Source organism: Diabrotica undecimpunctata, chromosome 6 (assembly GCF_040954645.1).
Source record: "Diabrotica undecimpunctata isolate CICGRU chromosome 6, icDiaUnde3, whole genome shotgun sequence".
Taxonomy (NCBI): Eukaryota; Metazoa; Arthropoda; class Insecta; order Coleoptera; family Chrysomelidae; genus Diabrotica; species Diabrotica undecimpunctata.
In genome coordinates, this window is record NC_092808.1 from 83,523,408 (window position 1) to 83,595,496 (window position 72,089).

At 31.4% G+C, this 72,089-nt stretch overlaps 1 protein-coding gene across 1 annotated transcript; it reads left to right on the top strand.

The window, feature by feature from the left end:
- The first annotated feature begins 20,248 nt into the window (after positions 1–20,248).
- On the top strand, positions 20,249–28,407 carry LOC140444511 (uncharacterized). The gene is made up of 3 exons (XM_072536270.1): positions 20,249–22,355; positions 22,985–24,717; positions 28,156–28,407. The coding sequence occupies exons 1-3, from the start codon at positions 20,249–20,251 to the stop codon at positions 28,405–28,407; spliced, it is 4,092 nt and encodes a 1,363-aa protein (XP_072392371.1).
- Positions 28,408–72,089: the final 43,682 nt, after the last annotated feature.

Consider the following 72,089-nt stretch of genomic DNA (forward strand, 5'->3'; position numbering starts at 1 on the left):
ATACAGGTGTTAAATAAATAAACGAAGGGCCATTTTTTTATGATTCTCACGAGATCAATACAATCTATTTCTTTCATTGACTAGTCACTGTGGACTGTTGAGACTAGAGAACTAGAGCCTAACCTTTAAAACCTATAGCATGAAATTTTAGTTTTGAATTTTGGCCACAGACATAAGGCATTTGAAATATACTTTAAAAACGCTTGATTTAATACAACAAACGATCTAAAACATTTAAAAATTTTTTTTCAATTACACTACTACGTTTTTCAAAAGAACAAAACTACTGCAAGAATCTACACCCAAAACAGGCTTCTTAAATGAATTTTCTATTGTGTGATCGTTTGTAATGTAAAACAATAAATTCTGCGGTTTTTATTCATATTTCAAATGCCTCATATTTGTTCCCACAACTCAAAATTAAATTTTTATGTCATGGGTTTTAAAGACTGATCTCTAAAAATAAAAAGTTTACTACACCTTGCTAATGAGAGTGATCAATTTTATTGATCTCACGAGAATCATAAAAATGGCAAAAATCGCGCCACGTTAATTTATTTAACACCTTTATAAAAAGTAAGTTCCTTCGCGGCAAAAACCAAAACTGCATACGAAAGCTGCACTTTTTGCCTTTAAAACGCATCTTGATTTTTATTTAATATAGGATATTTAAATCAAAAGATATCGAATTTTTACCGTCCAGCTGATACAAACTTTATTGAACATTGATTTCGCGCGCGTAACTGACAAGCAAAATTGACGAACGCTTCAAGCGTTGTTTTGTAAATTTTTTCTAGTTCTTTTTATGTCCAGTTAATTATGTCTATATCATCTCCGGAAGCTACGACTTGGTTGATATTTGTAAATATTGTACTTTCACAATTTATCGGAGTTTTGCTGATAACTTGTTCCAACGAAAGGTTAAAAAGTGTTGTGGATAACGCATCTCCTTGTGTTATACCTTCGTTAATATTAAATTTATGGGACAGTTGATTTTGGATTCGTACCGAGTCGGTCAGATAGCCAAGCGGGCTGGGCGACCGGCTTCTCATTCGCTTCACTGCGAGTGGTTCAGTGGACGTGGGTTCGGTCCCCAGCTCGGTGTACAGAAAAACAAAAAGTCTAACGCAGCAGTTTAAAATTCTAGATGAATCTGCGGCTTAGACTAGAATATGCTGGTGTCTGATCGGCCTATGGTGGAGCAGTACGGCAAGAGATAAGGGCTTGCGTCTCGGTGATACTCCTCCATAGATCCCTACCGGAAGGGCGTGACGCCTAAAATACCATGTATGTATATATATATATATATATATATATATATATATATATATATATACACTTTTGCTTTGGTGTTGGTTAGGTATACTTTTACTAATCTAATTACTTTGTTCGGCACTTTTGACCCTTGCATTGCTATATAATTCCTTTTCAATTATTAAATTATATGCGTTTTTGAACTCTACGAAAAGATGATGTAGTTCGGTATTCCGTCCGTAGAATTTTTCCAGCGTTTGCCTTACTGTAAATATTTGTTCCATTATATTGGTTAGCAGTTCTTCTAATACTTGCTCAATATTTTTTGTTCAACGTTTAGTAGTGATATTCCTCGGTGATTACTACAGTCTAACTTATCTTCCATATTATATATAGGGTATATCACTACAGTTTTACATTGTTCTGGCATTATTTCTGTATTCCAAATATCTAGTCTTACCTTTGACATTTTACTCTCTATTCTTTTTATCCATTTATTTTAACATTACTAAGATTCCTGTATCGCATCCTGGAGCTTTGTCATTTTTTTATTACGTTTTTTTTATTTCGTCTCTATTGGTGAATATAGGTTTGCATCAACCTTTCCGACTAATCTTAGCTCTTATATTTTGTAACGTTGATTTTCTCTATTTAATAGTATTTTGAAATGTTCTCTCCACCGGTTTAGCACTGCTTTTTTGTCTGCTTTAGACTGTTACTTGAGTATGTTTATTGGAAGTTACGCCGTTGTAGACGTGTACAAAATGTTGGAATTATTCACTACTCTGATTTTTCTTCTTAGTTTTATTCAGTAATATACCATCACACTTAATTTTCTTCTATTAGGTTTTTTATTAGTTTAGTGTTCCATCATTGTATGTTCTATATACTTAAAATAAATTTCCTTTTCCGTTTGACATCATCGGTTGAGATCATCAGAGTAGTCTGTGATGACGATGAGGCGCTTGCATGGCTAAAAAAGGCTACAGCTGATCTCAAACCGTGGGAGGATGCATCACTGGCTGTTGTAAGTCAGGATAAGCTCCCACAACTTACCAACGCCTCTCTATGGATATCGGAGAATGCTATTAGCACCTCTGATGACCCAGAAAGAATGCTGCGGAGGTTAGTGGCGCAAAATCCAGACATGGCAGTTGCGAGATGGTACACCTTCCACCATGAGGTAAAAAAGGATCCTAAAGGATACCTGTTTGTCTTCGCAATCGGAGACGATGACTTGGTTGACCTTAGGAAAAGGGCAATGAGACTGAGCTGCACGTTCACCTCATTGACTCTAAAAGCAAGCACAAACAAAGTGAAGAATACCTCCTCGGAACCAGGAACTTCAGACACGCGGCAGCCGACGACCGGTGCTGAGACTGAGACACCCCTGGTCCCACAGCAGGGAGAAGACCATCAGATGATGGTCGACGAACTCTGCAGAGGAGGACTGAGGCGGCTCCCTCCGCAACCGAGGAGGAAATGGACACCTAAACGAACCGAAACGATACCTAAGCCATGGGCAAAGACGTCGGAAAAAATAAGGTTACTATTATTCAATGCAAGCTCCAACACAAAAAGGTGGCAACGGCGATAGGTGGCACTATGTCGCCGCCTGGATGTAACGGAGGATGCAATAGCACTAATCCAAGAACCTTGGATGAATAAGACCAAAATAACTGGTCTTAGCAGTCTAAATGGTCAAATTCTTAGCTTAAAAAGCAATCAACAACCGAGAACAGCAATATACTCGTATGTTTCCAGAAAAATCAAAGCCTCTTCCATGGCGCAGTTTTGCACCTCAGACGTAACTGCGGTTAAAGTGAAATGCCCATGGGAAAAGGGCAAAAAAAAGAGAGTTGATACTAGCATCAATCTACCTACCCTCAGATGCAGCCACCCTACCACCAACAAAGGAAATGAAAGATCTGGTAGACCATTGTCTCAGTCAAAAGGTAGTACTTATTATCGGCTGCGATTCGAACTCTCACCACTTAGGCTGAGGCAGCAGAGATAACAACGCTCGAGGTAAGTCTCTTTATGACTATAATATTAGAAAAGATTTGTATATCTTAAATAGGGGCACCGAACCTACCGTTTTTAATTTTCGTAGCTAAACAGTTATAGATGTCACGCTTGCAAACAACTCAAATATCGAATAAAATTTAGAACTGGCAGGTATCGGAGTATACACCTCTATGTCTGACCACTGCTGGCTAACCTATAATATTAGTCTGGAAAAAGCCTTATGAAATCGCGCGACCCTAGAAGGACGGATGTAGAACTCTACAACCGACTCTTAGAAGATGCTCTGCGGAATGAAAAGGCTTTAACCCCAGGAACTAATACAGAATTGGAAAGGTATACGGTATCTATCTAAAACAAAATAAGCTATGCTTATAAAAAATCCTGTCCAATAAGGATGGTCCAGGAAAGTCGCAAAACCAACTCTTGGTGGTGCACTGAATTTAAACACCTTAGGAAGATAGTAAGAACAGCTTTTAATAGAGCAAAACGCGCCAAACTCAAAGAGGATTGGGATTCTTATCAATCAAATCTCAGAGAGTTTAAAAAAGTCTGCAGACAAAGACAAAGAGCTGCTTGGAAAACCTTCTGTGAGTAAATCGAAGATTTCCCGCAGGCTTCCAGGCTACAAAAAGCGCTCTTAAAGAACCCAGACCGGCATATCGGCATACTAACGAAGGAAGATGGAAACAAAACTTTCAAACTTCGCAAAAAAGCTGACGTCCTGATGAAAACACACTTTCCCAGTTCTAGTGTCTCAACAGAACCAAACTGGATGGAAGAAGCAATCATTTCCCTTAATAAACGACTGGCATCTCTCCAGAACAATGATTAATGTGAAAAAGGTAAAATGGGCCATATTGTGCTTCACCCCTTTCAAATCACCAGGGCCTGATGGCTAAGAAAACAGAGATGGTCCTCTTTACCAGGAAAAGAAGAATCACGGGCTTAATACCCCCAAGGATTCAAAACTACAGTCTAAATTTTTCTGACGAGGTGAAGTACCTTGGTATTACCCTTGACAGGAAGTTAACATGGAACTCACACTTAGATGGTGGAGCTAAAAGAGCATATATTGCCTATGAGCAGTGTCGACGAACGATCGGACGCACCTGGGCCCTTACGCCCAGGGTGATCGCCTGGGTCTACACTGCTGTCATTAGGCCAATGCTAACTTACGGAGCTACTGCTTGGGTACCAAAAGTGCTACAGGCAACAGCCATTAACAAACTAAACCATATTCAGAGAATGACTTGCATAAATATAACGGGTGCCATGAAAACAACACCAACTGCTGCAATGAAGTTGATCATTGGCATCACGTCTCTAGATATATATGTCAAAGAGGTGGCGCTAGCGACAATGATGCGACTGCGTTCAGCTGGTGCCAAACCTTGATGTAGGAATGGGACAATTGAGAACTCGTTTCTGGCTGGGAGAGCTGGATGAACTACCACTGCTACAGGCAGGCTGCGACTGAACCAAAGTTTGTCTTTAACAAACCCTACAAAATCGAAACAAGACAGTGTAGGAAGACAAACGTGGCAAATGCCCATTGCATATACACCGATGACTCTAAAATGAAACAAGACTCAGGATGCGGGATATACTCCAGATGACTGAACCTAAGAATAAAGTGGGGTATGGGCAAAAATGCCAGCGTAGTTCAGACAGAATGGTATCTCCATAGCCGCAAAAGCGCTACTAACCTTGAATAGACCACGTGTCACATCAGGGTTAGTAATGGAGTGTCACGAGTCACTAAATCAAGCTGAGGTAGGTTAAAGGATACAATAGGAATAAAGGCAACCGCATTGCTGACCAATTATCAAGGAAGGCGGCAGGCCTAAGACTCTTAGGCCTGCCGCATAAGAGTCGGTTGGTCAACTACAACAATCGCGGAAATTGTGTGTCACTCCCGTACGAAAACGGTAAAAAGATGAAAAGAAGGGCAAGGATGTAAACTTGCCAGGGTAACACTAAGTAACCTTGAATAGTCAACATCAAAGAAGTACTTGGGAATGTCCAGGAAAACCCTACGTTTGACAGTTGGTTTTTTAACTGGTCATTATCAACTAAGCAAACACCTCCACACACTGGGGCTAGCAGATACACCTCTATTTAGGAAGTGTGAACGAGAAGATTTAGGAAGAGTAAGCGTTCGGCGAGTCTTGGCCCACACTTGTCCACATAAGACAGATGTCTCCTGGTGACTTGTTCACCTTCCTAGAAATGGCAGGATGGACAATGAGCTAAGGGTGACAGCTCCCTGGGAGGATACACAATGGGTCAATTGTGGCCTAAGTGCTGTGAAACTTATCTCGCCCTCCCTTCTTTACAGATACATATACAGAAGACTCCAAAAATAAAACCAAGCAAAACCAAAAATTAGCTTGGTGAAACGGTGGAAAAAAGTGTTAATAGCGTTATTGTTTTTAACATTATTACGACCCTTTAACAACGCAGAATTATACAAAATATATAAATCCAAACCAGAATCATTTATCGAAACATTGGGAGATGTGGCGATAGACAGGGGAATCTTTAGAATAAAGGTGCAACTGGAGAAACGCAGAATTCGAGAAGACGAACAAATGATAGGAACAATGATACAAGAATTACATGACATGTTTTTAACTTCAAACATAATAAATTGTGATGACTCACTAGCTAAATTAAATGTAGAAAAAGGAAGAGCAAAAGTGATAAGTGAATCACTGTAAACCGGAAAAAAAAAAAGAAAAAACAGAGGTATATTAGGAACTGTACTAATCTCTTTTTAGAGTAAACGATGAAGCATAAAGAGATATAGAGGCACTCGACAATAATCAAAACTAACTAATAAAATGAGCACAACATCAGACAAAGATTATGTTAGAAACAATATCATCGATTAACTATACGTAAATGAGGATAAAGATACACCTTAAAAGATTTCAAGAACGATTTCCCTGTTGTGTCCTCTACGAACTCACAGAGGACACAACAGGGATGCAAGAAATATCTGAAGGGCTTAACGCCGTAACGGAGAAAATAAAGACATTAGGGAAAGAATACATTACACTTAGAATACAAACGATCGCTTAACAAGTATTGAAATTTATACAGCAGTACATACCAATATACAAGGAATATTAAATTTATAATACAACCACGAGCATTTTATAGATATAATGAGCCAGGACAAATTGCAAAGGCGATAGAAATTCAAAGCAGTACAATATTGACGACAGTACAAACACAGTCCATAATCGACACCGAAGTCAAAATTGATGACAAATAGATAATAGTTATGGGGTACTTCATAGCAACGAGTCAGAACAAATATCAAATGCTAAAGATTACAGCGATACCGCTGAAAATAAAAGAGGGTGTGGTGTTTTCGTTGCCCGCCCCAAGAAATCTACTAGAGAACATTGTATACGATTCACGACACTGCAAATGGCGTGCTCAGCGGCCACTATAATTAACTAAGGACCCTTAAGCTAGCGGGGACACATGAGCGGAATCCAATTTAACCTACGTAATATTTTTTCACCCATTTTTCACTAATTTATTACCACCCTAATAATTTTTCACCACCAAACCAACCTTAAGGGGAGCGATTCTGCTGGCTTAAGATTCAAGCTAGCAGAATTCAAAAAAGAAACTTTTTGTTGATGGCATATTTTTTCACCCATTTTTCACTAATTTATTACCACCCTAATAATTTTTCACCACCAAACCACCCTTAATGGGAGCGATTCTGCTGGCTTAAGGTTCAAGCTAGCAGAATAATAAAATAAAAAATCTTTTTGTTAATGGCATATTTTTTCACCAATTTTTCACTAATTTATTACCACCCTAATAATTTTTCACCACCAAACCAACCTTAAGGGGAGCGATTCTGCTGGCTTAAGGTTCAAGCTAGCAGAATTCAAAAAAAAAACTTTTTGTTGATGGCATATTTTTTCACCAATTTTTCACTAATTTATTACCACCTTAATAATTTTTCACCACCAAACCCCCCTTAATGGGAGCGATTCTGCTGGCTTAAGGTTCAAGCTAGCAGAATTCAAAAAAAAAACTTTTTGTTGATGACATATTTTTTCACCCATTTTTCACTAATTTATTACCACCCTAATAATTTTTCACCACCAAACCACCCTTAATGGGAGCGATTCTGCTGGCTTAAGGTTTAAGCTAGCAGAATTAAAAAAAAAAACTTTTTGTTGATGGCATATTTTTTCACCAATTTTTCACTAATTTATTACCACCCTAATAATTTTTCACCACCAAACCCCCCTTAATGGGAGCGATTCTGCTGGCTTAAGGTTCAAGCTAGCAGAATTCAAAAAAAAACTTTTTGTTGATGACATATAGTTTTACCCATTTTTCACTAATTTATTACCACCCTAATAATTTTTCACCACCAAACCACCCTTAATGGGAGCGGTTCTTCTGGCTTAAGGTTCAAGATGGCAGAATTCAAAAAAAAATTTTTTGTTGATGGCATATTTTTCACCCATTTTTCACTAATTTATTACCACCCCAATATTGTTTCACCATTAAACCACCCTTAAGGGGAGCCATTCTGCTGGCTTGCGGTTCAAGCCAGCAGAATTAAAAAACATATTTATAATATACCACAGTATTCTGGTAAGTTTTTACTAATTTATTACCACCCTAGTAATTTTTCACACCTAAACTACCCCTTGTGATAAGTCAATAATTCTGTTAGGTTAAAATTTAACGTGAAAAAAATCTTTTTTTACAACTTCACTATCCTCTACTTATAACTGACATAAAAAAGTATTTTTACCCTGATAAGTTTCCATCTCTAAACCAATCTTATTTGGAAACATTCCTGCTAGCTTAATATTCGAGCCAGCGTAATTAAAAAAAATTATTTATGATATACCACAGTATTTTGCTGTTTTTACGAATTTATTACCAACTTAGTAATTTTTTATCCCTCGACTAACCCTTAGTGGAAGTCAATAGTTCTGCTATGTTTAAATTAAAGCTGAAAAAGTTTTGTTTTATAATTTTACTAAATACTAATTATAAGTAAAATAAGAAACTCTCTGGTTAGTTTTTACTAAATGTTAACGAACTTCACCAATTCCACCATCTACACATTTACGCTGGTTGAATGCAAAGCAAATCTTTTCGGAAATATGAGATACTACAGTATTATGCTAGATTTGTACTAATACATTACCATCCTAGTAATTTTTCACCCTTCAACTACTCTCTATGAGGAGTCAATAATTCTACTACCTTAAAATTTAAGGTGATAAAAAATCTATTTTTATAATTTTACTGTATTCTACTTGTTACTGAAAATATAAATTACTTGCTTGGTTTTTACTAAATTTGATCCACCCTTATAATTTTTGACCCCCTAAGCTTCAGATAATGGGAAACATTCAACAAGATACACATTGACGCTAGGTGAATAAAAAATCTTTTTGAAAACACAAGAGTGCTCTGCTAGAATTTTACTATATTTTTACCAGCCTAGTCATGTTTTTCTCAACTACCCTAATTGAAAAACATTTTCAAATGTTATTCTATACTAACTAATATTTATTTTTTCAATGTTTAAATATTAAAAATATGAAAACACTTTATTCCAAAGACTATAAATTTTACCCGTTTTAAAAAATTGACTCTGATTCGAGTCGTATTATATGGCTAAGCGAAATCGAATCGTTAGTCCTTTTTATGAATATAAAATAACTGAAATCAAGTTGAGTTTTAGTAAATACAATGGAATTTTTATATTTCACGGAATAAATTACCAGGTAAGAAATATTCAAATTGAAATAATTTTATTACGTCTATTACATTATTTATCTGATTGTAAAGGAGGGTCGTCGGGATCATGCGCACCTATTGCACCCTATTGTTAAAAGATTTGCATTCATTAGGTAGATGAAAATTTGAAAAATAATTTAGGTATTTAATATTTTAATAATATTTAAATAAGAAGAGTATTAACGATTGGTCAAAACATAATTTTAAGATTAGGTGTATAACATAAAGAATTTATATTGCAAAACATTTTAAGTAGGTATATTCAAATGAGACCGAAATTACCGGTTGGCCAGAACAGCTGATATAGATTATTTGCGTAGTAAAATAAATTTATATTAGCAGCATTTTAAAAATTTAAAGATATTCGTATTTTAATTCTTTGTCGATTTTTCATTCATTGTCAGTTGAATATAGGTAAAAATTAAAGGTTATTACAAAAAAATATTAACTTATTTATTTTGTTTATGAAAATGTTTGAAAGAATCGCCCACGGAGAGATCTGGTTTCTCGGCACAATCCACACACTCATAAATTGGGTTTTTTCTTATTTTTAGGATAGGACATACTCTGCATCTTTTCGTTTTCGTTTCGCGTTTGTCCGATTTATTAGCAATTATTTATAGGTAAATGTTCGCGTGCGATATTCCGTCTTTCTTTGCTTTTTTATAAATTAATTTACGAATTAATTCTAACCTTGATATCGTCTTTTATGTCTTTTGTTTAGTATATTGTTTAAAACTAAGTCTAACTTTCCACGGTACCATCGATTCATCTAGCGATAATTATTTTACTGGATAACGCAGAGCAGTCATTTTATTATTAAAAAGTCTATAACTGTTCTTATTCTATAAAACCGATCTTCAGGAATAACATTCGGTCCCATTGGATTATGGATGAAGATTAAGCACCTTAAAATTATAAGAAAAAGATCTCTTCCGATGTTCTGCAAAAAAGATTTTAAGCTGAATAGTGGATCTGTTTTCCAATAACCCTCCAATCTTGAAATCCGTATGTGTCAGTGTGGAAGATAATTTCCATAAATACTAGAAATTCAAATAAGGAAAGTAGTTTACATCTTTAAATGCTAGAATTTACACAAACACCAACTTCACCAACTTTTTTATATGCTAAACATTGCAATATTGTTGTTTTGTACACCACCTATTTTTTAACAAAATTTTACAACTTAAAAAGGGGTCATTCTCGTTAGTTGGCTGTATATCATATAGTTAAAAAACTCGAACATTGAAGTAAAACACTGTTGTGATTGGTATATTTAATTAAATTTTAAAAATCCTAAAGGATTAAGTTCAAAACGTTTTCGGACTTATCAGTCCAGTGAAATTTGTAGTACTTTTAGTAAGTAATTAATAAGTAATAGGTAAGTAGTAATTTTTAATTAAATATACCAATTATTACAACAGAAGTGTTTTTCACACACACACACACACACACACTCGCACACACACACCGTGTAAATGTATTCAAGTATTTTTGAAAAAACAAATTTATTTAATTTTTGTTAAAGGGGTAGTAAGGGGTGAAAAATTACTAAAGTTGTAATAAATTCGTAAAAACCTAGCAGAACACTGTGGTAGATCATAAATATTTTTTTTAGTTCTGCTAGCTTAAACCTTAAGCCAGCAGAATCGCTCTCATTAAGGGTGGTTTGATGGTAACCCTTAAGCCAGCAGAATCGCTCCCATTAAGGGTGGTTTGGTGGTGAAAAATTATTAGGGTGGTAATAAATTAGTGAAAAATTGGTGAAAAAATATGCCATCAACAAAAAGTTTTTTTTTTGAATTCTGCTAGCTTGAACCTTAAGCCAGCAGAATCGCTCCCATTAAGGGGGGTTTGGTGGTGAAAAATTATTAGGGTGGTAATAAATTAGTGAAAAATTGGTGAAAAAATATGCCATCAACAAAAAGTTTTTTTTTTTGAATTCTGCTAGCTTGAACCTTAAGCCAGCAGAATCGCTCCCCTTAAGGTTGGTTTGGTGGTGAAAAATTATTAGGGTGGTAATAAATTAGTGAAAAATTGGTGAAAAAATATTACGTAGGTTAAATTGGATTCCGCTCATGTGTCCCCGCTAGCTTAAGGGACCTAATTAACTAGCATTACTAATCTAAACTAGTTACTAATTAACTATAATAAACGGCATCCTAAAACTGTAATATTTAAAAAATAGCATACGATATGTAAATGAACAACCTATTTAGAAATCGAATTTTATGTTAAGCAAAAAATTACGTAACTCTTGTGTTGAACATCTTATCTTCAAAAAAAGATGAAGAAAATATAGTGATACAATGATATAATTAGGAATATAACGGTATAATTAAGGGAAATAAAAGTAGGCTGTTACAATCACAGTTATGCTAAAGAGCAAATTTTCATATTTCAAAATCACATAACTTTCAGAAATATTTCTAATAATGCTATGTATATTTATCGATCTTCTAGTGTATGTTTAAACAGAATATTGCAATTTATAAAGGTATATTTTATTTGCTTATTACGTAACTCACTTTTTTTATCAATAATCCGTACATATATGTATATGATTACAGTACAGTTCACTCGGAATTCCAGCAAATAAAATAAATCTGTACAAAAATCACCCTGGAATAATAATTCCATTCATTATTGTACTATTAATTTATATAAGCTACTAGAAAGCTATGTGAATACAATTTAAAAAGTTGCTTAAATAGTCGTTTATGAAGTTATATGCAAATAGAAGCAACAAAGTTAAGCCAGTAATAACACAGTTTAGTTTCCAGAAATAAATGGGGTACTTAAGCGTAGAGAAAATAGAACACATACCGAATCCATTTGTTTTACGAGAGGTTTTATTGCTGTTTTCTATTCATCGTCGAACATGTCGATTTTCAAGTTCTACTCTTAACTCAGAAAATTACCGACTGTTTGGTTACCCTTAAACCGCAGATAACATTTTAGTTGGAATACTCTTTTTCTTTTTGAAACAAGTGGTAAAAATATTAATTTGCTGTGCATACAAAATTCTAAAATTTAAATAATTTTTCAAAATAATATACTTTACTTAACGGTAGATAATACATTTATTAGTGAGTATTATTGGATTTACTACAAAATATAAGTACAAATGAGACCTCTATTTGCAAAACAATTAATCTTCACCCTGGCAAAATTGCTGTAAATGATAATTTTTTACCGTGAATATATTTGTAAAACCTGGAGCCACAAAATTCGTTATCCATTAAACTTTGATTGCTCAAAATTAGTTTTTCGTTGCTAGTTTCTTAGTTGTTAATAAAATACTCTTATAATTAAAGAAAAATATTTGGAGATTGCAACTTTGCAACTAACAAGTGAATATTGGCTATTTTGAAATGAACAGACAAGGAGATTGGTTATTTTGTAGTAAAAACACGAATTTTTAATAACAGTACTTAATACATTAAAATAATTATTAATACCAAAATTTTATACGCTTAAGACTTCTTCGTCGTTGTCATTATCGAGTAGTTCGCAATAAACGTCGTCTTCTTCAGGGACGCTTGGAACATTTTCGTAGGACGTAGGACGTTTTTGAAATAAGCCAGTTTCGGATCATTTTACCAATCTTCGCCGTAGTGACTTTCCAGTAGCTTCCTTACGTCCTTCACTTTCTCCTAGCTAATGTTGGCCAAGTTCCCGACAAATTTCATTTGAATTGATGTTAATGATCGATCTTCCTTTTTTTAAAATACTTCTAAACAAACCGATTCTTGAGTTGTAGCTTTAGTTCCCTTTAACCAATACGACGTTATTTTGTTTTCTTTATCTTGCAAAACAAATACTTTTTATTTTCGATATCTGAAAGTGTCAACTCTGCAGTGATTTGAATGTAGACAATGCTTCGGTTTTCCAGTCGTAGAACTTGAAATCCATATTGGGTTGCTGCAAAGTTGTACTTTCAGATATTATTTTAAAATAGTCCTCAGGTGTCGGAATAACTTGCATTTTTTTAAGTTTTTTCTCGATCGTCCCAAAACACCCTGTCCGACGGCAAGAATGAATGCCCTCGAACGGGATACACTATTTCAATTTTTTTATGTTTTTTTGGAGCTTGTGTCAGCCAGCGACTTGCCAGGGATAAAATTATTTGGTTCTTGTTCTGGCCTCCACATCCGTCACACATTAGTCTTACGACACTAATATATTTTAAATCAGTTTTAGACAGCCTGTGATACATTGTCGAAGCCACTTGATTAGTACCCTTGCTATACTCATTCTCTGACCATACATAGCTAAAACAATTTTCCTTCGTTAATGGGGCTTTAGAATATCCCACTACGGTTGTCAAGTTATGTACATATAGCTGTCTCCTGCAGTACGTTACTTAATTCGGTACTTTAGGCAGAAGGTGTTGAATTCTTTTAGCGGCCATGAGAGATTGCTTCACCGATGGTGTCGTTAACTTTAAGATTTTTTCAGTGAGTCTAAGACATGTCGAACCCATGTCACTCTGTGGCGCTTTAAATGAAAAATGTTGAATTTTCTATTAAAAATCATTCGAAAATATCCTTTTTTTACCTGTGTTTCTGTTTTGGCTTGAGCATTGTAAATTTTTTAAAGTTTATTAATACTCAGATCACCTGATGCATCCACTTGCGCTCACTTCGACCTCTACAGTAATGAGACTCCACGCATTTTATACTTTTAATAAATTCGACCACGCTCCTAAGTTTCTGTTTATATAAATGCGTTCGTTTGTCTCCTCCCCTTTTCTCATATGAAATATTACTTTCCCCTCTAAAATTATTCACTATAGTTTGGAGTCGGCCCCTTGTGATCCTCAAGGTATTAGTGAAAGCCTTTTGCAAATGGGTAACTTGTCATTTGGACCTTTTATGAAACACTTGCATGTATTCGTCTTATTAAGATTGACTCCAGTTTTTGGGTGACGTCTCCGAACAGGGTTTAACTCTAGGAATTGCAGTATAAAGGCGTTTTGTTTAACTTGCTCTTCATTTTTATGAAAAACTTAATAAAATGCCATCACATCCGCAATATTAAGTTTTGTACAGTGGTAGGGTCTCACGTCGTGCTTTCATGTTGGCATTTTAGGTGCCTTTGTTTCCCCATACGTACAAATAAAATAAATTCACATTCTATTTTAGATATCTAGTAATTATATGTAAATCATTTTTTGAATATAAAAACAATGAAAATTGTACATGTTCCCTGCATTTTAACAAAGCTGCCAAGCATGTTGCATTTACGACAGATGACCTTTATTCTTCTATATAGATCTAAAAATATACTAACCTTGGCCACTTTCTCACATTTCTTGCCCATTTCTCTGGCTGTGCGACTCTTTTTCTACACTTTGTAGGCGTTAATACTTCTAGTGTTGTCTCTATTTATTATTAAATTGCAAAAACTTCAGAGAATAATGTTCCTTTTCTTAGCTTTGACACTATTATGACCGCCATCTTAGAAATCATCGACCATGTAATACAATCTAGCACTCTGATTGTTGCAGAGGGATATTGGTTGTTTTGAAACCTACACGACCTTGAAGAATGGTCGTTTTGAAACAACAACCAATTTTCTTCATTTAATTACAATGGGTGTTTGGTAGTTACTTTAGGAAATTTATGCATAGCTGGATGTGTCTTTTTACAAGGAATCCAGTGGCGTATTAAGGTCAGATTGTCCAAAAGTAGAGATTGGTTATTTTTGCAAGAGTAGAGGTCACAAATATTAGTAAAAGTTACTCTTAATTTCAGGCATTTGTTGGCCTGTTCTGGTATTAAAATTCGCTTTTCAAGTAGTGGAGTCCAATACTTATTTTATCTTTTGTTTTGTACTATTTTTTATTTGACCCCATTTATTTTAACAATATGTTGCTTTGATTGGAAAAATAAGTCAAATGGGTGTCTATTACATAATGGTCATTAAAGTTTTACTTTAACTAAATACTCAATAAGGTCACAACATAAATTTAAATGATATTTGAAGATTACTACTTAATATATCTATATATCTGAATAATCTTAAAAATTGGTTATTAGTCAGTTATTGGTCAGTTTGCTATATAAATGTATACCCGCAAATGCTTAATTTCCAAAATATGGGGTGTTGAAATTTTTCTTACAAACTGATGGTATATTTATGGGTCGAAAACTGGTTGATATATGCAAATAAAATTTGGTGGTTTTAAGAGCTAGTTATTGCGTATTTTTTGAAATACAATTAGGAATTTTATTTTCATCATTGGTGCACATACAGGTGGTCTAAATTTTTTTATAGAAAATAAAATAGTACGCCACTGAGATATTTTAAATTAAAAATCATTTTTAAATTTCTGTTTTAATGTTTAATAAAAAATATCTCTCTTGCCTATTTTTTATATTATTATAAGGTGCCGTTTTTATGCAAAAAAAATAAAACATCTTAACTCGTATTTTTCATTATTTTAATACATTATCAAGAACTATCTATTACATTAGCACTAAACCAGAACGATAACAGAAATAAATACATAAAATTTCTAAAATAGGCGAGCAGGTTATAATAAACGTTCAAAACGACCTCCCTTAGACGTAACACAAGATTAAACTCTTTGCCTCATTGTTTATCTTATTTACACAAATATTCCTGGTATGGCCTAAAATTTCATCCTTGCATCGTTTCTTATTTTATTCTATAATGATCCGTCAATTGTACTGCGAATATAATGAAACCTGTCAATATCGTAATTCATGACTCCATCCATTCTTTTTTTTTTAATGATATTTTCAAGTTGTAATTCTTACACATCGGTTGTAGTTTATACTGGCACGATTGGCTCACTTTCATAGTTTTGAGTTATCAGCTAATTATTGACAAAAGTTATTGTTTCTATTTGTGTATGTTGACTAATATATATATATATATATATATATATATATATATATATATATATATATATATATATATATATATATATATATACTATAGAGGAATTGCAGTTACTAGTAGTATCAGCAGAATATATGGGAAAATAATAAAAAATCGAATAGAAGAAGAATACCAAGATATGGAAGCCGAAGAACAGGCTGGTTTTCGTGCAGATCGATCTACAATAGACCATGTCTTCTCTGTTACTCAGATAATTGAAAAGAAAGTTGCTCGTGGCCAAGAAGTCCATCTGACGTTCGTAGACCTTAGGAAAGCATATGATAGTATCCCGCTTGATAAATTATGGGAGGCACTGGGGAAAACAAATATAAATATAGAATTGATTGAAGCAGTAAAAACATTGTACTACCAACAAACAACAAGAATTAAAACAGGAAATCTGATAACACCGGGATTCAAAGTGACTAAAGGACTAAGACAAGGATGCTGTATATCCCCAACATTAGTCAAAATATACCTCGAAGCAGCACTCAACAAATGGAAGAAAAAATGTACGAATATGGGCATACCACTAATAGACTTAACTTTTTACACTCTGTGCTTTGCGGATGACCAGGTCATCATCGCACAGGACTCTGAAGACCTTAGTTACATGATGCGAAAACTATTAGAAGAGTTTACAGAGTGGGGTTTGGAAGTGAATATGGAAAAAACTGAGTACATGAGTATCGGAGGAGATCAACATAACCTTCTCGTAGAGGAAAATCAAGAAATCAAACTATGTGATAACTACAAATACCTAGGAGTAAAGATCACTCAAGACGGAAAATTAGATGCAGCCATTAAGGAACGAAATACACAGGGAAGGAAAGGCATAGCCTTACTAAACAGCGTACTGTGGGATAAAAACATCTCTAAAAACAATAAAAGAAGAATATACAACACCATAATAAAAAGTATCACAACATATGGATGCGAAGTGTGGCCCCTAAAAGACAGAACAGAGAAAATGCTTAGAGCAACAGAAATGGACTTCTGGCGCCGCTCGGCGGGAATCTCCAGACGCGACAGAATAACAAACGAGAGAGTCCGAGAAATCATGGGGGTTACACATAATATTGTTGATGACATCAAAACGACACAACTCAGATGGTACGGACACGTAAGGAGAATGCCGGAGAATAGAATACCAAGACAAATTCTTGAATGGCAACGAAGACCAGGAAGGCCTAGAAGAAGTTGGAGAGAAGGAGTTGATAAAGAAATCAGAGAAAGAGAACTGGAGGACGATCTATGGAACGATAGAATGAGATGGAGATTGGAAATCGAAAGACGTCGAAGAACGTTGTAAACCGACATTATATATATATATATATATATATATATATATATATATATATATATATATATATATATATATATATATATATATAATCATATATATATACCTATTTGTAGTGCTTCTTTTTTAAACAGTTATCTTTAAGTTATAACATTTGTAATAAATAGATCAAGTAATAAATAAAATAATATTTGTTGCGTATTCACGACATATAAACAAGTACATATAAAGAAGTAGAGCTAAGCAAATTTTAATTTTTATCATAATAAGTTAAAAAACTATTTTCAAAATTGAGATTCAAAAATATTTATTTTTGCCTTTGTCACTTTGTGATATTCTAAAATTATCCATTTGTATAGAGTGTAAATTATGAATTTCTTATAGACATATTATAGGCATTATTAAGGACTGTTGCTTAACATTTGACTACCATGTTCTCTTATATGCAAATATTTAATAGAATAAAAAGAAATTATAAATGTAATATTTAAGCACCTTAAAAATAAACAATATTTATAACGTTGTTTAACAATTGTTGATATTTTTGTTGTTTTAAATTTGAAAACTTACAACTTTAATAATCAGAACGATTTCTGAAGTTAAATTTTTTTTTATTTTAATTAACTTGTCTCGACTACGATGTCATTGACACGATGACAGTATAATACAATATAAAGAATATACAATTATACATTTGACAATATACAGTACTTATTTTTTACAAATTTAACCGTTACACATAATTATTAAACTTTAGAATTTACTAAGCACTTGAATGTCTTTTAAATATTTCAACAGGTTAACAAATTTCTGAGTTTCACTTAACATTTCTTTAATATTATCTCCCAACTGGTGTTGTTGTTTTTTAGCAGAAAGATGCGGACATTCTATAAGAAAATGTCTGACTGTTAAGAGACTTCTGCAATGGCCGCATGAAGGTGGATCGGTAGATGCCATTAGAAAGCCATGTGTAAGACGAGTGTGTCCAAGTCTTATTCTTCTTAGAATAACCTTGTGTCTTCTGTTTAGATAACAGATTTATATTTATTTTTGCCTTTGTCACTTTGTGATATTCTAAAATTATCCATTTGTATAGACTGTAAATTATGAATTTCTTATAGACATATTATAGGCATTATTAAGGACTGTTGCTTAACATTTGACTACCATGTTCTCTTATATGCAAATATTTAATAGAATAAAAGAAATTATAAATGTAATATTTAAGCACCTTAAAAATAAACAATTTATAACGTTGTTTAACAATTGTTGATATTTTTGTTGTTTTAAATTTGAAAACTTACAACTTTAATAATCAGAACGATTTCTGAAGTTAAATTTTTTTTTATTTTAATTAACTTGTCTCGACTACGACGTCATTGACACGATGACAGTATAATACAATATAAAGAATATACAATTATACATTTGACAATATACAGTACTTATTTTTTACAAATATAACCGTTACACATAATTATTAAACTTTAGAGTTTACTAAGCACTTGAATGTCTTTTAAATGTTTCAACAGGTTTACAAATTTCTGAGTTTCACTTAACATTTCTTTAATATTATCTCCCAACTGGTGTTGTTGTTTTTTAGCAAAAAGATGCGGACATTCTATAAGAAAATGTCTGACTGTTAAGAGACTGCTGCAATGGCCGCATGAAGGTGGATCGGTAGATGCCATTAGAAAGCCATGTGTAAGACGAGTGTGTCCAAGTCTTATTCTTCTTAGAATAACCTTGTGTCTTTTGGGCATAGATGGTAGCTCTAAGGAAGGTATAACTTATTGTATATCGAGTCAGCGACTCGGAGTTGCGTTCGAATTAGCTAGCCATTTGTCATATATACGCTTTTTAAACATTTTTTTTAATATCATTATGCAACTGGATATTTGATATAGGTATATCCAAAGTAGAAGCTTCTTTTGCGGCTACATCTGCAGCCTCATTTCCTACAACTCTTACATGTGAAGATACCCAGACTGTTGCGTAGCGCAACCTAAAATTATGATCCAAATGACGAACACCTTTTTTTAAAAAATACTACTTTTAGTTTTAAGTCGAGTTGTACCCGAGAATGCACGATAGATGTTGCATATACTCTTTGCACATAATTGCGAGATTATCACGTATTCTCTTCTCAATTTTATTAGAAAAAAAACATCAGTCAATGTGTCACTGTCACATTTGATTAATTAAAATTAATTCGCTCATTTTTCAACACACAATGTTCAATTAACGCAAAATAAAGTTTCTCAAGTAGTAAGATGTTTTTAAAGTGTAATACGGGAAGTGTGATCGCCAAATGTAAGGTAACACATTTTAATTAATTAATAGATATAATTAGAACCAGATCGAAGGTACTGCCCCAACAGGCAGTGAGCAACACGTCTGGAGGAGAAGATAAAATCCCCCGGTGTTCTACATGTTCCTAACGAGCCGGATACAGCAACTGTTCCCGTTTATGTAAAGCTGGAAGCTGAATTTTCATTAATTATAGCACGAGGGCGATCATCTCTCGTTTCTGCAAAGGCGTTTTCACGCAGTACTCAAGATTTTCTCACACTATTCGTAAAAAACATCACTCGCTTCCTCATTTCTTCGCAAAGAAAAGACATAGTTTTTATTCTCTCATATACACACATTGGAGTTTTGACGGTTCCAGGATCCAAGGTTGTTCTATTAGCGCCGGGAGGCCGGTATATCGACATCGACACTTGCAAGGGATAAGGAGTTTATGTGAGGTCGCGGTTGGACTTAATGTGCGGTTTGATCATTTATTGTAACTTTTACGAATTGTTTTTTGCATCGTCGCATGTCATTTTATTTTTAGATTTTAGATTCGCAGTGATTATAAGTAGATTTTTATGGTAATATTATTTAGTTCATGATACTAAGTATCTCTTGTTGTATTTAAAATTTGTATTATTTTTTCTCACGTTCAAAATGACTGATGTTGCAAAAATTATAAAATTGAGAGGGCATACTAAAGCTTGTATTACTAGAATTCAAACATTTGTCTCAAAAAACCAAAATGTAGTTTTAGATTGCGGTCAATATATTGCACGCAAAAATGTATTAAATGAAACTTATCGCGAGTATCTCAAGCGTTTTCAAACGGTCAAGGCAAAGAAAGCGTGTCTCAACTGCTTGGCTAGTGGTCATTCAGCAAGCTCATGTACCTTTGCGTCAAATTGCGCTAAATGTAACAGGAGACATCACACATTGCTCCACTTCTCTAACGCTTCTACTCATAACTCAAATAGTTCTCGTTTCAGAACAAATCAAGATTCTCGTAGTCTACCCACTAGAAACACTCATTTCCAAAACACTCGTCACTCTCAAGACTCACAAGAAAATCATAATTCTCAAAATACTCGCCAGTCTCACAATATACATGATACTCCAAATTCTCGTACTCACTCTAATGTATCTCGTGATCCCAATACTCAAAGCGAAACTTCAAGTTCACCTGCAATCCCACGAATAGCAAATCAATCTCAGTCTAATGATGTCTACCGAGCATCATCTCTCTCTACACTCTCAGGCAAAAAGGAGGTTCTACTCCAAACAGCATGTGTTACAATTTATGATTCTCATAATAATCCCGTTAAGGTTCGCTGCCTTACAGACTCAGCTAGTCAGCTTTCGTTTATCACTGAAGAATTAGCAAGTCGCTTGAAATGTATTCCTTACACAAAAAGTCTTCAAATTTCTGGAATATCCGAAATCTGTTCGACGTCGAATACAATGGTGGATTTAAATATTTTCTCAAATGTTAATCCCACAAAACATTTTACACTCTCTTGTGCGATTCTCCCAACCATCACTTGTAAGCACCCTCAAATTACATTGGATTTTAATGCTCTCAAAATTCCACCAAACATTCACCTAGCTGATCCAGAATTTTGTACTCCTGCCGAAGTTCAAATGCTGCTTGGAGCAGATGTTTATTTCGACTTACTTACTTACGGGTTAATAAAATTAGGCCCTAATCTTCCTACCTTAACAAATACTCATCTCGGTTATCTTGTAGGTGGAAATGTACCTCAATCATCTGGGTCAATTGACTCATATTCTATACTTAACATTCAAGAAAATACTCAACCTCGAAATGAAGTATCCTTGTTCGTTCAAACTCAAAATACCGATTCACTCGTACGGTCGTTTTGGGAAATAGAAGAAATCTCGTCTTCTACTTGTACTTCAAAAATCCTAACTCCTTCGGAGCAACAAGCCGAAGATATTTTTAAATCGTCACTTAAAATATTATCATCTGGTAGATTCCAAGTAGATCTCCCTTTCAAATCTCCCAACGAATATAAAAAATTGGGCGAATCGTTTTTCCTCGCAAAGAAGCGATTCCTAAACCTCGAACAGAAACTGATCAAGTCAGATCAATTATACGCACAGTATAAACAATTTATTCATGAATATATTGCACTTGGACATTGCAGATATGTGCCTCTCTCCACTCGAAATATTCACTCTGATTTAAAATACTTTATTTCTCACCATTGCGTTTTAAAGGATAGCGTAACAAATAAGTTGCGTGTTGTCTTTGATGGCAGTATGAAAACTACCTCAAATCTAAGTCTTAATGACATAATGCTTCCTGGTTATACGGTACAACGCGAATTATTCGATATTTTGATAAATTTTAGATTATTTAAATACTGTATTGTAGCAGATCTACGTCATATGTACAGACAAATTCGAGTAAATCCCGAACAGGTATTTCTGTTGAACATCTTATGGCGTTATTCACCTCAAGAGGATTTGAAATGTCTTCAACTTGAAACTGTCACTTATGGATTAAATAACTCCGGTTTTCTCAGCACTAGATGTCTTAAGGAATTAGCTCAAAAACATTCCGACAAATTTCCCTTGGCTAGTGATGCTCTTTTAAATTGCTGTTATATCGATGATGTGCTGTATGGCTGTAACGATTTTGAAACACTCTTCGAAATTCATCGTCAATTAACCGAATGTTTGAACCTCGCTTGTTTCTCGCTTCATAAATGGTGTGCAAACTCACCTGAATTTCTCGCAGGTATTTCTCATATCTCTAATGAAGCTAGTTATGTAATCAATCCTGAAAATAACACGAACAAAATTCTCGGCCTATGTTGGAATTCTCACTCCGATCATTTTTCAGTTCTTGTGCCAAAGGTTACCGTTAAGGATACCTATACAAAAAGAGAAGTTCTTTCTTTAATTGCTTCCATTTATGACCCTATCGGATTGATTAACCCTGTAGTGGTATCTGCTAAATTAATTATGAGAAAGATTTGGTTAGAAAGGTCGAATTGGGATGACCACCTCAGTCCAAATTTGCTTACACAACTAATCTATTTTTACAAACACTTCCTCACCTCTCCAATCTCAAGATTCCTAGGTTGCTGCAAAATTCTAGCAATGTAACAAGTACTCAAATACATGGGTTTTCGGATGCAAGTCTTAGCGCGTATGGTGCTTGCGTTTATTTAAGAACATCACATGAAAATGGCTTTATCTCTTGCAATCTAATCTCCTCAAAGAGTCGTGTTAGTCCTGTAAAAGTTGTGACTCTTCCTCGATTAGAACTTCTAGGAGTATTATTACTCTCTAATCTTGTTACGAAGGTTCTTTCTGTCTTGATTTTATCCCAATCTCAGATAAATTCTGTCAATTTATGGACAGATTCCGAAGTCGTCCTCGCATGGATTAATTCACACCCTTCTCGTTGGTCTACCTTTGTAGCCAATAGAGTAACTCAAATTCAAGAACTCACCTCCAACCATACATGGAGACATGTACGATCGAAAGACAACCCTGCGGATATATTATCTCGTGGTGCTACACCCTTGCAGTTGCTTGATTGTGATCTTTGGTTTAATGGTCCTCAATTTTTGTCAGATCCACACTTTGATTTCAACCTCTTTGTATATAATGGTTCTTCGAGTATTAATGTTGATGAACTGCCTGAACTCAAAAGGGTTACTCATCTGATCAGAAAACCAGATTCACAAGTGTATGATGCCCTCTGCAAATTTTCATGTTTCACTCGACTTCAGAGAGCTTTTGCATACTGCATTCGTTTTATTCACAATGTAAGAGCTAAGTCTCATAGACGTACAGGTCCTCTCACTCCAAATGAACTCTCTAGTTCTGAGTTAATGGTTATCAAATTGACCCAGTCTCATTTCTTCAGTTCGGAAATCCAATTTTCAATGGATAATCGTCTGCTTAACGATAAGTCTATTCGTAAATTGAATCCCTTTCTAGATTCGTCTCAAATGATACGAGTAGGCGGTCGTCTTCTCTTTTCAGATGTTTCTTATGATCAGAAATTCCCTCTACTGTTGCCCTCAAAATCACATATTGCCAATTTATTACTTACCCGAGAACATCGAAGACTTCTACATTCTGGCCCTCAAAATACACTGTCCAATGTTAGATTGAAATTCTGGCCTCTTGATGGTCTTCGACAAATCAAACGTATAATACAAAATTGTCTCACTTGTTACCGTTTTAACGCACAAGTCGCTTCCCAAATCATGGCTAATCTCCCGAGGGAAAGAGTTCAAATTGCACGTCCATTTATAAACGTTGGAGTTGATTTTGGTGGTCCATTTCCAATCAAGACCTCTAAACTCAAAAGAGCTCCCCTTACTAAGGCCTATATGGCAGTGTTTGTATGTTTAGCTACTCGCGCCGTGCATGTGGAATTAATTTCCAGTCTTTCTACTGAAGCGTTCTTATTGACTCTGAAAAGATTTATCGCCCGAAGGGGTAATCCGAGTATCATTTTCAGCGATAATGGCACCAACTTTCTAGGTGCGAAAAATCAATTGAAAGAACTTTATGAGTTGCTTCTCAAAGGTGATACCTCTGAATCTATTCGCTCTTTCGCTACTTCATGTCAAATTCAATGGAAGTTTATCCGTCCACGCTCACCACACCACGGTGGTATTTGGGAAGCTGCCATAAAGAGCTTCAAATATCATCTCGTAAGAATAATGGGTAACTCCAATTTTACTTTCGAAGAACTATCCACTGTACTTTCGCAGATTGAAGCAGTGCTCAATTCACGCCCTATCTGTGCGCTCTCAGACGACCCGTCCGATTTTTCCTTTCTTACTCCCGGACACTTCCTTATTGGATCTAACTTAATGTCTTATCCTGAATTAGATCTCTCTGATATTCAAGAAAATAAATTGTCTTTGTGGAATAAATGCACAAGAATTCAGCAGCATATGTGGAAGGTTTGGACTCGCGATTATCTTAATAGGCTTCAAAATAGACCTAAATGGTTCACTCCTCAGGTAGGCATAAAGCCTGATGATCTCGTCTTGCTTAAGGACGAAAACTCGCCTCCTCTCAAATGGCCTATAGCACGGGTAGTTGAGACATATCCGGGAAAGGACAACAAGGTAAGAGTTGTTAAGGTCAGAACTCCTGAAGGGTTATACGTTCGCTCTATTGCTAAACTGTGTCCTCTTCCTATGACTCACCTTCAAGAATTTTAATAGTTTTTTTAGATTAGTTATACCTTTCTTCAAATTGTACATAAATATTTTTTTTTTGATGCGTTCACATCAAGAGGGGGACTATGTTGCGTAGCGCAACCTAAAATTATGATCCAAATGACGAACACCCTTTTTTTAAAAAATACTACTTTTAGTTTTAAGTCGAGTTGTACCCGAGAATGCACGATAGATGTTGCATACTCTTTGCACATAATTGCGAGATTATCACGTATTCTCTTCTCAACACACAATGTTCAATTAACGCAAAATAAAGTTTCTCAAGTAGTAAGATGTTTTTTAAAGTGTAATACGGGAAGTGTGATCGCCAAATGTAAGGTAACACATTTTAATTAATTAATAGATATAATTAGAACCAGATCGAAGGTACTGCCCCAACAGGCAGTGAGCAACACGTCAGGAGGAGAAGATAAAATCCCCCGGTGTTCTACAAAATCAAACAATTTAGACGAATAATATCCATCTGAAATCTGATTATATAGACGCTAATCAATTACTGACAATTGGCGATTGACAATTATAATTTTTAGTTTGGTTCTAAACCTAAACTGCGGAGTGTAGACTATAGACAGAGTATAGCGACATCAAAAGATTTGTATCGGTACTACAAATGACATTTAGTTTAGTTTGACCTTAAGCTACCTGCGTGAAACTAATAACTCGTTTATTAGTTTTTGAGGCGCTAAAATAATCTTTTGGCTAAATAGTAATGGCATTCGGTGAGCATATGATTGACTGTCAGTTTTATTGACAACTTTGTTAAGAAGGACGATTGCTAAATCGCATCAGGTATTCTAACTAAGTGTTAATTTTGTATGTCCGATCAGAATTCTTCTTGTCATGATAAGATCTTGTCTGGACAAACCGGAAGGGAAAAAGGTAGGGGGATTATTGATTAAATATTAAATTTAATGTACAGCCAAGCAGTTATTATCCCAGTCTTGTTTCCATAGGGTTCTGGTTCTTCTTTTAATGTGTGATTTGAAGTTCATATTAATTTGGATATTTACAGCGGGACTAGGTGATGTTACGGTATCGGAATCGCGGCGATATACCTAATTAGTTTAGCGTTTAGAACGCAGCATACCTTTCATTAAATTTTCGCAATGCTTCTTCTTGTTGTAAATCGCATATTTTATAAAGTATATTTCCAATTGTATTTAAAATCGCTGGTCGCTATTGGTCCGATCTGTTCGCTTTCTATAGAAACCGCTGTACCCGAATGAACTAATTTTTATGTATATGTCAGTTTATTATTACACCTATCACTTCAACTAAACTGATCATTGATATTTTTTTGTAATTCGCGAGCAAAATTTGTATGTGGGCTTAAATTTCGCATTCCTCATTTCCCATCTTGTTCTTGAGACCGTGACATGGTTACGAATTTTTGCAATTTAGATCATGACAAGCCTTTACTCTCTCAGTAGGTAATGTTTTAATACTTTTGTGATATGCAACTTTACGCTGTCTAAGATATCGCAAAATTGCTAGTAGCGTTTTCGCTATCACCTGTCCATACTAAATATTTAGGATATTATAAATAACTTTATGATTTATGTTTCAAGTAATAGTTATAGTTAAATCTGTAGTTGTAACTGTTATTTGTGTCTAATGTTTGAAATATTGTCAAAAGAAATGGTTTTTTTAACAATGATCGCAGCGGATGGAGAAAATATTGAGCGTGTAACTTTAAATTTGTTACAGCAAAATGGTTAACATATCAGAAGACAAAATTCTGATATCCCCAACAAGGTTGACAAACAAACAAAATACCAATTTATTCTTTCTGTTTTGAGAGATTGCTGTTACTGTACGTTATAACGTATTGTTATTGTGGCACAATTGAAACATTTTTAATATACAATTTTTAAGTAACAATAATTAATCTGTAAAATATTAGAGATTTGTTACTATCTGTCATGTAAAGTAGTCGAGCTATCAGAAGTTTTTAAGAAAACGAACAGAAGACTAAATTTAATTTAACCTCACTAGGTTATCAGAAACACTTTTGAATTGAGAAATGTTTAAGAATGATAATAAGAAAGATGATAGTTCATTTAAAGAGAGGAGTTATGATTTTATCACGGATGAGGCATGTGCATTAAATTAAACAGGTAATTTGTCAATTATTACAAAAGAAGAAGAAAAACAAGACAAGGTGATCAAAAAAGCCGCTGTGAGCTGACATGATATTGTTGAACGAATATTGAACTTAAATGTAACATTTACAACTAAACTTGAAGTTGCTGCAAAATTAAAGAGAAGTATGAGATATACACATTGTATACACATTTATCTTAAAGACAACTATGTATAAAGAGGGAATCAAAAAATATATTATTTTTTCACTAGTCTCAAAGTAAGAAAATAATTCACAGTCTCATAAGTTGTCATTCTTTAGAGAAAACATATATTTTTTAAATCACTTCTAAAAACATTTTTCTTCAAAACAGCATGTATATTTCCTGGCTCCTATTTTTAAATGCCACAACAACTGTAAATAATTTTGCCTAAATATAAATGTAGGCGTTCAGTAAGCCACAATATAATTCCTTTTTTATCGAATTGAGTATTAAAAGGCAGGAAAAGCAGACAGCAGCAAAAAGCTTTCGTTTATACGCTTCTCCTTTTTAGTATGGTCCATTGGCACGATGTGTATACCGTAATGGATTTTCCGCCATTTTAGGGAAATTCTTTTGGCCCTTTTCTATCTAGACGTAAATAAGCAGAAGTTTGTTCACAGACGCCGCACGGAAAAATCCAAACCTTAATAAAATTTTTAAACTTTTTTGAGTTGACCAGATGCTTTTTATCATTTAATCAAATTATGTTTTGGAGGGTTTTTAAGCCTTAAATGATATGAGTTGAGCTTGTGAAAAGGGTTACTAATGATCCGTATGTGACGTTTTTGTAATAACGTTCTAAACTTTATTTTAAATCAATGGTATGTCCAATTTTGATTTTAAAGTAAGTCCAGTAAGATATGTATATATATATATATATATATATATATATATATATATAAATATGTATATATAGATATATATCTATATTTTATATATATATATATATATATATATATATATATATATACATATATATATGTATATATATATATATATACAATATTTTTAATGATTATTTTTCCATTTATAAAATTCTGATTTTAAAGTAAATAAAACGGTAATGAGTCCAGGATGATTTTATTTTGACAACCAAATTATCGTGATTATGATATAGCAGTATGTGTAGCTAGAGTGCCTGTCGCTAAAAAAAGTTATGGTAGATACTATCTTTAAACTTTAAGTATCGGTTAATTAGTCCTACTCTGATCGATTATCTGATCATAATGATAATAGGTCCGAACAACCTCTGTCCTACATATGTAATGACCAATTACCAATGACATCAGATGAAGTGGAAAAAGCAATATCACAACTGAAGGATGGCAAAGATCCTGGACCTGACAATCCGTATGCTGAACTCATAAAGCTATTTAAGACTGATAATACTCAACAATTAACAAAAATATTCAATGACATATATTTAAACGGAGTAGTACCAAGATCATAGCTGAAGTCAACATTTATTGCTCTACCAAAGAAAACAAAATACATATCCTGCAATGATTTCCGGATCATCAGTTTACTGAGCCACATTTTAAAGTTATGTCTCAAAATCATACATAAAAGGATATTATGGACTATGCGAAGAAAAAATGAGCCATACACAGTTTGGTTTTCGAAACGCAGTGGGTACGAGAGAAGCTCTCTTTAGCATACAAGTTCTAATTCAACGTTGTAGAGATGTGAATTTCAATATTTATGCATGCTCCATTGATTACTAGAAAGTATTTAATACAGTAAAACACGACAAGCTAATGGAGATATTAACAAATATTGGAATAAACTCCTGTGATCTAAGAGTTATTCGCTATCTTTACTGGAATCACACATCGTCTATCCGTACAGAGTCAGGAGAATCCGATAATATCAAAATCAAATGTGGGGTCGACAGGGATGTACATTATCATCCTTGTTGCTTAACATATACTCTTAGGAAATCTTTCAAGAAGCAGTTGAACATGTTGAAGTCGGAATTCGAATTAACGAGGATTGTACCGATAACATTAGATACGCGGATGACACGTTCGTATTCGCTATATATAGCTATATTTGATAGTTATAAAGCCTCTAGGAGTTAATGTATAGAATTACACAAGGTACTCAGAGACATGGACTTTCACTGAACATTAAAAAAACTAAATGTATGATGATCTCTAACAAGGAACATCAAATTGAAAAAATCAGTGTGAATGGTCAACCAATAGAAAGAGTAAAAACGTACACCTACCTTGGTACGAACGTCAACAAAAATTGGGACCATTCCCTAGAAATAAAATCTAGGATAGAGAAAGCACGATCTGCATTTTAAAAAATGGCTAAGCTATTCAAATGCCACGATTTATAAGTACCCATAAAAATCAGGTTACTACGATGTTATATCTTTCCTATACTGTTGTACGGAGTTGAGTCGTGGACTCTGAACGACGCTACCTGTAAAAAACAGAGGCTTTCGAAATGTGGTTTTATCATAGAATCTTGAAGATATCCTTACCACGTTACTAACCAGGACGTTTTATTAAGAATGCAAAAAGGAAAAGAGTTGTTAACCACAACAAATACAGCCAAAATTGAATACGTCGGTCACATCATAAGAAACAGCGAAATATATTGGCGGCTGCAATTAATTCTTTAAGGAGAAGTAAGAGAAAAACGAGGACCAGAAAGGCGAAGGATTTCCTGGCTGAAAAATCTACGTACGTGGTTCAACACAACAACCACAATTCTTTCTATAGCAGCAGTTTACAAAATACAGATTGCTATGATGGTTGCCAACATCCGAAACGAATAGGCACTACAAGAAGAAGAAATCCGACTCTGACACGGTTCCCCTTTATTTGGTACTTGGGCGTCTGGGCATTTAAGACTTTTGATGCCTTGAACATAGGAAATTGGAAAAACGACTGCGGCGAAATTAATAGACAAATATGGTTGCAATAATTTTTTTAACTCATTACGAGCTTTTTGTCTTTTTCTTCTTGGGTGCGACACAAGGTTGATCCAATACTTTCTCAGCGGGGGGTGTAACTGTGTCTGAAAAGTTCCGTTTCGCATTTACAGTATAAGTTTTTAGTGAAGCTTTACAGATTTTATTTTTTATTTGTTGTTTTTTTGACTGTTATTTCATGAGAAGTTGAAATTTGTCTTTTTATAGCTGTATCTACTTTTGTGTTAGTATTATTAATATGTGATTCTGGTAGGTTTTGTAATTTGGAGATATTTAATAGTAAACCAGTTGAAAAAGTAAAAGTAGTACCGGGTTGATTAGCAGTTGGGGTTTCTGATGTAACGAATTTTGGAGTTTATTTATTTTCTTCTTTAAATATGTTTAAACTAAACATTATTAGACTAAAATAGTTGCTTAAGATTTTTTGTATTGTTTAATTTGGTAGTACAATTTTAATTTTTTTATCCTGTAGTATTACATTGAGAACAATTTAGACCATTTAAGGCGACATGGATTCTGTAAAGGGTATTATCATGAGATATAAAAATTGAATTTGGGATAGGAATATTAATTTTTAGGACAACAAATACTTAAAGCCTAAAGCTTAATATATGACTATATTCGGATTCATAAATGCCAGCTTTTAAAAAAGTTATTTTGGAAACTGTAATAAACTCCAATTTATTGAGCTCTTCTTCGATTATAGTATTTGGAAAGCTGGGGCACAGATTTGATATAACTAGTAGACTAGCAGGAGTAATTAATCTTCTAATCTTTATATTATCTCCTTGTATTAAGACGGATTTATGATTTTGCAGTAAATTTTCTACAATTGTGTTACTAGGGTAAATGCATACCCTGTTGTTGAAGATTCTGAACGCAAAATGATATTTTTAGGTTGTACTAAAATTTCTATTGTTGTATGTTCCTATATTTTTAAATCTGATATTGATAATTAAAAACAATTACTTGTTCTTTAAATGGAAAATTTAAATTGATAATGCAATAAATTAGGTTAATGTTGGAGATGTAGATGAGGTGAAAGTTATTACTATTTTAATCAAAATAAGCCACAACTAAAGGTTAAAATAAATTTATTGGCGTTTCAATTTAGATTTCGGAAATTTTGCTCAAAATATAAACATTAATATTGTTTGTATTAAGGAAACAGAAACGTCAATAAACTGATTTTAACCTTCAATTGTGGCTTATTTCCATTAAAATAATATCTACTTTAAAACGCCACAAGAAAATAGCTTTAGAAGAATATTAAAGGGAATGTTAATTCCCTTAATTAAAAACATTAATAATTTTTTGGTTAATTGTCTATTAGTTTCTAATTTGCTATCCACTTTTAATTTTTCTTTTCTTTATTGGAAAATTTCAGAGTAGGAGCATTAGTTTGACTTATCGGCTTTTTTTATAAATAAAAATGGATTCTTTTTTAATGTCAATAAAATATGTTTCAAATAATTTATATGGATTAAATAAAACCAATCTTACAAATTTTTCTTTTCTGTAGTTAGAAAATCACTGTAATTTTACTCTTAGTAAGAAACCTGTATTTAATGTTTGGCATAAACCAACAAAGAACGATGTTAATTCAGAGCTGAAAATATTGATAGTTCTCTTAATAGAAATATTTTTTTTCTATCTTTAAAAACCTAATTGATCAAGGTTTTGTTAAATAGTATACAAGTAGCAGTTTTGTCATAATATAAGTTATAACGTTTATTCTAAAATACACGTTAAATAAATTAAAAGGCGATCAATTTTTTTTTTATATTTCAGAAATATTTGGCTTAAAAATTACTTTTAATATATTTTAAAAAATATATAACCCGCTTGTCTACCAAAAATTTGAGTGGATGTTTCGCGTAAGAGAATCTATTCAAAAAGGCAGGATTAATTATGGGAATTTCTCATTTGTTTGCCATTGCTTAGGAAATGCTTAACAATACAGGAAAATATAGGCCAGGGATTGACAATTAATAAAAATATATTTTGTTTAAGGAACATTAAATTAAGTATAGAGCTGACAGTGGAAAAGTGCTTAAATAGTATAAAAAACATGCAATAAAAGAAGAAGATAATGCACTTATTTATTCAAAATAGAAAATAAATTTCTTTACTGTAATGTTTGTATATTATAATCGTATTAAGTAGCCTAAAAATTGCGGTAGTTGTTATTTTGTAATTAGAGAATTTTGTTTTGTATAATTGTGCCAATAAAATTAACGTTTCGGTAATTTTTTTATTGACCTTTATATAACCTTGTTTTAGTTTTAGTTGAATTTTAGTGTTCTGCTTAATAAATTAATACCTTTGTAATTATGCAGGTCCGATTTGTCTCTGTTTTTGAAGAGGTGTATTAGGATGCTTTATTGCAATAATTTTTGGATTAGTTTTAGTATTTTGTTAGTTGGATCTGGTCCCTCGTACTTTAGAAGTTCGTTTGGTATTCTGTACTCTCCTAATGATTTTCTGTTTTTTAATTTTCTTAATGCTTTCTTTACGTCTTCCTTCTCAATATGTATTTCTTCGTTTGCAGTCACCTTTGGTGTTAGTGGTTCATTATCGTCACCTTTAGCAAATATGGATTGAAAGTAATCTGCTCATGTTTTTTTCTGAATGTTTTTTTTTATTAGTTTGTTCATCTCTTTTGTTTGTCCTCTGATCGTTCTCCATATTTCTTTGTATGTTTCTTAGAAGTCGTGTTCCATCTATTTGAGAAGCTCTGCCAGTGTTCCCTGTTTTTTGTTTAACTTAAGTATTCGTTTTATTTATGATTCGTTTATAATGGTTGTATGACGGTTAAATTGGTTGTGTTCTGTATTGTAAAAAGGTTTTTTTTTCTTTACATTTTGTCGTCACTTTCTCTCTAACCTTGGGGTTTTTTTTTTGATATATTAGTGTTCTTCACTTTCCTTCCTCCACGTGACTCTGTTGCTTCGTTAATTATGTTCTGTGAAAGGTTTTCTTCGATGTTATCGTTTTCTAATATTTAATTCCCAGTAAGCTTTTCTGATATTCTATTTCTGTAAAAATATTCCGTGGATTTCGTATTTATGCCTTCAACTCTGATTTTTGAATTTCTTTCAACTTTTCTAAACCGATGAAGAAAATGGAAAAGCCAGACCTATAAAAAAGTGAAACAGCTACATTGCAGAGATATTAAAAAGTGAGGGTAAATCCTCACAAATAGCAATACAAATATGCAGAACAGAAACCATTGGAGAAAATTAGTCAAAAGCTACACGAATCTCTATCGACATCTAAAATGTAGAAGCTCAATAATTACGTATATTTATTTTCAATTTAATGTTTAAATATAGCAATTACATGATATAGGAACTTCAAAGATACGCTCAAATATAGTACCTTTCCAAATATAAATTAGTTAATGCCTATTTTATACACAGCGATTTATATTTAGAAAACTATCGTAATTATTACCATTTTAAATTGATCTAAATATTAATATAGTTCTCAGTTTCTCTTCTATAAATTTTTATAATATATAATATATTTAAAAATACAAAAGAAGCATAAGTCTGTTTGTCTAATGGTTTGAATGTTTGAATAATACCGATGAATTGCGTTGGTGGACACATTTTAATTTGGCTTTGTCGTTAATGTGTTCCTTAAGTTTTGATGAGGAAGGGGAGATATACTCTGTTCGTAATAATAAGGAATATTGGAGCGCACTACCCTTCACCCTTCACGTCAATTTTCTTTCCAAATCCAAATTGGGACCTACTTTGCAAACTCACGCCTCAGCATGATGTTAAAATCAACTCAATATTAATTTAAGTGAGTTACTATTGTTAGTACTTACGTTACGCAACATAATACTGGAGAAATATAATTATGGCTTGGGGGAACGAACATCCGTCACCTAATACGATTTTGTGGTGAAGCCTTGTTCTAAAGAATTACTGGCAAAGTTTAATTTCTAAGTTATGTAATAACTTGATTATAGTATAATAAATAGCATTGCTACACAATTGATATTAAAAAATATTGTAAATATTTAACTATGCTATTTGAGTAAATTTTAAGTAGGGCGTATACGTCTCAGTAATCAATAGATTTTTTAATTAAAAAATCATGTTATCTTATTAGACCAGGGCGAGTCTTTCTTAAGGTGGCATTGTGGTTTTGCAGAAAAAGTTGTGCTATAAATTCAGTAATCATAATTGACTCAGCTTTCCCCTCGAATAGATCAAGGATATTAATAAAATAATTAAAATATTAATAAAAATTACTAAAAACATTGTTTTTTTCGACTTTACTTGCTTATACCATTAAAAATTTTCATTTTGGAGCGTACTTAATTAAATAAGCGAGAATTGAATCTTCTGTAATATAGGAAGCAGTTGTTTCTGAGGTACAACCGGTACCAACATCTTTTGAACCATTACCTGTTTCTATCGGAGCTCTTTCTCAATAAAAAATTTCATATCCTTAAGATATTGAAAACATATTATAACAAAAATGACGATCGGTATTCTTTGTGAAAAATACCAAAAAACTAAGTTGAAGAAAATTGAAATTGAAAGTTTAAAATCGGTATACGTAAATATTGTATTTTCTCGGCTTCGAATAGAGCAATTAAATAACGGATTACATATAGATTAAAAAAAAATCTTTAAAAATCTTTAAATTTAAAACTTACCAAATGTATCACCTCTTAACGCACTAAATAAATATTCTCATTTGAAAACTGAGTAATAACAATCTGTCTCTAAAGAAACTAATTTTTATTCAATATTTTTTTATGATACATTAGTAACAATAAACTTTACAACAATATAATTTTATGTAATTATATTTAATTTATAGAACTAAATTATTAAAAAATATTATTTATTTCATTTTCTAGACGTGCTTCCTAGTGCTGTGGACTGAAAAGATCCTCTATTTCGTTCTCAAAATCTTTATCTTCTATTTTAAAATTATTCCCCGAATTTATCATATACTTATAGATCAATTTTAGTAAAGTTAATAGCAGTATCAATATTTTCTTCTTTTACATTATTCATATTGCTTTGTGAATTATTCGAAAATCGAAAAAAAAGATTGTTTGTGTATGAAATAAATTATAATTTTTAATTCAATTTTTTAAACTAAATCTTATAATATAAAATTGTATTTTTGTTAAGGTAATTTTCATTAATGTATCATAAAAAAAATTATTAAAAAAATAATTTAATTTGTTTACAAAAATAAATACTTTCATACAAATTTGGAAAGTTTTTATAAAAAAGTCAAAAACATAAAAAGAATATGTAACTGTTTTGAGATATATATAAAATAAAGTTATATTTTGGGGTTGCAGTCATTAATAGGGCAGGAAAGTGAAACTCTTTGTTCTTTATCAAGCTTTCGCAAAATTTATTTGCTTCTTCAGGATATGCTAAAATATGGTATCAGTAAATACATACAATGAAATTAGAATTAAATAGTATTGTATAAAACTAGTATAAAAACTTACAACGTGAGGTTAATCCATTAAATTTTCAAATTTACAAAACATTAAAACTTAATTTATTAAAATTATATTGTTATCTAAGTACAATATTTTAATTTTATTTAATTTTGTACAAATTCATTATGACATTGATTATGTTGATGTTTGATTTATGTCAGAAAGACACTCGCTTCTGTTTATTATATTTTTTGTTGTTGATAACTAGCTCTTGATTGTTATTATGGTTACGTACAAAGTGGCGCCAAATATGAATATTTAAATTTTTTGAAATTATAGTATTTATAGTCAGAAAATCTAATATTTGAAAATTATAGTATTAATTTTCGTAAGACAGAATGTAATTATAGATATTGCTTAGTTTATCAATATCAGTTTTTTTATTAACGCATTGATATTTATTTATGCATACCATTTCTAAGAATTCTCTTTTATTTAATTGGTTTTTACGTCTTAATATATTAGTTTCATTGAAATTAAATGAATGATTTCTATTAATTGCACGATCTATTAATGCACACGTATTTTTATTATTTCTAAGGTCACTTTTATGTGATGTTAGTCTGCCTATTAGATTTCTAGATGTGTGTCCGATGTATGACTTATCACAATTTTCGCATGGTATTATATAAACTACATTTGAGCTTTCCATAATGCTAATAGGTGATTTAGTTTTTGTATACAATGATGCTAATGTTTTAACATTTTTAGTTGCAATTTTAATATCAGAATAGTTAGCAAAGACTTTAGTTAGTTTGGGGGTTAATGTTGGTATGTAAGGTAGTAATGTGAAAGTAAATTGAGATTGCACGATTTGTTGATTTGGTTCTCTTGTTTGATTCATGTCAATCATTCTATTATTATCATTGTTAAATAAAAAATTGTTAATTATTTTAATTGGGTATTAATTCTCTAATAAAATGTCTTTAAGTTCTAATAACCCTTTGTTGATGTTATTGTATATTGTTATTGTAATTTGTACAAAATTAAATAAAATTAAAATATTGTACTTAGATAACTATATAATTTTAATAAGTTAAGTTTTAATGTTTTGTTAATTTGAAAATTTAATGGATTAACCTCACGTTGTAAGTTTTTATACTAGTTTTATACAATACTATTTAATTCTAATTTCATTGTATTTACTGATACCATAGTTTAGCATATCCTGAAGAAGCAAATAAATTTTGCGAAAGCTTGATAAAGAACAAAGAGTTTCACTTTCCTGCCCTATTAATGACTGCAACCCCAAAATAAAACTTTATTTTACATAACGTGTCAGTCAGTATACCTAACTACTATATATATATATATATATATATATATATATATATATATATATATATATATATTATTGTGATATTTAAAGTCTTGGTGCGCCAAGCAATAATTAGCTAATTAATTTTTTTGATTAATTAAAATTATTTAAATGATGTGATTATGACTCTATCACAATTTTTAATTCTTTTATCTCAGGGTTAAAATTCGTGCTTCAATATCTATGCTATTACATGTGAAAGGTAAGGTCCAGAGAATACCGGAATAATAAAAAACACATATGATCTAACACTATATATTGAAAAAAAAATAATGAAATAATTCACACTCAAAAGTTTTCAATAAACAAATCTCATATAAGGATTCTCAAAATTTTGTTCTCCGTACGTGAACAATCAAAATTAATGGTACAAACAATATTAATTGAAAACTCAAAATCCCAAACTATTCTAACTCTCCCAATCAAAATATTTATATCCTTTCTAAATTAAGTGTAAAAATTGTGTTATCAATAAAAGAAAAAACTGCAGAAAACAAAATATCTCTCTCTGATGATGAGTGGTCCAAATCCTTGTTCCTTGGAGACTATATTATCTCCTCTCAACCGCTCCCTATGTAATCAGCAATCTTACACAGATTGTTGCAAGTATATCGTCCTTAATGATCTCCTTCAAAAGCACAAATCATTCAAATTATGATAGCCTTTCTCCTCTCGATAAACTGAATCTCTCGTTGGCCCGAGTGAAAAATGACTCTTGGAATATCTTCTCTTTACGATAAACTGAATCTCTCGTTGGCCTGAACAGTGACTCTTGGAATATAAGTAGAGAAATATGACTTACAATATTTTGCTGCTTCAGCTTCTGTCAGATACACTAACTCCACAAAAACTCACTAACATTCAACACTACTGCTTGCTACATTTCAGGAACCGTCAGAGAACAATCCCCGTTCTTCCTACAGACTTGAAAACCAACTGATCCTCTCTTTTCTCTCTCCTCAATCTCGCTAAACTTTTTCCTACATACTTATCCAACCTTTTTCAATCTCCGCCAATCAAAACTCGTCACAATTCCCCCATTTTTTCATTTCGATAACAAACAAATTTTTACCTATAATTATAAAATTTCCTAAAACTTATTTACAAATAATATTTTCTATAATTCTTAAAACTAACAAAAACCACTTTCTAAAATCTCTTCTATTTGTCTCTAATCACTGCATTAATGTATTTTGGAAAACCCCGTTCAATTGTCTTTTTGTTTTCACTTAAAATTATGCGGGTCACTCAAGTATAACAAAGAAATAATTTATGCAAAGCTTATATTTTGTTTAGTACAGGTAATTCAAGAAATTAATAACTCTCCTTCTTCGAAATGTTTGTTGGATATTATCCTACTTATCTGAATTATTTTAATGTTATTGAATTTTGAAATATTTTTAAACAAACCAATATTTTTCTCGATTTTACATATCATAACAAATCCCCGCCATTTGATCTGCCGAAAACTCTTTGTTAAATTTTAAAAATGACAAAAGTTTTCTAGGATCAAATTATTTCACTATGTTATTAAAATCTACTTATGATACTGACAAATGTCGTGAATGTTAAAATACCCCGTATATTGCCTGTCTTTATACGGGATTGGATATATTTTCGTTTTAAATTTTTCCAAGTATTTTCCCTTAAAAGAAAGTTCATAATTTTTAACCACTTGATTTACTTTATTAACAAAATCTCCATGGTTTCCTAAAATCTTCTCTATTTCCTTCTCCATGTTTTTTTCACAATTTATTTTTCTTTCATCCACCTTTTGTTCACATGTGTTCACTGTCCATAATACTTCTTCACAAAATTCTGGATTCTCGTCCATCAGTGCCATTTTTTCTTCTGTTTTCTTTTTATCCTCTAATTCCCTTTGGTATTCCGAGCACCATGTTTCTATTCCTTTCACTTCTCTGATGATACCTTCTTTTTCTTCCTGCTTCCATTCTGTTTTATCGTCGGTTGCCAACAATTCTTCTGTACCTTCTATTTCCTGTTTTTCTCTGGTCTCCATCTTATTTTCCTGCTTTCTTTTCGAACTCTTCTTCTTTTTCTTCCTTCTCTTTTTCTTTTCTGTTAGATCTTGTTCTTGTACTTTCGGTTTATCCTCTGCAGTCATATCGATTTCTTTGCGTTTTTCCTGTGCATTGATCCTTCCAGAATTTGTTTTCCTATCTGTTTGCTTTTCTTCTCCTGTGTTGTCTGGTTCTGCTCTGATTTCCAGTTTATTTTCCGAAAAATTTATGGTGATATCTTGTTTCCTCAATTCATCAATTCCCGCTATCATATCATGATTTAAATCTTCAATCACCACACATTTCATAATATGGAATTTGTTTCCCACTCTTATCTGTACTCCCAAGCCTTCGTTTACTGTCGTCAAATTTTTATTGTTTGCACCCACTAAATCAACCCTAGGAATCTTATACACAAATCTGTCCAAATTTAATTCTTTTACTAGTTTTTTATTGATTAGCGATATCTCCGATCCAGAATCAATCACAATTTTAATCGCTTTATGTTTTATAAATGCATCTAAAAATATTAGATTATAATTAGAAATTTGTCTGTCGTTTCCTATTGCTACATGATTCATCTCCCTTCTATTTTGTTGTTGGAAGCTCTGGTTATTTCTATCGTCCCTTTGTTCGTTAGTATTCCTATTCGGAGGATTTTGTGCATCTCTATTCCTGTTGTGATTTTCATATGTTCTCTGTTGTGTGTCATTCCTGTTATCGTAATTTTGTTGTCTATTGTAATTATTGTAATTTCTCGGCCTATATTCGTTTGTTGATCTGGGATGTCGGTTTCTCTGGTCATAATTTGATGAATACCTTCTTTCCGGTCCATTATATTGGTCATGTTGTCTTCTATTTCTCATTTCTTTTCTTTTCGCTTCTTTTAATTGAAGGAATTGGCACAAACTATCAATATCTTGATAGTTTCTCAAAATCACGTGATCTTCCAACGTTTCCTCAAAATGTCTGCTGATCATTTCTACCAGCTGTTCGGTAGAATATTTGTATTCTAGATATTTTGAATTGTTATATATCTGCAAAGCATATCTTTCTTCAGATATTCCCATTTTTTCGTGATATTTTCCATTCTGTAGCTCTTGGTTGATTTCTCTCTGTTTATTTTTCCCCCAGAAATAGTTGAGAAATTTATTTTCAAAATCTGTCCAATTTTCAAACTCATCTTCCTTGCTTTCATACCATAACGCTGCTCCTTCTTTCAAATGGTTTCTAATTGTTTCTTTGCAATCGTCAAAATATCTAATATGTTGTAATTTGGTTTTCAAATTTTTAACAAACGGTACTGGGTGTGTTTTCCGAATATCCCCGCCAAACTGTATTTTTATGTCACCCGGACTTTGGATGAGTACTTCTCTCCTGTCTCCCATATCTCGTTGTTTTCTGATATCCTCAATTTGTTTTTCTATTTCTTTCTTGTCTTCTTGTAAAGCCATTTCAAATTTTGTTTCTAACTGTTCTAATTCCTTTTTCTGTACAGTCTTAATATCTTTCATTTTAGTTTCTATTTCTTCTCTCTGCATCTCTAGTTCCTTTCTCTGGCAATTTTGTATCTCCTTCATTGTATTTTGGATATCTTTAATCTCTGTCTCTTGTTTTGCATTCTTTAAGGTTATTTCTTCTATCTGTTGTATCAGTTCTTTCTTTATCCCCTCAACACATCCTTTAATTTCCTGTTCGTAGTTTTCCAAACGCTGCTCTATATTCCTGTTATTTAGTTCTATTGCTTGTCTTGTTTCCCGTTGGTTTTCTTCCATTGTTTGTTTTGTTTCTTGTTGATTTCTATCCATTTTATCCATTTTCTTTGATGTTTCATTTTGGTTTTTCTCTATTGTTTGTTTTGTTTCTGCCATTGTTTGTGACTGGAGTTGCATTAGTTGTAATATTTTATCTATTCCTGATAGTTCTTTTCTCTCCTCAACTATTGTCACATTTCCTTCATTATCCGATACTTCTTCCAAAATTGTTTCATCTTCTCTGTTATCCTCCTTCCTTTCCTGCATTTTACTTTGTCTCCTTGTGACAGACATGTTGTTACTTTTTGTTATTGTTTTTGTCCCCGCCAAATGTGAAATTTTACAACACTCTATATGTTTCAGAACACGACAATATTTCTCCCCAAATGTATTAAATTTTCACGACAAATATCATATATGCAATCAGTAAAATTCAAATAATTCAAAATAAATATCAAATGTACGATTGGTAAAGAAAATAAAATCAAATAATTCAATAGCAGTAAATATCCACTAACTACGATCAATCAATAAATCAAATTTATATTCCCTGGAAAAATTGTCAAAATACTTTCAAATTCAAATTCCCTCAATGTTATATGTTTTTATCTCTGGATCACCTGTACTTATTCCAGATCTCTTTCCCTTCCTTCAAATGTAAAGCTGCGATATTTTCAAGCCCCACGTTTTAGAAGCCAGTTATTGTGATATTTAAAGTCTTGGTGCGCCAAGCAATAATTAGCTAATTAATTTTTTTGATTAATTAAAATTATTTAAATGATGTGATTATGACTCTATCACAATTTTTAATTCTTTTATCTCAGGGTTAAAATTCGTGCTTCAATATCTATGCTATTACATGTGAAAGGTAAGGTCCAGAGAATACCGGAATAATAAAAAACACATATGATCTAACACTATATATTGAAAAAAAAATAATGAAATAATTCACACTCAAAAGTTTTCAATAAACAAATCTCATATAAGGATTCTCAAAATTTTGTTCTCCGTACGTGAACAATCAAAATTAATGGTACAAACAATATTAATTGAAAACTCAAAATCCCAAACTATTCTAACTCTCCCAATCAAAATATTTATATCCTTTCTAAATTAAGTGTAAAAATTGTGTTATCAATAAAAGAAAAAACTGCAGAAAACAAAATATCTCTCTCTGATGATGAGTGGTCCAAATCCTTGTTCCTTGGAGACTATATTATCTCCTCTCAACCGCTCCCTATGTAATCAGCAATCTTACACAGATTGTTGCAAGTATATCGTCCTTAATGATCTCCTTCAAAAGCACAAATCATTCAAATTATGATAGCCTTTCTCCTCTCGATAAACTGAATCTCTCGTTGGCCCGAGTGAAAAATGACTCTTGGAATATCTTCTCTTTACGATAAACTGAATCTCTCGTTGGCCTGAACAGTGACTCTTGGAATATAAGTAGAGAAATATGACTTACAATATTTTGCTGCTTCAGCTTCTGTCAGATACACTAACTCCACAAAAACTCACTAACATTCAACACTACTGCTTGCTACATTTTAGGAACCGTCAGAGAACAATCCCCGTTCTTCCTACAGACTTGGAAACCAACTGATCCTCTCTTTTCTCTCTCCTCAATCTCGCTAAACTTTTTCCTACATACTTATCCAACCTTTTTCAATCTCCGCCAATCAAAACTCGTCACAATTCCCCCATTTTTTCATTTCGATAACAAACAAATTTTTACCTATAATTATAAAATTTCCTAAAACTTATTTACAAATAATATTTTCTATAATTCTTAAAACTAACAAAAACCACTTTCTAAAATCTCTTCTATTTGTCTCTAATCACTGCATTAATGTATTTTGGAAAACCCCGTTCAATTGTCTTTTTGTTTTCACTTAAAATTATGCGGGTCACTCAAGTATAACAAAGAAATAATTTATGCAAAGCTTATATTTTGTTTAGTACAGGTAATTCAAGAAATTAATAACTCTCCTTCTTCGAAATGTTTGTTGGATATTATCCTACTTATCTGAATTATTTTAATGTTATTGAATTTTGAAATATTTTTAAACAAACCAATATTTTTCTCGATTTTACATATCATAACAATATATATATATATATATATATATATATATATATGTATATATATATTATATAATATGCATTTTGTGATTTGATAATGCATTATATGCATTATTTAGGTGTCTCTGTTCGAGTCACATCGGATTAAAAAGAATTGCTTCGTTGGAATCCGAGAAAATTCATTTTTTTACATACCGATTTTAAACTTTGAAATTAAATTTTCTTCAACCTATTTTTTTGGGATTTTTTACGCGCAATATCGATCGTTTTTAATATTATAATATAATGTTTTAAATATTTTGAAAATATGAACATTTTTATCGAGAAAGAGCACCGAAAGAAAAATGTAATGGTTTAAAAGTTAAATATCAATTTATCGAATTCATGAAAGTACGATTTGTTTGATAGTACCAATAGTATGTGAAGTGATGTACCAAACATTAAAAGACGAATACATGAAGATGCCTTAATCTATAAGCGAGTGGCAACAAGTGACAAATGGTTTTTAAAATTTGTAGCAATTTCCAATGTATCTTGGAGCAATTGATGGCAAGCATATTAACTTTCGTGCTCCACGTAGCAGTGGATTTTATTTTTACAATTTTAAAGGACAGTTTAGAATATTATATATATATATATATATATATATATATATATATATATATATATATATATATATATATATATATATATATATATATATATATATATATATATATATTACTGCAGGTAGTATCAAATGCTGAATATAAACTCCAATATATTATGGTAGGAGTAAATGGGAGAATGAGTAATGATGGTGTATTCAGGGAATCTTAACTCAAAAAAGCCATAGATAGAAATATACTTTCCTATAATATAATGTAAATATATTTCCTTATATAATTTCCTCCGAATCCAAATTTACCCATGAGCAACATTGTGATGCTACATGTACTTATTTGCGATGATGCATTTCCCTTATCATAACACATGATAAAAACCTTCAAAAATAATATCAAATGATAAAAAAAATTTAATTATCGTTTGTCTGGACACGGAGCTATTGAAAATGCTTTGGTGTAAGGTCCAAGAGGTTTAGAGTGCTTTTATCAACAATAAATTTAAGCCCAGATAAGGTTGAAACAATCACTCTTGTCTATTGTGTCCTGCACAATTTTTTTAATTTGACAATGATGCTCATTGAGAACTTATCTCAACCACAAAGTCTAATAGGCCAGCAGAAATTGCTGTATCTGTCAGAGATAAATTAAAAAATCATTTTATGAATAAAGGTTCTGTACCTTCGCAAAATAAATGTCTTATGTAATTAAAGTAGTATTTTACAGATTTATATTTAAAAAAACACAATTTTAATTGTAAGTTTTTTATTATTTTGTACCAACTAGATGTATAAAGTATCTACTATTTTTTTAATCTAAATCTTCAAGTTGAGCTTCATACAAAATTATATCAATTTTTTGTTTAACTCTTTTAACCATATTTTTTAAATTTTCATTTCTGAAAGTGTCTCCATTTTCCATAAATAAAGTTTTCATCGTCATTTACTCCACTACTCTACTTACTGCACGTGCAATGCTGTCTCAACATCGGACGCTTTATGATTTAATAATGGTTCCACTTCCTTTTTTTTTATTTGGTGTCTCATACATTCATCTGGAACTTCTCAAAAAATTTGAAAGAGGTGATAAAATGCCATCATTCCGTACTTCAAATACCATGTCTGAATAATTACTTAAAGAATTACACTTTCAAATCATGAATGTGTTGCTTGTGTGAGTCATTATAAAAGGTAAAAGAAATAATAAATTAGACTTACTCACACTCAATTTAATTTAACTATCCAGACGACCGGTTTCGCTTTCTACAATATGCAAAGCATCTTCAGGTCTCGATACAAAGTTAAATAAATGATGCCGGTATTCTATTAATTGATGGTTAAAACCATGATTTAGTTTTAATCATGTTTTTTTACCATATACCAAACCACCCTTTTAATCGCTCCCCCTTGGATGGTCCAGAAAACCCTTCCTAGACTTGAATTTAACAAAGACTAGTAATTAGCTTAATGCTTCCTCTATGGTTAAACAATTTCACAGTAACATTTATGAGTACCAGAATTACCAACATATTTATACTAATGCCTCCAAATCAGAAAAAGGAGTGGGATGTGCCCTCATACATAACGACTACATTACTGCATACAAAAATCTCAAATTTTAGCACAGTATATACATGAGAACTTTTCGCAATCTACTAAGCATTAGAATATGCACTGAATGCCAACTTAGACAGGTGCCTAATAATGACAGATTCCATAAGTTCCATGAGTAGCTTAGGCACCACTTACCCAACTCATCCATTGTTGCGATTGATAACGAACCGTTTGTACCAACTTTAGCAAAAGAATACGACTGTAAAATTTATGTGGATTCCATCACATATAGGTATATATGTTAATGAAAGAGTAGATGCTGCCGCCAAATCTTTATTTAACAACGAAGACTTGACAGATCCTACTTATAAGAAAGATTTTCATCAAAGAACAGTGGCTTCAAGAATGGAATCCATCTCAATAAAAACTACGAGACATAAAAACAAGAGTTACAAGATGGAAGAATAAGTTTAAGTACCCCCAACGCTACGCGAGTATCTAGAAGAAAACTGTATATATATTAAAATATATTCAATGGTTGAATAGCAGAAGTTTTATCGGTCAATAATTGGCAAATGACAGTCGTCAACTACTTTATTGACTTTTTCGGACACGTTTCGCTTTTATTTTTAAAAGCATCATCAGTTCACTACAAATGAAAAAGATTTTAGACTATAAGTAAACAACCAACAAGGTTGGCATACTTACAAAAACAATTTGTAGGTTTTTTTAGATGTTATGAAAACTCTACGATAACATTAAAGATTAACAACTAAACGAGAGAAACGAAACAAAAAATACAAGAAAAACTATAAGAACACTATTGTTCATTTAATTTTAACCGATGGCTTCATTTGAATGTTGGTTCAAGCTCTTTCGAGGGTCAAACCACACTAATCTTTTCGATTGTTTTCTATCAGCTCTAGGATGTCATAATTTTCACATGTGGCTTATTGTCGAACATGTGTTTCTTTGGAATTCAGGGAGGAGGTACAATTATTGAGGGAATTAGCAAGCGTAACAGGGACAGACCTTTTTTAAAAAAGGATTCCTTTTTTCTTTTTCTTTAAAAAACAAACAAACAGAAAAAAATGAAAAGAGGAATGAGAATGAAGTTACTGTCTTGTAAGGGTTTTTTTTTAAATTATTTTTTAAATAAAAATTTTAGCACACTTGCATATGAAATCAACAATAATCCTCTAAATCTTCCTCTAACGCTTCATGAATTGAATGATTCACTTAAAGATTTAAAGGATACTAGTCCTGGACCAAAAGATATCTTCTTCTTCTTCTTCTAATGGCGCTACAACACTTTGTGAGTCTTGGCCTGCTTAACAATATTCTTCCATTCTGCCCTGTCGGATACTTTCCTTCGCCACTGCCTGATGTTCATGGTTTTAAGATCCCTCTCTACGTCGTCTATCCATCTTTTACGGGGCCTTCCTCTTGTTCTGTTTCCTTGGGGCTTCCATCTCTGGACTACTTTTACAGCTCGATTATCTGGCATTCTTTCTAGGTGACCAAGCCAGTTTAGTCTTTGTGATTTTACAAATCTGACAATATCTGCGCTCTGCATTAGTTCATCCAGCTCGTGGTTCATTTTAATTCTCCACGAACTATCGCTGCATTGGGTTGGTCCAAATATCTTCCTTAGTATTTTGCGCTCAAATGCGCACCAATTACCAATTTTGCGGACCAAAAGATATACCATCTATTTTTTTAAAAGAACTTCCTAATTCAGCCATAAAAGTTATGCTACAGACATTTAATATTATATGGCAGCAACACCAGTACCCCACAATTTGGAATAAAGCTATTGTTCTTCCATTTCTTTAACCTCAATGTCCCCGTCTAGACTCTGAATCTTACAGACCCATAAGTTTGACGTGCTTCATGGAAAAATTACTAGAAAAAATTATCAATACAAGGTTCACCTGGACACTTGAAAGTTCAAATCTACTAACGAATGAGCAAAATGGTTTTAGACAAAATCGATCAGGCATAGATAATATACTAGATTTAGAAAGCGATATCCAGGAAGCACTAGCGATGCGACAATACTGTATAGCAATATATATATTTTTCCATATAAAAGAAAGCGTTCAACACGTGCTGGAGATATAATATTTTTAAAAAGCTGCACCCATGGAATATCCAGGGAAACTCTCTAGAATTTATTAAAAATATTTACGACAAAGAGCATTTTAAGTCAGAGTTCAAAGTTCATATCCCGAAGAACATATTGAGGAAAACGGAACACCTTAAGGTTTTATAATCAGCCCGACATTATTCATCACCATAAATGATATAATTAAAAATTTACAAAAACCTTTGAAAGCTCGTCTTTACGCAGACGATTTGGTGGTTTATATCAAGGGCAAAGATTCTTCATTTATGTCGAAATACTTTTCTAAAACAACTAGAAGAATGATCCTGCGACACAGGATTTAAATTTTCCGTATCTAAAACAGTGGGAATGGTATTCACTAATAAACACGCTTTCAGAAAACCAATACTAAAGTTTTTTAATTCAGAGCTCATGTTTAAAACAGACATAAAATTCATGGGAATGTGGTTGGACAAAAAACTATCCTGGAAAAAACACCTAGATCAACTTGTCGCATCGTACAATAAAAGATTAAATATATTAAGAACTTTCTCTAACAGGGATTGGGGCTTTGATTACGATACACTAATTAGTCTATATAAAGCATTAATTAGATATAAAATAGATTTTGGCTCCATTGCGTATATTTCTGCATCCGACACAACACTAAAACCATTAGATAGTATACATAATACCGCATTAAGAATTGCTCTGGGAGCATTTAGAATAACACCGGTAGAAAGTTTATATAGTGAAACTGGAGAACCATCTTTACGACACCGTCGCATTTATTTAACATTAACACATGCAACTTCTATAGCATCCAATTGAAATAGACCTATTTTTGATAATACATTCAATAACAAACATACACTTCAAAATAGATCTAATTCACACAAACCTTTCTATGAGAGAATTTGATTCTATCTAAGATATTTAAACCTAGATTTTCCAGATATATTTCAAATAAAATAAAACCATCCTCCACCTTGGTGTACCAATATCCCCGAAATAAATTATAATCTTACTGTATTTAATAAGCATTCTACAAATCCGGCTGTTATTAAAAACAACCTTAATTCAATCATAAACAAACATGGAGAAAATTGCTGCAGGATATTTACAGATGCATCCAAATGTAACACAGGAGTTGGTGCTGCATATGTAACGTCTAACAATCAATTTCAATTTAGACTGCCCAAATATCTCAGCATCTTCTCTGCTGAACTTTATGCAATACTCAAAGCTCTTGAACATATCAACAATAATATAATACCAAAATGTGTGATTCTAAGTGATTCCCTTGGTGTTTTACAAACCTTAAATCATATGTATCCTGAAAGCCCCCTAGAAAAAATGGTAAAATCTGAACTAAAGCAAGCTAACGAAAATTGATGGAAACGTATCCAGTATCGTTCTTAGAAACTCAGGTGTATAGAAAACCAACACACACCAACAGATATTTAAATTTCAAATCAAATCACAATATTAATGTTAAAAAGGGAATCATTAAATCCTTATACGATAGAGCCAAAATTACTTGTTCTAACGAAAATTTGTTCTTGGAGGAAAAACATTTGTTAACATCTATTTTATTAAAAAATGATTATCCTTTATCGTTTATAAATAAAGAATTTTCGACAATCAATCGAATAGAACAAAACAACTTAGAACGAGATCCTACAGCATATACAAGGAACAATACGAGGAAAATAACAATACATTACATAAAAGGATTATCGGAAAAGCTTAAAAGGATAGGAAATAAATTCAACATTTCAACAACATTCAAAACAACAAACACGTTGAGATCTATTTTGTCCAAAACCAAACCTAACAATGAACAAGAAAGGACAAGGAATTGCATTTATAAAATACCTTGTGAATGCGATCAGTTTTATTTAGGTGAAACATCAAGGCCATTAAATGTTAGAATAAATGAACATAAATCCTATATTAGAAATAAAGAATTTGATAGATCTCAAATATGTATACACGCATGGGATAATGAACATAGGGTTCAATGGAATGATTCAAATATAGTCCTAAAAGAAACGGATGGTAAAAAGAGAAAAATCAAAGAAGCGGGTCTAATTATGCTAACTGAGACCAATTGTGTCGCGAATTCCTCGGCAGAATGTAGTAGGATCTGGTTACCCATATTAAAAGAGGAAGTTATTAAAAGGAAAATGCCAGTATTGGTAAGTCAGTAACATATGGAGAATACGTCATTTATTTTTTTTTAATAACAAACATATAAAAATCGGAATTTGGTGTTTATTGAAGGTAAACTAAATGCACGATCAAATACTTACCATGTCGGGATAGTATTATGAGGTTTTTTCCTGCTTTTTCCCTCATAATTTACTATAATTACAGGAATCACTAACAGGAGAATTTTTACTGTCATCATGGCATGTATTTGTCTTTTTGAAGACGAATTACATGTTATGATCTTTTCTGACGGATATTCTCAATTTTAAGTTGATTTCATGTAATCGAATGAACTATCTTAAAAGTAAACTCGTCCCATGAACGCAACTCAACAATATTGGCAATATCATTTTAAAGTCTACTTTAAAATGTAGAATGTATGTCTGAATTGTCAATATAGATGAGTCAGATAAAATTAAATTATTAGAAGAATTTTTCACTAAGTAACAAAAAACAAAATTTTTTTAATTTACTAATGTTTGTATTTTGAGAACGATTTCCGAAGTGGAAATTGAAATGTCAATAAACGTATTTTAACCTTTAATTGTGGCTTATTCCCATTTAAATAGTAATTAATGTAAAGACTAACACAGTAAAAGTTAGAAAAACATTATACCTAGGCCACATACTGAAAAATAATAAGTACCAATATGCTCAACTTATAGTGAAAGGAAAAATCGAGAGAAAGAGAGGCCTAAGAAGGAAAAAAATATCTTGGCTCAGAAACATCCGACAATGGACAGGGCTAAATTTTGAACAGCTAATAAGAACAGCTGAAGATAGAGAAGATTTTAAAATTGTAGTAGCCAACCTCCATTGAGAAGAGGGCACTTTAAGAAGAAGAAGAAGAATGTAAAGACTGTATTACGAGTATGAAAGTCATATTATGAAGTTTGATGGTTACATCAAACTAGCATCAAGATAAAAAATATTGAGAAATTTTATGTTTCCAGTTGGTGATATTACTGATTTATTTATTATTTTTTGGGTGTAGGTAAAGACTTTATTATATTTGCCTATTAAAAGTTATACTATACTCTAAATTTTTGTTAACTTTTATATCTACTAGTTTATTACTAAAATTTTCCCTTATTTCATTGCAGCACGTACTTTAAAATAAAATGTTTTTGTTTAACTGTTAAAGTATTTTTAAAAAGTATGGAATAATGTTTGCAAGATTATTGCAAAATACTTTAATAAAGGGTTTAATTGGTCTTTCTAATTTATGCCAATCCTGTCATTTAAATTTCAAATGTCTAAGTTAAAATAACTAATTTAAATTACTTAAGCGTACAATTAGCTTCTTAAATAGGATTTAAAGAAATTGTCTTTCGGCAGATAACCTTTTTTAGAATTGACTCAGCCAAAATAATCGTATTATCCTAAAATATCGGCTCTAGATTCTCTAAGAGTTTCTTGTAGGCACTTAACATGGAAGGCGGGTAAGCAGGTTTTTAAAGTACACAGAATGAAAATCAAATATGATTTATTAGAACTTAGTTAATAGATTTCGTAATCTCAAGTATATAATTGTTTAATAATGTAAAAAACCTTTAATTATTGTCTTCCTAATAGTACCATAAACAGCAATGAGGCCAACACTTAAAAGCAATTCCATGAAGCATCACGAAGTTTGACATGTGTGACGAATAAATATTTATTTCTACATCTATAGAACTATCTATATGTACATATAGAACTATGAAAACGTGTAAATGTATGTTTAGTTCAGTTTTTACAATAAAAACTCTGCGTTTTACTTTCGTGAAATCCACGTTAAATCCAATTAAGTCACCGAACTTACATGTTTTTAAAAAGCTCTATTTTGACTCAAGCTAGCATATTTTAGTCAAAAGTTTGACAAATTGGATTTGGATTTAAATCTCTATTTGCAAAAATACAATTTTTTAAAATGAATGCAGAGAAAAATCAATAAAAGTGCTTTTTAAATTGTCGTTAAGAAAATTTTTTGTTTTAAAATGATTCATGTTTATAAATCTCACTGACTACTATCCACAATGCAAGAAATTTGTTTCAATACATGACCCAGTTTATGTTGAGGCTCTGTCACAATTGACTTAAGTAGTATAAGTATAATTATTGTTATATTAGCGTATAAAACTAGCTTGTTTTAAATTAGTTTTAGAGTCAATTCAAATGGTACAATTATAAAACAAGATTAATTTGTTTTCTACGTTATATTTGCTTGGAAAGCTAGAATTTTGGATTCAGCTTTTGCAGTAAATATAATTATAGCTTAATAGATAATATGAAATAGGTAATGGAAGTAGTAGATTTAAGCCTTAGTTCAAGCGTTTACACATTTTGTGTTAAAGTTTAGCTATAAACTTATGTGTATATAGTCAACTTTATACAGTTTTATATTTAGAAGTTTAGCCAGAACATTGTTTTCAAATATGTACCTTATTAATGGTAACATAGTACATGCATTTAGACAGGAGCGACTGAAAAATATACTGAACCATTGCGTTGTAAATTAATTGAATACTAACTCGACTCTTTGATCAGTTATAATGATCATCATCTTTCTCTTGCTTTTATTTCTATTCGCGGTCGGCTTCTCCTATTACATTTCTCCATAAACTTTTAAATTAAGCAATTACGGCGAAAAAAATGGAAATGAGGATTGCTGGGTTACACACTCCATAGACTTCTAGATGATATTGCCAGGATAGAGCTGATTAAAAATTCTCAAGGCCGAAGAAAAGTAGGCAAACCTAAAAGAAATAAAATTTCCTGCCTTTAAATCAAAGCACTAATGAGAAATAGAAATCGTTGGAGAGACTTTGTGATGTTTCTCTTAAAAATAATGGTACTATATACATATATATATATATATATATATATATATATATATATATATATATATATATATATATATATTGTCAAAAATTGGAGAATGCAAGAAAGGAAATTAGCTACTTTAACCTTTTATAAAAGAAGTTTTGTGTGTTAATTCATACCTATCATCTTATATTAGTTAAATAAGTAAATATTCATAGAGACCAACAAAATTGCACATTATGTACCGTACAAAATATAATGCAACTTATTAAGATAGAAGTGAAGAAATACCTTGGCTTAAAAACCATGCAGATTATAGTACAAAACGTTTAGTTTTAAATAAGAAAAAACAAAACTAAGTCAGTTTTGAACAAAATATAAAATAGCACTAATATTGTTTAACAATAAGTCTTACTATAATTTATATTTAGCTTTAGGTAACATTATTTAATAAAGTTTTTTTTCTGACAAATAGCCTGTTTAAAGAAATAATTTTTTTTTATTATTTATGAACTTAATCTTAGGACTTACCAGCATTTTAAATTTATTCTCATCCGCTACTTTACTGTCCTGAGTATTCCCAATGGTTCACCTTAGAATCTAATAATTATTGTTGCACACTTCACTGTCCTGACTAGGTTCGCTGTTTGAATTTAAACTGGCATTTAAATATTTATTACTTTCACACCAGTTCAAAAGGGTTGGTGCGTTTGACCCTGCGAACTAGGTCTTGATGATTTAACAGTTCTAACACTTTCCTATTTGTATGGTTGTGGAGTCGGTTTTAGTGACTCTTGGCAATCTTTTTGATTTCTTATTTAATTGTTGCTATGTCTAGGTCTTTGTTGCATATATACCTCGGAGCGTTGATTATGTTTCTTAGTATTCGGTTATGGACTCTTTTAAGGCAAGCATAGTTACTCTCACTAGTACAGCCCCATAATTGTAAACCATAGGACTATACTATTTTGAGCATTAGTTTGTAAACTTATAGTTTGTTCTTGATTGTAAATTGTGAGCTTCTACCTAATAATCAATATAACTTCTTGTATTTCAATTTTATTTCTTTATTTTTCTTTCTGATATATTCCTACCATTTAAGTTTGTAGCCTTATCCAAATATAGCCCTAGGTATTTAAATGTTTTCTTGTACAGAACGATTTTATTGTTTAGTCTTTATTGTAAATCGATGTGAGTATATTTCCTATCATTAATATTTATTCGCAATTTATTACTTAAATTGTTTGTTCACTGCATTCTGGAGGTGTCTAGTTGTTTCGTAAAATGTTTCACCGGCTGCTAGTATTACAGTGTCGTCTGCAGTTGCGACCAGTTTAAAATTTTCTGTAAAAGAGATGTCACAGGTATATAATAAATATGTTATGGGTCCCAGAACGCTGCTCTGTAGGATTCCTGCTTTGATTGTCCGTAGTTCTGAATATTCGCCTTCCTGTTTAACTCTAAAAATTCTAAATAAAGTTTTAAATAAAAAGTTTATTAAATAAAATTATAACTTTAAATTGAAAAAAAATTGAGAAAACTAATAGTTAAGGACAGTATTTTAAAGTAACGGAGAATTATCTGGACATTTAATTTTATTAAATACAATTATATCTTTGAATATTAAAATCATTAGGAAAACTGAAAATTTAAGGTCAGTATTACCAAGTAATGGAAAAATATCTGGACATGTATGCAGTTGAATAAGGGCGGGGATAATATGCAAGGAAACGAGTAATGCGTTTTGTAGCAGAGACAGACTGTCTACAAATTTTGTAGTAATGGTAAACTAACGTCAGCATTTCAGTTTTTGTTCTAAATTTCTTTAAGTATTTTCTACTAACACTGTATCAACTGTATCCTTTAAGTACTATGAAACATTAGTTTGTAGTTTCTCCGTCATCTGATCCAAAACTAATGATATAAAGCAGGACTAAGTACTCAGTTATGATATAATTCTACTTTTACTTAAAATGCAATTTTTCACACCGGTCCTACTTCAGGTGGACACTTTTAAATTCAAATTTTTTAAAATCTTTACATCTTCAGAGAAAACTCCTTCATGGTTGAGCTAACACCACAAAACTTCTCAAAAAACTCTCATATGCTTTCAAGCGATCAAATAATACAATTCTAGCGTTGCCTACAAGTCTTAATTTTGTTTCAGTTACCTTTTAATAAAATTTTTATCTCTTATTAATATGCCTTGCATAAATTAAAACTCATTTTCGGATACAATGGTTTCTTTATGTATTCTTCCCCATATTTTCATGGCATAACCAAGTAGTTTTATTGCTCTGTACTTTGTGTGTTGTTGAAGATCTACTTAATTTTTAAAAACAGATACTAATATACCTACTGCTTCACCTTTTGTCTGGTATTTATTACATTTCAATAATTCCAAAAATAGTACCTGTTACCCAACTTACTCTTGTTTCTCCTTAAGCTGTAATAGCGCAAGACTTTGGATCTCATGTCAAGTTGTGACATATTGTTCTAAGCTATTTGCTCGTGGTATCCTAATACAATTTACTATTTCTTTTGGAAATAAGCCAATGTTGTATTTTAAAATACCTTTATTTTAAAGGTTTGATTTTGACTTCGGAAATTGTCTTTAAGATAGAAACCAATAATAAAATTAAATTTTATCTAGCTCATTTATATTGTCAATAAAAAAGGGTTTAACATCTTTAATAAATCAATCAATAGTACAAACTACGTTGATGATCCTCACAATATTGATCTGTATACCAAATACATAAAAAAAAACGTTTAGGTACCTTATTTACGACTAGAAATGAAGAAAAAAATTATTCAACGTTTTATTCTTAGCGGTTCTTGTGTAATAAACAAACATAAAATTTTAAGTAATGAATATTTTCAGAATTCATTTTCATTCCCTAAATTTAATTTTACTACGTCTATGCTTTAGAGATTTTAGGCAACTTAGATTTTCATCAAACCGAAATATAAGAGTTAAGACTAGCTTATATTTAATAATACCGTTAGATCTTCTCTTCAGATAGTGGATAAGTTTGCAGTGACAGCAATTAACCCAAATATTTCAGAAGCAGAAAGTTGGGGAAATTGGAATTTTACTAGAGTTATTGATGTGAATTTTCCTATTTAAAATTTCATTATAAATGAAAATGTGTTTATTTTTCCCAGTGAAAATATGACCCAAATATAAATTTAAATAATACAATTTGTGTAGCAGTATTTTGAAAATTATAATGACATAAATTTTTTTATAAAATATTATTACAAATAGTATTTTGACACATAAAATATAAAAGTACAAAATGCATATCTGTAGTCTCTCTTCCCATCCACCCATTAGAATTTTTGACCTGTTAGTATACATAAGCAAAAAAGTACAGGATGCATAAATGTAGTTAGTCTCTCTTCCCACCCGCCCATATTTTCTGAACCATACAATTAAAGTTAATATATTTCAGATACTTAACTAAGCTACCTGTTTATCTTTAAAGGAGCAACTATATATATATATATATATATATATATATATATATATATATTATATATATATATATATTATATATATATATATATATATATATATATATATATATATATATATATATATATATATATATATATGTATACAAAAAAAGAAGTAAATATAAAATGTAAATGTTTTGGATGTGGAGTCAATAAAAGGGGCTATTAGTTAACTATTTTCTTATCTCAAGCTTTCAATTGTGTTTACAATTATTATCAAGAGCTGCTAAAAAATATAAAATATCTTACAAAGTTGAACTAGAAAGAAAAAATTTAGCCACGCTTGTTATATTGCTCATCTTCCACAAATCAAAATTATACAATTCAGACTTATGCGCGAAATAGTCAAGAACAAGGAGATCTTAACCACATCTTTTTTAAGTGTTCCAAATATCTTCTGTATTAGGGAATTCTTTTAAACAACTTGCAAACTCTGCAAATATTTGCTTCATATCAAATAAATAACTTATTGGGTACTAATAATAAAAAGTCTATGATTGTCTGATTAAATTTATACATAGTTGTGTACATTTGTACATAGTGTCTGTAGTCAATCTTAGCTAAAGTCGTTCACCTTTGTTTTAATCCAATTGTTATTTCCTTTTCTTTCCGTGACCTATTGCTAGTAATGTCTTAAACAAATGTCCTGATGGGTCTCTGGATGAGAAGTGAGTATCCCTGTTTTTCCTAATATTTGTTGTTTCTTGCTATCATTTTCTCTTTTTGTTTGATTTAGTTATAGGGATGTTATGATGTTTTTTTTTTGACTCGATTAGATACACTTTTTGCACAAGCAATTATTAGTATAGACATAGACCTTTTTATTTTTGGTAGTATTAATTATATTACAATATTAATATTAGTAATTTTTCATTTATTATTTCTCAACACGTAATTGGCTAAATATCTAAGTGCTAAAGCCACAAAAAAACATAATTATATTCCATGAAAGGTATCCACACAGTAAATTAAGAGTAGCAAGTGCGTATTTTTTTTTATTTAATAAAAAGTAGGTAATTTTTTAGGTTGTAAAATATAAAACAGATTTAAACTTAAACGAATTAAAAAACCACTTTCTTTTTGGTATATCGAATATATTAGAAAGTTTATAAATACGTTGAGCCGCCGAAATTTATAATGTAAGCAAACCATTAGATATTTTCTATCAGCTAATGTATATTTTAAAAAAGCTGTTTGAAAAGTTTTTATATTGTTAAGTAAAAATATATTATGTTATACTTTATATTACCAAATTAAAAAACCGAACAGTATTGAAAAAATTCAAAAGCTTTTTCGCCTCATTACGCCTGGAGTTAAATCTTATCGTATAAAATAATTTTCTTTTATAAGATTACACGTTTTAATTCTGGAATCATAAATATATAGTAAATATTAACTTTAAACTATGCTAGGAATAACTAAGCTACGCAGATTTGGTTTTGTTTGTATAATTATCAAAGTTAAGCGCACTCTTCAATTAAGGATAAGTTAGTTTAATATATAAATATTGCGGTCATTGCTCTTCATAAGTTCGTACTGGTACTCGTATTAGAAAGAGCTGGTACTTTTGAATAACTCAACACGTTAAATATTACGCTTGTTTTGTATATTGTACTGGTAACTTTTTTTTAATACGAGATAGTCAAAGATCTGGCCGACTTTTATATCAGGAATTAATCGAATTTCTACCCAAAAACAATAAGTTATAACTCAAGAAATATATATTGCATCGAGAACCATGAGTCGCATTATTATATTATGCAACTTGAAATTGGAGTCTTTCAAGCGACAAATAGGACAATGTCCTACTGTTGCATTAGAGCAAAATAGAAAAAAAAAACTTTAAAAAGCCTGTTGTAGTTGCACGGTAAAGAACATTACAAAGAAATCCTTTTTACAGATAAAAAAAATTTTACTAAGAAAGAACCTTTTAATAAGCAAAATGATAAAGTTTATGCACGGTCATCCAAGGAAGCTGGCTAACTGGTGACAAAGGATTAAAAGGGTAATTATACTGCCACACTGATGGTTTTGTAGAGGGTGACTATACATATTACTGGTTATTCATTGTTTAACCGTTTGTCCTAATCTAATAATATTTCTAAACATCATTGGTAATCGCTGAATTATCTGTGGTATACCACATTTTATGAGTATTTTATGAGCTCGTAAACTGATCCATCGTTTTTCAGAGCCTTTTTACTTTTTTATTTTGTTAGAGCTCTTCCACTCTGCTTTCTATTATTTCCGTTAACTCGTTTTGGTTAATACGGTTTACGTTGATCAACTCCTTTGTTTCCTGTTTTTGTTCTCTTATAAATCTTTACTCTTTATCTCTTTTTCTAATCCGTAAAACTCATGCTTTATTTCTATGGAGAAGTATCTTTTCTACTTTCTTTTCTCTTATTTATTAAGGCGTGTGTCTTATTATGAGCTCTCTTGTACTTTTCTTAACTATGGTCTTTATCCTCCTTGTGTGCGACCTTTTGTTATTCTATTATTTGTTTCAGTCTGGACTGATATAAATTTATATGTGAACGAACATGTAGTTGCTCTACATCTTGAATTTTTTCGTATATTGGAGGTTTGTTTTGATATTGCTGTAATGAGAGTTAATTTACCTACTTATAACTAAATTTTTATAACTGCGTATCTTATAAATGATACTTGTTTAAAGCATATAATTAAAAGAATATAATATACCACTGGTCTATTGCTCTCCATTTTCATTACGTGTATCTTCATTAATTTTTCGTTTTGCACCTGGTATTCGATAGATACTTATTCTTGTCTGTTAATGTCAATGTCTTCCAAAATTATTATTGCAGTATTTTTTATTTAATTGCTCTTTGAAGACTATTATTAAAATTTAATTAAAGTTTTAAATTTAATAAGAAGTCCCTTCTTATTAAATATTTTAAGCTAATCGAAATATGTAAAAAATCTAAAATAACCAAAAATACCTACCTTTAATTTTGTGTATAGCTTTAATTCGTTATAACTAAAATTAATAAAGCTTTTTCTCTATTTTAGTTTTATTAAAAAACATTGTGAATAATTTATTATAGTTATAGGCATGCCTTTTTGCATTTGTAGCCATTTTTTTATTGTAAAATTGTAAAATAAACTGTATGCTATTATAATTTATTTTGCCAAGTCGAAATCATAATCAGGAGAGTACAAAATATAATTTTAAAAAGTTTTTATTTTAAGATTGTGATAAAACTGTTTATTTTAAAATTTTATATAGTATTTTTAAAAATAATAAAAAACTATACCAATAGCAACAATTAATATATTTTTTTTTTGTAGGTAAGTAATGAAATATAATACCAATAGAAGAGAAAGGTAAGATGTAATCTATTAACAATCATAGCTATTATCTTTTCCTTTATCTTAATTGGAGTCCTCTTTTCTAATTACATGTATTCATATATTTCTATCTTACTAGTCTCTTAGCAATATTAATCTTCTTTGAGGACGACGCGACGGTCGTTTTCCTCTTTTTTTTCTCTTCCGGAAACTTGTTCAATGCCTTGTATTGGTTGAAAAATTTAATGCAATTTCCTTTCAGTTGTATTGACTTACTATTCTATTCTATTTTATTACGATTTTACTAAATCGTTTTCGTACCTAGCAGTCAAAGCTGATTACACCTCTGTTTGTATCAGCTCGAGTGATTGACGATGATTATATATATATATATATATATATATATATATATATATATATATATATATATATATATATATATATATATATATATATAGAAATGTTTCCTCAACGTTGAGTTTCCCAAAAAAAATCTTTATTTCGAAAATAAAAGTAACAATTTTGAGAAATTCTACAAACTACTACATTTAATGATTTTAAACTTGACTATTGAAACATAATAATTACAATAATAATAAAAATATTGATTTCTTCCTATTTATAACGTCGGATATCGGAATCTGCTGATTCTTAATAGTAAGGGAGCTTATGGCTACATTTCTCCTCCCTCCATTGGTTGGGACTTCGTCCTCGAAATTTTGGTTACTTCGGCTATCAGCTCGTCTAATATCTGGATCTGGGCAGGATGCAATTTTTTTCCAAATAGGATTTTGGCAATTCGTTTTCTTTTCCTAATTAGGAAGATTATTAGGAAAGCTAAAATAGTTAAAAATATTATAACAGAAGTGGTGCTTAGTCCTATTGATAATCGGGGTAGTACTTCTATGGTATCTATTGGTTGAATTTGGCCATGTGTCTCTAGGATTGTTAATTTTTCAATTTTCATCTCATGGTTTGGTATTAAATTTAATGGAACAATTTTTGGAATGGAAATGTCTTGAGACGTCTTTTTATTAAATTGGATACCTTCAATCATTATTGGTACATCTGACGTCAAGAAGCTGGTTGAATTAATTTCTATCTGCTGGATTCTCATTGGGTGAACTATTCCTAGCAATATGACTTTGCTGGTTTCTTGGAAAAAGTTCTCTGTGAATAATGTTTTTGTGCAATTATCTACATTGGGTATGTTACATTTGGATTGTACATAGTTGGAACAAACTATGTTATCGCCTTGTCCTATACAAGTGTCGAACCATTTATTATTTGTATAGTAGCTTGCAGGTGGCAGAATCATAACATGATCTTTGTTTGGAATGGGATAGATTTTATAGGTAGTGTAAGGAATTTCATGGAGTATAGGGATTTTATATATTATGAGCATTGTATTTGAAGTTACACAAATTAAAGTTTTTGTTGACTCTATAAGTTCATAAGGGTGTTCATTACTATTGGGAATTGAATTTCTGGGATAAATTTTGAGAAGGTTCTCTTTAAGGTCTATTATTTCCTTTAAAGTGAATAATTCTATATTAAAGATATTAAGTTCAGATAAAGTAATGGTTCTTATAAGTTTCATTAGAAATTCGTTTATATTTTGAAGATTTATTATCTCATTGTGTAGAATGATATAGCTGTCAAAATCAGCTGATAATTTGTTGAGTGCAGATATGAGAATTGAATTATCAGAATTTAGTTTTTCTAAAAGTTTATCGAATCTCGTGTTAAAAGAGTTTTCATAAGATATTTGGTTATTAATTTTTTTTATGATTTCGTTTTGTTTATTTTCTAAAGAGATTATGTGTGATTTTAACAAGTCTAAGTCAGAGTCGTCTGGATTTCCAGTCACGTATTTGATGGCTGTACCTAGAAAATTAAAAAGTCCGCGTTTCTGTTTTCGCATAATCTTGTGTAGATCGTCTTTTGTTTGTTCTTGTATGTGGGTGTATTGGGAGTACAGTAGCGAGAGAGGTGCATTTTTGAAGTTATCTTTGAAATAGCTTGTCGGACTAGCGTCAATACTGTCGGATAATTTGTCTAGTGGAATGTGAAGAAAATGTCTGTGATAGTGTAAGATTTCTCTTGATTTGCCTATCTCTTCAGCATAGTAACCATTATTCGGAATCTCCTGAATACTGAGTGAATGGACCAGGGCGAGGATTGTCCTGTGAAAAATTTGGGTCTTGAGTAGGTTTGTCTACATGTTTTCGTATTCGTTTTACATATTTAAGGTGAGTGCTTGTTAAATTTTGTTTATCTGTTTTACCGATTATTTTTGTTTCGTCTTGTGTTTCTGGATGAATAGTGGAGAAAGGGGCTTGTAATTTGGACTTATGTTTTTTCTTAGAAACATATGGGGATTTTGTAAGGTCTATTTCCGGAATATCGTCGGCATTTTCGTTTTGTCTATCTAAAAGTTGTTGTCTTTTTTGTTTTTGTTTATTATATAGTTCTGCAATAAAGGGTTGGAGTTCTTCTTTATGTCTTTGATTACATGTTTCGTATATCGAAAGATCAAAGTCGAAATGTATTTCTTCTGCGTAGGGTCCGTACAGAATTAAAAAAGGGGAATAATCTGTGGAACTGTGGATTGATTGGTTGTAAATAAGAATGGCGTGTGTTAGAATGTCATCTAACGAATCATTTGGATTTTGGGCTTGTAAGGTCCTAAGTTTTTCAATAAGAGTTGAATGAAAGCGCTCTACTGGAGAGTTTGAGGAAGAATTGTTTACTGTTGTAAAATGTATTTCGATTTTGTGGATATTTAGGAATTCTTTAATGACTGCGGAATTAAATTCGGTGCCGCTGTCGCATACAATCTTCTTTGGATAATTGTGGTGCGAAAAGTAGTGTCTTAATTTATTTAGTATGGAAATAGAAGTTTTGTCGGTGAGCTTATAGCATTGACCGTATTTGGAAAAAGAATCTATTATTGTGAGATACAGGTTTTTATTGCAGTGGAATAGCATTCTATTTGTTGGTTTTCTTCTTCTATGTCCTGAAGTAGTATATTGCAAAATATTGCTTTGACTTTGGAATTTATTTTTTCTTTAAAATATTTACAGATAAAAGGTCTAAATTCGTGAGGGATTGTTATTGCAAATTTTTGATTTGATCTAAGGATATTTTGGAAGGTATTTGCTATTTCTGTTTTCCAATTATTTGTCAAAGTGACAGTGTAACGTTGTTTGTTAAAAATTCTTTTGTATTTAATTTCAAAATTATTTGACTCTGGTTTAAAAATAATTTGGTTTGAGGATAAATTAATTAGTTCAGGTGAAATCTCTATTCCAGTGATAGGGTTCTCAACTGATGTATGTTGTGTGTTAGTACTGTTTTGTAAGTTATCAAAATCGGCAAGGAAATCGTCTATGTCGAAATTGTCGGGTGGTTCAGCACATTCCGAATTCGGTGGTTCAGCACATTCTGAACTCGAGCTTGGGGCATTTATTTGGACTTTTCTAAGAGCATCAGCAACTTGATTCTCTTTGCCTTTTTTATATTTAACTTCAAAATCATATTCTTCTAGTTTAAGTCTCCATCGGGCTAATCTAGAAGTGGGGTCTTTAATTTTGTAGATCCATACGAGAGGATTGTGATCTGTTTCTACAGTGAATTTTTGGTTGTATAAATACATACGGAAGTGTTTACAAGAATCTGGTATGACTAAAAGTTCTTTTTCAATAGTGGAGTAGTTTTGTTCTGCGGAATTTAGAGTTCGAGAATAGTAGGCAATAGGGTGCTTATTTTGAGATAATACTGATCCTATAGCTATATTAGAAGCGTCTGTAGTCAGTACAAAAGGCTTTTCAAAGTCTGGGTATTGTAAAACTGGATAATTAGTTGAAAATTGTTTGCATTTTGCAAAACATTCTAAATGATTTGGATTTGTGGGGTCGATAGTTACTCCTTTTCGAGTACATTTCGAAAATGGGGATGTTATTTTTGCAAAGTTGGGTATGAATCTTCGGTAGTAACCGATTAAACCAAGAAATGATTTAATTTCTTTTACTGTTTTTGGTAGAGGATATTTTTGTATAGTCTGGTTAGGTTATGTTCCTTCGGTTGTCACTACGTGACCTAAGAAAGAAACTTCGTTCTTGAGAAACTCAGATTTGTCTAACTGAATTTTTAAATTATTTTTCCTGAAAGTGTCAAAAATAGTCGCAATATGAACTAAGTGTTCTTGCAGTGACTTTGAAAAAATAATGACATCGTCCATGTAGATGAAGCAAAACTCATGAATAAAGGGCCTAAGATAATTGTCCATTAACCTTTCGAATGTTGCTGGGCTATTCTTTAAACCAAAGGGCATACGTAAAAATTCAAAGTGACCATCCGGAACTGAAAAGGCTGTTTTCCGAATAGAATCCGGATGAACTTCAATCTGATGGTAACCTTGAGCTAAATCTAATGTTGTAAAATAACTGGCTTTTCCTAAGTTATCCAGTATCTCATCTATCTGAGGAAGTGGGTAGCGATCACTTTCAGTATGATCATTGAGCTTCCTGTAATCAATTACTAGTCTAAATTTTTTCTGTCCTAAGGCATCAGCTTTTTTTGGTACTATCCAAACTGGAGCTGAGTACGGTGAAATTGACGGTCGAATTATCTTATTATCTAATAAATTATTTATTTTTTTAAAATTTTTTTTTTCATTGTAAAATACATCTTTATATTTCTTGTAAAGATTTATAATTTTATACTTTTCTTCGTTATTTAAGTGCGAAGTACGGATTTTATTTTCATTAAAATGCGTCGTCGGAATTTTTACTATATTATAATTACAGAAGTTCTAAACTTCAATTCTCTTATTAAATTTCATAGGCATAGGTAAGTCGATAGTGTCTATAAAACCGTTTTTTGCAACGTGAATAGAATGGGGAATTTTGATACCTTGAAAGTGTCTTTCGCGCAATAAAACTTCACCATTATGAACGCTTACTGGAATTTTTTGGTATAAAGTTTCAAATGGAATGCTAACATGAGGATTCTCAAAGGTTAAAATATGAGTTGTGTAGTTAATTGTGGCGTAGAATCTTTTCAGATCGTAGTTTCCAAGGAGGATATCAAAGTGCTGACTAAAATCGTCGATTTTTACGTCAAATGTTTGTGGAATTCCATATTCTAGGAATAGTGGCGTCTTAATATTTAAGTCGTGCTTGGAAGTAATTTTCATTGACGTTAGCGAAAAAGGTTTTCGATAAATATGATTTTTATCAAATAGTTTGAGAGCTCGCGGATTTAAAATTGAATGGGAACCGCCGGTATCGATTAAAACGCGTAGATTTGTTTTGGGTGTAACGAAGCAGGGTAACCCAGGGGAATCGGGTGATGATGATTTTCATCATGCAAATCGGGCTCTTGTTCGGATTCGTAATTTTCGAAATCATTTTCGAAATATTGTGTATCATTTGAGTCTGTGAAAATTGTGGCTTTTATTAGTTGTAATTGTCATGGGCTGATGGTTTCTGGTTGTGGTAGTTTGAACACCGCTCATTGGAGTAGCCAAATTTGGTTGGGGTCGAGGAGCTTTATATTTATTTAATCTTTGTTGGTTGTTTTTCGGAACATTGTTTCGTTGGAAGGATTGATTTTGTTCGTGAGAACTGAAATTTTGTTTCTGAGGAAAATTATAGTTCTGTTGTGGAGTAAAGTTAAAATTGGGCTTTGTGTTGTGAGTTGAAGGTCTCACATAATTTGAATGCATGGGTTGGAAGTTTGAGTGTGTGGGTTGGAAGTTTGTGGATCTTTGATTATTTGAAGATTGATAGGGTTTATATTTGAGTGGGGCCTTTTTGTTTTGTTGGCTCTTAAGGAAGTTCATGTATTGTTGTTGATTTTTGTGGTTATCGTAGCCAATACACTTTTGAAGAGCTTCTTCTAGGGAATTTAATTCAAAATGCGATAAGTATTCGCAATAAGGCTTGTTGATTCCGGTACAGAAAGTTTTGAGGGCAATGTTTTTAAAGTATGGAGTTTTAAAAGTGACTGTCGCGGAATTATCGTTTAGGGTGATGTGTTGGAGTAAATCGTTCAGATTTGTAGTTAATCTCTGATGATAATTGTCGTAAGATTCACTATGTTTTTGGACAGTGGTGGATAGTTGTGTGACTAATATGTCTTCGGAACATCTGTCTCCGTATTTAGTTAATAATGCTGGACGAATTTCTGTCCAATTGGTTTTATTAGAATAGTTTAAGAAATTTCTAGGTTCTCTTTTAATTTGAGATACGATATGGGAATTTAAGATAAATTCTTGGGACGGATTTAAATCTTGGGTGCCTAAGAAAACTATTAAATTATCTACTGCTTTGATAAAGGTGAAGAGGTTGTCTCCAGACGAGAATTCGGGCAGAGTTGAGCAAAGGCTAGCAATATCGCTATTGGTCATCGGCATTTTAGAACGTAATTTAGATGCAGGATTAGATTTAGAGGTTTGTAGATTTCTTTTTATTTTTAAATTTAAATTGTCGAATAGTAAACTTAAAATGTTATAAATAATATAAATTCAATAAACAATAAATAATAAATTCAATGTAAATGTTTAATAATTCAAATAAAATAATAAATGCTCATAAACTATGGTAAAGAAAGGAAAAACTTACGCAAGGATAATCGTATTTAATTTCCAATACATTTTTCTCTTTCACCAGGTTCTTCAGGATTTTATTAAACTAATGTAGACCAGGAAACGACTATGTTTCTGTATGAAATATCCTGTGGTTCGCAGCGCCAGAAATGTTTCTTCAACGTTGAGTTTCCCAAAAAAATCTTTATTTCGAAAATAAAAGTTACAATTTTGAGAAATTCTACAAACTACTACATTTAATGATTTTAAACTTGACTATTGAAACATAATAATTACAATAATAATAAAAATATTGATTTCTTCCTATTTGTAACGTCGAATATATATATACATATATATAAATATATATATATATATATATATATATATATATATATAAATATATATATATATATATATATATATATATATATATATATATATAAATATATATATATATATATATATATATATATATATATATATATATATATATATATATATAGTTAAGATTAATACTAATTAATCTTATTTTAATATTAAAAATAATCTTAAACTCACCAGTCTTTCCGCTACTTCACTACTTTACAGTAGCGTAGTGAATTTTGATCAGTGAAGTAGTGTTTGGGGGCTCTGAAGACTGAGACCTCGGAAACTGAGGCTGTCGAAAGCTCTGCACAATGAAAATCAACGCGGTTCAACCCGGAAGAATGGTGAGTTTAATATTAATTTTTATAATAGTATTAATCTTAGCTCTAGGTTTAATATATATATATATATATATATATATATATATATATATATATATATATATATAGAAAAGAAATTTAATCTTTGCAGATTAGTTAAATAGTAAACTCTTAAATATTGGGGAAATCTGCAAGAAATACTCTAATGTGTATCAATTGTTTCGCCGAACGTTTTCGCCAAAGAGAATTAATTTGGCTTCTTCAGGGCTGAAAGAGAATAAATTATAATTAGCTACCATATATTATCTATTAAAACATTATTGATCTTACCGTAACTTAGAATTGTAGAGTTAGAATATTAAAAAACTTTGCTAGTAACATAGTGGTGTTTTTTGTTACTATGTGCAAAAAAAGTTTTTTATAAGAATTGAAATGTATGGTAGCTTCGAACTTGACACGTAAAGGCTTACCCAAGGTTAATCGAAAAACCCAATGCAACTACATTTAAAAGGAGGTAATTCTTTGAAATGTCGGCAATAACTAAATTTTTGATTTTGAGATAGTTAAAAGTGAGGTTCTGTTTAAGGCAGAACGCAAGCGCTGACAACTTCATTATAGTTGGTATGAATCATTATGTCGTTAAGGTTCATTGGTAAAAAACGAATGAATTTAAATCCCAGTAAAGGGAAATATTATTTTGATTTTCTTTATTTAATTATATTATATTGTTCATGTATTATTGAATCTTATTGAGACGTATCTAAGAAAAGCAAGGGAATGTTATATATTTTTTGTTAATGAAAATTAATTATAAAGGTATGTTAGTTGTTAATGGATATATCAGTCAAGTTAGTAATCTGTGATATAGTATTGTTCTTGGTATCTGATTTAAGTAACAGGTGGTATATATCGCTTAGATTCTTGATGTCACTCTTAACATTAATGGAGAAATCGTTAAGAAAAATATAAGACATTTCAATGAACTCTCTTTTAGATTTATTGTTCTCACGGTGGAGAATTGTGGTGTTGGTATAGTCCATGAGATGACCAGTGGAATGGACATGTTTGGCTAATGCACAACGGTCAGGGTGAAGTCGAGAATCACTTTTGTGTAGTGTAATACGTGATTTCAATAATTGAGATGTTTGACCGATGTAGGAATTGTTGCAAGAGAGACATGGAATGTTGTAGACAATATTACTAAGCCTATCTATGGGAGTCTTATCTTTTAATTTAGAATAAAGATTATTAATTCAATCAGCCCTAACAATTAATAATCTTTATTCTAAGATTAGTCAAATTAATTCTCTTTGGCGAAAACGTTCGGCGAAACAATTGATACACATTAGAGTATTTCTTGCAGATTTCCCCAATATTTAAGAGTTTACTATATATATATATATATATATATATATATATATACATATATGTATGTATATATATATATATATATATATATATATTTATATATGTTTATATCATCATCCAGCCTTCTGTGTCCAAATAGCCCTCCTTTAATTTTATCCAGTTCTGTCGGTTTTGAGGTTCCAGCAGCTAATATTCCCAGCGATTCTTTTACATTTTTTGGGTTTTACTGCACATTCTGGCTACATTGCCCTCCCAGTTCTACTTCAGCCTTGCTATGCGCTCTATGACATTTTTGACTCCTGTCCTTCTTATTTCTTCATTTCTAACTCTGTCTCTGAAAGTCAGTCTAGGTAGCGAGCGTTCCATTAGGGCTACTCGGAGGTTGGTTGTTATAGCCTTATATATATATATATATATATATATATATATATATATATATATATATATATATATATATATATATATAGGCAGTAACAAGAAGTTTTGATAGCGAATTAGGTGAACTGCAAATGCAAATCCTCTTGCTGGAGGCTGTTAAACACCGCTAGAAATAACCTTTTACTCCGACATGCATCTATAGTTCACATTTGAAAAAACTTGTGTTTTGTTTAAATTTGTGTTTATTTTTTGCCAGTATTACTAGGCGAGGCAAGGAGTTGGTGCCTCTTTTTAGCCAGTTTCAGCTTCCCACAGAGCTTTCTCCAAACCAAAACTTAGGAGTTTTGATGCAAAATAATGCATGTCTTGTTTTGCTCCTCTGTTGAGTGTAAATATTTTTTGATAATTTGTTATTTATTTTCGGCAGACTTTCCGTTCTTGTGAAGGTAATATTTTTTCTGTTTCTTTCCACGTCTTAAAAGGCTTTGTATTTTGTTTAAAATGTCAAAAGTTCGCTAAACGTAGTATGTTTTCTATACACCGTTGTATCCCATATTAAGAACGTGCCTGCTAATGGCGAAATACGTGCAACAATACACCGGCTGACAAAAGAGTTTTTACAGTAGGGAGTCTGGTGTGAACAGAAAAATTTAAGTAATTGCGGGAAATACTGCACACTGGTTGAACTAATAGTATTTTATCTAAATTGTAAAATTTATTGAAATTTAATTACATTTTTAGTTTAAAATTATGTTTATTTTAACGTTTTGATTTCTATTTCGAAAATCGTTCTTTTGGAAAAGTATTTTGAGAACGATTTCCAAAATGGAAATTGAAACGTCAAAATCAACATATTTTTAAGTAAAAATGTGATTAATGTTCAATAAAAATAGTAAATTATAATAAAATGTAACAATAATAGCTTTAGAATAATATTCAAATTATGCTTAATCTGATGTACAAACAAAAGGCATTCAGATATCAATTGTAAAATGAAAATCTTTTCAGTCTATAATGATGCCAAGACCTTTTTAAGCGTAACAAAAACTATACTAAAATGGGGGCACCAACTAAGAAAAAATAATTTTTTAAAACTTTTGGGAAATAAATATTTTAGAAGAAGTAACAAATCAGGTTAAAAAATCAGAATAAGTTCTTTAACCTTTACATAAATTTTATGACAATTTAACAAAATTGTGTACGCCACCGTTATTCTAAATTTCGTTGCTGCGTAACACCTTTCTACTCTTGGAATGTTCCATTAGGTATGATGTGGCAGTTAAATTTGGTTGGTTGGATACTGATTTTAGTTGTTGTGAGATATTTGAATCAAGAGGAACGGTCATCATAAATTTACAGCGCGAGTTTTGCAGTAATTATTTTTATTTATTTAAGTATTATAATCTTAGACAATGTTATTTCGCTTATTTGCATTCTGTATCAGATTTTAGGTTTAGAAATTAAATAATAATAATGATGATACTAATATTGATATTGAGTTTGGTGTTTTTTTTTTCGTATAAACCGCGAAAATGTCAAAACGTCCTTTGTCAACAATGGAGATTGCTTATTTGGCTGAGCATTTACAAGATAAATATGAAAACGAATCAGATCACAATGTGTCTAGTGATAGTGATTTGTTTGAAGAGTATATAGAAGAAGATGTAGACAGTTGTTCTGAAGAAGAATTTTCTGATGAAGTATCCGTAACAGCTTCATTTTCTGACCTCTACGTAGCAAAAGATAAAACTACCAAATGGTACAAAATGAGAACGGCAACTTTATCTAAGACAAAAATAACATTGTAACAGAGCAGCCTGATATCACTCATAGAGCCCGAAATATAAATAATGAGCAAGAAGGCTTTTTGAAAATAATAGACACTAACATGATCGACAATATTATAGGCTGCACTAATAGATATATTGCGGGAATAAGATTACATCAAGTATATCCTCGAGAATGTTTATGGCGTATTTAGAGTTGCTGATTTTAATTGGGATAAAAAATCGAATTTTATTAATATCAGAGAAATTTGGGAAAGAGACAGGACAGGAATTGAGATAACAAGGGCTGTTATGACTTACAAACGATTTCTGTTTATAACAACTTACCATAGCATACAGTACATACCAAGCAAACCAGCAAAATTAGGCATAAAATGTATGCTTTATGTGATAAAAAGAGATGTTATAATTTAAATTTAGAAATATATTGCGGCATAAGGGAAAAGTTACTAAAAATAGTGGTCTTTTTGAAATCCAAAACGACATAATGCTCGTGTCTCGAAAGTTGTAATCTTGCTTTCAACTTTATAGGATAATGACGAAATTCCATCCAGACAGTCAAAAACCACAAGTAATTATGGAATATAATGCAACTAAGGGTGGTGTTGATACGGTGGACAAAATTTTTGCAACATATTCAGCTTTTCTCATCTCCAGGAGATGGCCTTGTGTTATTTTTTACAGTTTATTTAACATAAGTAGAATAAATGTCCAAGTTTTATATATATTTTCGTGTAATGATAATTACCCAAAAAGATCGAAGAATTTATTGGAAAAAATTTTCGCTGAGTCTAATGAAAGAGCACCATGTTTCAAAGGCTCAGCTAACTAATTTACTCTTAGATGTAGGCGCATTTGTAAAAGTCAGATATGTACAAACTGTAAATGAACACGAGGAAACAATTTGTCTTCTAAAACGTAGAGTTTGTCGTTTTTGTAATCCTGAAAGAAAAAGGACAACGTTATTCATGAAATGCGTTAAATGCAATTCTTTAACTTGCATTTACTTACTTCAATTATGTGTAACTCCTATAATACAAACAGTCAGGATGATAGTTTTTAACTGTATATTAATTTATTTGTTTACCTAGACTAGAAAAAAACAAGAATTTCTGTTTTATTTTGTAAAATTTGCAAATAAATATGTTTATTTATTATTATTGGTAATAGATTTATATGTTTTATGATTTACATTCAAGAAATATGAAATAAGTCACATTTATCCAAAATAAATAAAAAATATGTCACGCGTGTTTTGATTTAAAAAATATGAGCGCGAGCGCTTGCAACCTACCTACCCCAAGACAGACCTTAGACAGACAGCTGAAAATTTCAACTGCAACTTTAGAAAACCTGGATGTAGACTCTAGTAAAAAATACGATAAAGAAACCAAAACTAAAAGTCCATGGCAAGTTCTCGAAAAAAGTAAATTAACAAAATACGCATTTTACCTCCAATACCTTAATTTAGTGCCGATATCAAACACTTTTAACCTTAAAACAGCTAAAATAGTAAAATGACAAAACATACCAAAACCACCGCCAATATCTATGTATGGCAACAAAAACCTTAAAAATATGATTGATAAATTTGCACATACAGTACAGGAAGAAATGGACAACATCAGAACTCTGCCAAATAATACTATTAAGATAACAACAAAGACAAACACAATACCATAAAATATCGTAAACATATAACGCATTTACGAGTATTGTTTATTACACCTACCAAATAAAGCAGGAATGTGCGAACCAAATTGTAAAAAGACATCCTTGACTATGTACTCACAACATGGCCGGAAATTTAAATGCATAATGGTACAATTCAAAACATAATATAAGGCGATGCATGCGGTATTACGCTTTAGAACAAGCAATTATTTTTAGTTGTTGGAAATGGCAATAGCACTACCTATTGCGATTGTTAACACTCTATTTTAATCAAGAACTCAACTCTTAATTTATAAGGTACTGGGTAGCTAACTAAGGTAACGAACTGAACACATTAAGGCAAAAATATATATACATATATATTATATATAATTATATAGAAAATGTAATTTCTGAATGCTAAAATGCCATAACTACCTACTACTACTTTCGTTATATTGCTAAAAAAATTATGTCATCCTTGCTTTGTAAGTTATAATGTCGATTTAACGTCCAGTTGTGGCTTATCCCCTTATTGCCTTAAACAATTTTACAAAACTTTTATGCTAGTCCCAGGATTATAACACAATTTTTGTTTGCTGCAAATGAATTTTCTGCTGTTACCGAATCAAAAAACGATTTGCTTGACAGACGAGGTTCTCTTTTTACGTCGGAAAAAACTCCTTTTTCAAGATGGCGCCATACAAACCTAGAGAGACACACTAGACATAAGAGAAAAATCAAACGAAATTTGGGTCATAGTTATAGGTAAATGGTAAAACCAAGTACCTGACAGAGAAACCGGACATTCATGACAGTGTAGCAAGAAATGTCGAAATGCTATGCAACGAAATAAAGCACAGATCTTTAATGCGTTTTGGAACTTGGCTGACTATGATAAACAAAATATTTACTTTTTTTCCCAAATTAAATC

What these genes read in the sequence shown, in the direction of transcription:
- LOC140444511 (XM_072536270.1), top strand. Translation starts at nt 20,249, where the DNA reads ATGACTGATGTTGCAAAAATTATAAAATTGAGAGGGCATACTAAAGCT. An exon ending in CTCACCTGAATTTCTCGCAG is followed by an intron (nt 22,356 to 22,984) that starts GTATTTCTCATA and finishes ATTTATGGACAG; the next exon opens with ATTCCGAAGTCGTCCTCGCA. An exon ending in ATCCGGGAAAGGACAACAAG is followed by an intron (nt 24,718 to 28,155) that starts GTAAGAGTTGTT and finishes TCGGTTAATTAG; the next exon opens with TCCTACTCTGATCGATTATC.